The 72,089-nt window shown below is 37.9% G+C and overlaps 3 protein-coding genes and 1 long non-coding RNA gene across 9 annotated transcripts; 3 read left to right on the top strand and 1 right to left on the bottom strand.

Annotated features, from left to right (window-relative positions):
- Positions 1–23,487: 23,487 nt before the first annotated feature.
- LOC147487996 (uncharacterized) lies at positions 23,488–25,700 on the top strand. 3 transcript variants are annotated; one of them, XR_015202038.1, is made up of 3 exons: positions 23,488–24,137; positions 24,674–24,788; positions 24,874–25,700. XR_015202038.1 is itself a non-coding variant. In XM_086572516.1 (3 exons), the coding sequence occupies exons 1-3, from the start codon at positions 24,109–24,111 to the stop codon at positions 25,501–25,503; spliced, it is 585 nt and encodes a 194-aa protein (XP_086428642.1). In that variant the 5' UTR covers positions 23,488–24,108; the 3' UTR covers positions 25,504–25,700. The 3 variants fall into 3 exon arrangements, 1 of the variants encoding a protein (XP_086428642.1); XR_015202037.1 differs by having other exon boundaries at positions 24,674–24,967; positions 25,063–25,700; XM_086572516.1 differs by having other exon boundaries at positions 25,063–25,700.
- Positions 25,701–27,555: 1,855 nt separating this feature from the next.
- On the bottom strand, positions 27,556–55,673 carry LOC147487995 (mitochondrial hydrolase YKR070W-like). 4 transcript variants are annotated; one of them, XM_086570181.1, is made up of 12 exons: positions 54,967–55,673; positions 54,310–54,419; positions 54,180–54,215; positions 52,211–52,284; positions 52,024–52,064; positions 51,667–51,738; positions 51,344–51,530; positions 46,346–46,441; positions 33,731–33,798; positions 32,978–33,185; positions 32,766–32,849; positions 27,556–29,066 (listed from the first exon to the last, which is right to left on the bottom strand). In XM_086570181.1, exons 1-12 carry the CDS (start codon positions 55,212–55,214, stop codon positions 29,007–29,009), a joined length of 1,284 nt encoding a protein of 427 aa, XP_086426307.1. In that variant the 5' UTR covers positions 55,215–55,673; the 3' UTR covers positions 27,556–29,006. The 4 variants fall into 4 exon arrangements, with proteins under 4 accessions (XP_086426307.1, XP_086426309.1, XP_086426308.1 ...); XM_086570183.1 differs by lacking the exon at positions 54,967–55,673 and adding an exon at positions 54,491–54,732; XM_086570182.1 differs by lacking the exon at positions 46,346–46,441.
- A 4,651-nt stretch (positions 55,674–60,324) lies between these two features.
- LOC147487994 (uncharacterized) lies at positions 60,325–61,907 on the top strand. Its single transcript, XR_015202430.1, has 4 exons — positions 60,325–60,451; positions 60,586–60,667; positions 61,102–61,320; positions 61,573–61,907. It is a non-coding gene; the product is annotated as an uncharacterized LOC147487994 (long non-coding RNA).
- Positions 61,908–65,299: 3,392 nt separating this feature from the next.
- Positions 65,300–65,917, top strand: LOC147487993 (uncharacterized). The gene has a single exon (XM_086574223.1). The coding sequence runs from the start codon at positions 65,300–65,302 to the stop codon at positions 65,915–65,917; it is 618 nt and encodes a 205-aa protein (XP_086430349.1).
- The last annotated feature ends 6,172 nt before the right edge of the window (positions 65,918–72,089 follow it).

Below are 72,089 nucleotides of genomic sequence, written 5' to 3'. Positions count from 1 at the left end.
CTAAGGCTGAATATGCATGTGACTAGGGATGAATATGCATGTGTACAGTGGCTGAATGAGAAAATTCGAACACCCTAGGCTTAAACGGCCCGGCTAGTCGTGGATTCGTTGTACCAAACCAAGCGGTGCAGTCACACCGCGAACTGAGTCCAAAATGATTTGGCCATGTCGTTTGGGATTTGGACTTAGAAAAAAACTTACCGGTGTGGTCACAACGTTTGGACTAAGTCACATACGACTTGGCCACACCGTTTGGGACTTAGTCCAAATGGTGTGCCCACACCGATCAAGAGGCCAAAAAACATAACTTTATATTTTTTTAAAGTTCAAATCTCAAACGACATGGCCTCACCATTTAGATTAAGTCCCAAATGGTGTGGCCAAGTCATTTCGGACTTAGTCCAAACGGTGTGACCACACCGGTAAGTTTTTTTCTAAGTCCAAATCCCAAATGACATGGGCACATCATTTTGGACTCAGTCCAGACGATGTGACCAGACCGTTTGGTTTGCACAACGAATGACCTAGCCGGGTCGTTTAAGCCTAGGGTGTTCGAATTTTCTCATTCAGCCACTATACACATGCATATTCAGCCCTAGTGTTTAATGTTAGTGTTAGGATATAGTTTTCATGCTTTAAGGTTTAGGATGGTGGAAGAGAAGAATAATAGAAAAGAGAAGAAGAGGGTGAAAAGGTTGCAAGTTTGCAACAAGTGAAATTCACATTGGTTTGGGAGGTGCCCAACACAAAACAACTTTTTGGGACCAATGCACACTTGTAATAATTATTTTTGTTTTTGGGGTCTGCCCAACACAATATGGGGTCTGGTAGTAACAGGACCCTAAATCTTTTCAAGTGGAAGTAGTGTATTCATTTGAGGATATTGAAACAATCAATCTGTTTTAATGATTTGATAGATATTTTAGTTATTTGTATATATACATTATTATATAAGCCGAGTGGTGATGATTTACCGCTAAATCACTATAAATCTAAGAAAAATATTATACAAGCTAGATCGAGTTTAAGATAATTCCATTTAAAAATTATGGATTAATATCCTACACCACAAAGTAAAAAGGCTATCTCAATTTGATCACTTAGTTTCCAAGTACTTATACACCATAATCGATGTTCATTAACGTATTTCAGTTTATTTTCAATAAAAATATATTTGATTCGAAAATTTACCGCTAAATCACCATAAATCTAAGAAAACTATTATATAAGATAGATTGAGTTTAAGATAATGGGTTAAGTAGTATTATCCCCCACTAGATGAGCCAATTAGGATTTCCCCCACTAGATGGCCAATTAGGGTCTCCCTCTAAACACACGGTCAACTTGGATTGACTATTAAATTTCAAGTCAAACAACTGAAAATGACACAAATGCCCTCATTATTTTCAAAAAAAATTGTTCAATTTTAATTAGGTGGGGGCAATTGTGTCATTTTCAGCCATTTGACTTAAAAGTTAACAGTCAAACCATGTTGACCGTGTGTTTAGGGAGAAGACCCTAATTGGCCATCTAGTAGGGGGGAAATCCTAATTGGCTCATCTAGTTTGGGGTAATACTAGTTAACCCTAAGATAATTCCATTTGAAAATTACGGATTAATATCCTAAACCACAAAGTAAAGATGTTATCTCAATTTGATCCCATAGTTTCCAAGTACTTATGCACCATAATTGCTGCTTATTAACGTATTTCGGTTGATTTTCAATAAAAATATATTTTGATTCAAAAATTTATGTGAAACACTTTGTAAAATCTTTTCAGCCACACAAAATATTTAATGGATCTCGTGCGTATGCCGTGGTCAAAAATCTAGTTTCTAAAACACAGACAATTATGACGTATTTTTAGTTACATTATGCAATTTAAGGACAAGTATTTTTATTATGATTAGTATTGTTGTTTGTTTGTTTGCTTGTTTTTTTATATTAAAGGACACGATGTGGTTTGTTGTAAGGAACCTGAGAAACACATTTTCAACAGTTATAATGTCTTGTGATGGTTAGAGTTTCCGGGGTTTCGGAGGAAAAAGAAATCTGCAGATTGAGCTGGCCTGGTTTGATAGAACAAACTCATAAGAAGTTCTGACTGGAATTTGTTAGAGCTTGGTATGTTTTGTTTCCTATAAATCAAATTCGAAGATATATATGCGTCGAACTTGCTGCCAGTGCCAAACTGAAACCAGAACTGCTGTTCTTTCAAATGTGATATTTCTCCTTGGACTTGTGTTTAGTCCGAAAAAGGTCAAGGGTTGAATTGGTTACTCGGTTGGTTGGAACTTGGAAGACAATGGTTTGACTCCATGCAAATTGGCATATTTTCGACCATGCGTCAAGTCTCAAGACAAGGGCTGTAGAAGAGGTAGTGGAACGTCGTAGGAAACCTTTTAAGTGTTTACCCTCAGAACATTTTAAGATCATACTTTGTTATTGTGTTTACATCAGAACACGTTAAGACCATACTTTGTTTTTGACAATTTGCATTGACACTGATCAAAACTGCTCTGTCAATATGCCATACGTCCCAGTGTTCTAAGTTTACTCAAACCTAAGGAGTATAGATTGACTACAAGTCTACAACTAATTTCCCTCACGGGCTTTATTAACTGAACTCTCTATATCTAAACATGAAATTAAAAGAAACCCAATCCTAAGATAATTCCATTTGAAAATTACGGATTAATATCCTAAACCACAAAGTAAAGATGTTATCTCAATTTGATCTCATAGTTTCCAAGTACTTATGCACCATAATTGCTGCTTATTAACGTATTTCGGTTGATTTTCAATAAAAATATATTTTGATTCGAAAATTTGTGTGAAACACTTTGTAAAATCTTTTCAGCACACAAAATATTTAATGGATCTCGTGCGTATGCCCGGGTCAAAAATCTAGTTTCTAAAACACAGACAATTATGACGTATTTTTAAGATCATACTTTGTTTTTGACAATTTGACACTGATCAAAACTGCTCTGTCAATATGCCATACGTCCCAGTGTTCTAAGTTTACTCAAACCTAAGGAGTATAGATTGACTACAAGTCTACAACTAATTTCCCTCACGGGCTTTATTAACTGAACTCTCTATATCTAAACATGAAATTAAAAGAAACCCAATCCATATTCTACTTCTCGGCGGGGCTTTATTAACTGAACTCTCTATATCTAAACATGAAATTAAAAGAAACCCAATCCATATTCTACTTCTCATCGCCGAGAAGCTTGTTGACATCAAGGACTACATTCGGTTTGGCGTCGTTTGTCTGTTTTGGAGATCTGTTTATATTGAAAATCACAAGTTTAAGCACATTATACCCCGTCAACTTCCTTTGCCAATGCTTCCTGCTCAACATAACAATGATAAGCGTAGCTTTTACAGTCTGTCTGAGAAACGTGTAAGCAAATTCCAGCTGCGAATTCCCCATGATAGGTACTGCTACAGCTCCAGCCATGGATGGTTGGTTACTGGGCGCAAAAACTTTGAAGTCTCTCTGTTTAATCCTTTTTTGTCAGTTAGCAATGAAATCCAACTCCCCCCTCTGACAACTTTTGAAGTAGCGTAAGGTGATAAAATTAGGGATGTTCACTACGTTTGCAAGGCGTTTCTATCTGCAAACCCGGCATTGAATCCCAATTACGTAGTCATAGCTGTTTATAGTTTTTATAGAAGATTGGCCTATTTTAAGCCTGGTGACCAAGTATGGACTTCCCTAGATCCCAAATACCAGGGGATTCTGAATGTTATGTATTGTAATGACCAGTTTTATGCTCTAGACAACTTGGGAGCAGTTTTTGTTAGAATAGTTGTATGAACACAAAGACTAAAGTAGAAACGTAAGAAACAAGAATGCAATGAAGAAACAAGGACAAGAAAGAATGGCGGGAATAACCAAGGCGGATTAGTCGTCCTTAAGGAAAGATTTAAGCCCCTTCCAATGGTGCGAAAGGCAACAAAGGTGGCTCTTCCTCACAGGATTCAATGGTTAACAGCAGGTCGACTTTGCACTAGAAACGGACTACCCTCTAGAACGACAATATAACTCTCTCGGCGGAAGAAGAGAAGAAAGAAGAAAAGGATTTGGTTTGAGTTTTCTGTTTCTCTGAGTTGAGTTTCTGATCAAGTCTATTCTCTCTATGGACTCACAGTCCTATTTATAGAGGTTAGGATAAAGAGAGACCAACTCCTAATAGAACACTAAAACTTGCTGCTCAAGAAAAAAGGCAAAACAAGTTTAGGCTATTGGTCTAACCACTACCCACAACAGTAAGCCCAAGCCCAAGCCCGAACCCTACCCGATGTGGTGGATAACCAATGTGGGACTATCTACTATGCACTAAAGTGGAGAGAACACATATGGTTCATCTCCTCCACTTTGCACACACTCACAAGTATTTCGAAATACACTTAGAGATTCCAACAGTTTTTGCATTTGATCTAAATCATTATCTTTTCCCCAAGGTATCAGTAGTCTCATCAACACCACCTAGAAATAGTGCTGGTCAATGAAAGTACACGCCGAACTGTCTGGGGACCTGTTGCAAATTGTAAGGAAACGCGATTGGAAGAAAGATGGGCCAGCTTTCTTCACTGTTGTATTCGAAGTCTTCAAGCTAGATCCCATTAGCGGTGAATGGGTTGAGGTGAAGAGCTTAGACGGACGTATGCTGCTTCTTGGTAATAATTCAACAGTGACTCTCTTGGCTTCAGATTCCTGAATGCAAGCCAAACCGTATCTACTTTACAAACGACTACTTGGAAATATATCCTTATAGAACACCGGGTGATCCTGAACCATATGACATGGGAGTCTTCAACTTGGAAGATGGTAGTACTGAACTTCAATACTCAACGAAGGAATTTGAGTTGATCCATCGAGCCATCAATATTGCACAGTCTATGACAATGGAAACACCTTTTCATCTCCACACCCGGCGGAGAACAAGTTGATCGATGTTGTGTTGCATTGTATTTGGAAGATTTCTTATTAGTCTAATTCAACATCATGTGTTTATATACTGAATTCTATAGTAGTTTTATACTCTAGCTAAAGTGAAGAATTGGATATTTTATCCGTCATGGTTTCTTCTTTCAAAAGTTTTATTTAGGCAAAATTGCAATGAGAACAACTTTTCGCCCAAGGAAAAATTCAGATGTGCTCTGTTCACAAAATAGAGAATTCTACAAATGGTGGTATACATATGCGTAGTTTGAACTTTGAACTAGTGATGGCAGCTACTGATAAGCTGAGTAGCTGACATTCTCCTCCTCGTCGACAAATTAAAAACTCAGTATTGCATGGTTTCTTCAAGTTCACCGATTATATACCCTCTGTTGGTATGTTGGCCTGTTGCTCCAGTTTCCACCGTTTGGGTGCTTTTATTTGAGATTCATATTACTAGTGCTAGCTTTACTTCTGCTTGTATTACCTTATTTATTTATGTACTAAGTCTTGAGTAGGTGCTATGGAGAATAAAGATGCCGACTGGCTGGAGACGTTCGGGATGCAGCATGTCTGGTTTGGCGATCTGTTTATATTGAAAATCACAAGTTTACGCACCTGATACCACCACCACTTCCTTGTCTCATGCTTCCCACCGAACTTAACCGAGATTACCAAACTCGAAGTTTATACAGTCAGTCGAAGCAAAGGATCTGCAGTTCCCAATTGCGCACAACAGATACTGCAAGGGGAAATCCCCCACGGATGGCTTCTTACAGCAGACGAAACAAATTATGACATCTCGCTCTGTTGTGACCTCCCCTCCTCTCCTATTCTCCTATTCTATTTATAATCCCTCATCTCTCTCTTAGGCCATCCACCTGTCCCTCCATCTCTCGGTCCATTGATTGCCATGTGGAGGGTTCCCGTACGACCCTAGGGTTTTTCCCGTGCTTCTGCTGGGCACGTGTCCTGATGGTACAATTCCAGGTCAGCTATCCGTTCAAGTCGCGGCTCTACACTGTCAGTCCTCGGTTCTCAGCCTTCATACTTGACTCCTATGTCTGCGGCCCTAATAGAATGCTTCTCACCCCACTGCATGTCCTCTTTCTGGATCTATCACCCGCCGGACCGTCGGCCATCATAAATTGGGTCGCTACAATGCCCCCTCTCGAGTCCGCAAACCTCCTGAATGTTCGTGGGCTCAATAACTCATTTTGCCTGCTTTTTCTCTTGGCTTCTGTTTCACGCTTTCTTATCATTGGCACACGTGTCCCACGCGTGCTTGGTTCAGATCGCCTCGTTTCCCGCTCCTCCATGTGTCACGCATCCTCTGGTTCAACTGACGGCTCCTTGGTTTCCGCTCCCCTTCTTTTACCCTTTTACCCCCTTCACACTTCAACTTCCACTCGCTCCCTCTCTCCTTCTCATTTATTCCTCACTCTTCTTCTTCTTTCTCACCAGACGCCATTTTTGAACTTCCTACTTTCTTCCTACACTACTCTCTCTCCTCTTTACATTCAACCCTTTCCCCTTTCTAGTTTTCTTCTCACCCTTCCTATCTATATACCTTGCTTGCTCAAGTGCTTGCTCTTGCTGTTGGGTTGACGCATCAGGTTGGTATGCCAACATAGTATCACTACTTCACTAGTGCCATACTAGCATCTGGTAGGTCAATTCAAATTTAAGATAGCATTTAATAGATTCATGGAACAGAGAGAAAAATCACATGCAAAGCAATCAAGCATTAGCCCTTAAAGCCACTACTGTTAATTAGAACTTCAATGTATAAATCTTTGTACGTGTAACTTCAATACAACCTTTACTGGGAAAAGTCCAAAACTTCATTCTATCACATCCAAAGTGCTAAAAACATGTTGTTTACCAACGGCCATACTCCTCAAAACACACACACACACACACACACACACCTATATATATATATCAAAACTAAACCGTGGCGCCAGCAGCCCAATAACACAGTGCCATCTATGTCGATCAAATTAATATTCTTTTGTTTAATCTCAAAGTTTCAATAATTTAAATAAATCCATAACTAATAGAGATCATAGGTTAATCCATATTTAATTTTAAAAGAAATAAGATTTAGACTACTCACTTTGAATTGAAATAGCGAAATCTTTAGCATATGTAGTGAAAGAAACCGGCAAATTCAAAAGTCGATACGGTATGAAGGTTGTCGTAGGCTCTCTTTTGTTTCTCTTTCTTTTTTTTTTTGTATTTCAAAAACCCCAAATAGAAAGAGGTTCGGTGGGTTGTTAACTTGTTATAAAAACCCAATGAAGATACAGCAGGGTCCATAGACTATGGTATATTTATAGTTAGGGCTGGAAATGGTACGGGATGCAACCCGAATCCGACCATATCCAAATCCATTTTAACGGATATGGTTTCTATGTTTGTAACTAGAATCTGACCCGAATATCCGAAAACCCAAATCATTTTAACAAGATTTATATTTTAATGCCTAAAAATTAATTTATATCTTACATTTATATATAAAAATCATTAAAATAATGTATTTTTTGGTGTTTTTTAATGGATATGGATATCCGAAATCCGACCAGAATCCGAATGGATCCAAATATGGTAAAGAGTTTTGAATGAAAATCTGACCTGCTCCATTTCCAGCCCCATTTATAGTGATCCATCAACAGCTATAGTGATAGATTACTTGCCCTTTATAACTTTGTTAAAGTTTAGCAACTAGATTTTGGATACGGGCATACGCCTAGGATCTTTTAAATATATTGCCCCTCTTAAAACTAGAACGTTCGATCAAAGTTTTTGTTAAAAAAAAACCATATTAGGAAAAACCTATATTTCTTCATATTCTTTATAATCTTATGAGTCTACAAGTGCTTAAAAAACTTCAATATTGTTTCCATCATCAAGTAGTTGTGTGCCAAAAAAAAAATCCATTATGCTTATTCTTGTGATTTGCATTGGTTTGCAGCCTGATATGTTATCCCTTTTTGTATGCCAAACCCCAAACACAATATGCTATGAAATGAACTCATATACATGCTCAATAACATTTATGATATTCAGTGCTCAAAGAGAGTCATCTAATTCTCAATAGTTCCTGTTGTAAACCCCTCTTTATGATATTTAAGTTGTCATAGAATGCAATAATAACCTCCCTTACATTTGAATGATGTTCGATTCCTACTATTTGCCTATATGATTTGATTGAAATAAACTACATATTTGATTGGTTATTTGAATCTCCCATGCATTGACCCTTTCAATTGTTGATGAATATAATTATTGGTAAAAAAAATTTGTTGATGTTTTTTTCTCATGCACCCATAATAGAAATGAGAGAGTACAATGATCTAGAAAAAAAAAAAAAAAAAAAAATTGGTTATTTTTCTTCCTAGAATGGAATTCTACTACTTTCCTAATTCATATGATCCTATCACAATAAAACTTGTTTGAAATAAACTACCTACTTTATTTGATTGGTTATTTGAATCACCCATAATTACCCTTTCAATTGTTGATGTTTTGAATTATTGAAAAAAAAATTGTTTTTTTTTTCCGTTAAAAAACAAATTGTTTATGGTAGACTGAATACTTTTTTTTCTTGTGCACCCATACTACAAATGAGAGAGTGCATGCTCTAGGCTTATAAAACTTAATATGTTTTACCATAAATAAAAATCACTTATGAAAGACATTGCACGTGATTTATGGTTTTCTCCAGATGCATATTAGCATTATGAACATCTTTTGTTTCAAGAAGAGTCCACCTAGGATCATAGCATGTTTACATGACATTCTTCTCAATCTGCATTTACTTTGTATCTTTGTAGGTTGTGTTAGGTTCATAACTCTTGGTGAAAGATATATGTCTTCTGTTCTATTCCAATCAATCAGGTGAGAGAAATGTGAGAAAATGCAACCTGCGTAATGAAATAAGTTTTCTTCCATTGACATAATCTCCGGGGCGAGGTGTCCCTGTAATAGTTTTTCTTGATTTCTGCCTACCACAAGAATAAAAAAGACATGCAGAAACACCAAGGTAAGATGTTTCTAGCCTTGACATCTCGATGTATATGACCATGCTCATAAAGATACTCCAAACCCTTCATTGCTTCATACAAAATCTCAGAGATAACTGCCTCACCTCAAAACCCATCTGGATAAGCAATCTTGAGTATATGATGAACTTAACCTGGTTCCATATTCGGCATGACAACCCACAAATAACGATCGTTCACAAAAGAACAATGAGCTTTAACAACATTTGGGTGGTCAATCAGTTTCATCATCTTAACCTCTTGAGCAATGTTGTTCAGGTCACTTTTTCTCCGAATCTTGGATCTTTATAGCGAACCACTTATATATACTTTCAAACTAAAAAGGATTCTTTATATTGAATTTGTGGGGTAATTATAAGATCTTTCTTTCAACTGATCTATGAATCCATCCGTTACTTTGTTCTCGCTCACAGCGCTAAACGCGCAGGCGCATCTCCTATCATGTACATTGATATCTGTGAGCTTTTTGGCGTCCTCCCCTAAGATATTCTCTTTGAACTTAGTTCTATTGAATACTCAAGGTTGCTTGCATTGTCACATTGCGTGTATTCTTCCTTGAAACTTAAAGTTTATTAAGCCATAAGTGGAGTTGTATGGAATTTTTCATGCACATTTTCTTTATGGCGTTCTTTACTATTTCTGGTTGTTCTTAAGATTAGAATAATGTTATCGTTCAGAGAAGTAAACTCAGATATATTTCTGGTTGTATTTCATATATGTTTGATGCGTTAATTGTTGGTTACATACTCAGGTATACAGACGTTGGTCACCATCCCATCTTAGTAGGATATTTCACTATCAAATAGTCAAATGTTAACATCTCTGTAAATGTTATATTTGATTTTACCTTACAGATTCAAGAAGGGGGGGGGGCTTGAATCAGGTCAGACGTAGTTCCTCATCCTCTTTATAGGCAAGATGCCCGCACCTTTTGCTCTCTTGCTTCAGGTCAGATCCAGATCTTTAGGTCACTTATGAGCCATGAAGGCGAGTTATGAAGGATCAATGAGCTGCATGCCTGAAGCTTTGGTCTTGATGGTTGCAGTAAAGGCTTACGTTACCAGCCGTTGTGGAGCGAGAGAAGCGAGTGCTATGGAGGTCGCTTCGGGGTGAGATCGTCTACTCGCCTCGAGCCCTTTTGGAGCGAGCTCGTAGGTCAAGTACGTGAGATCGGTTGATGGTGATATCGCTCTGGGTGCGAGTATAAGTTGCTTGCCTGAGTGAAGTCACTATGGAGCGATCTCTGAGGACGAGGATGTTAGGTTGGTTGGTAGTTCTGTGTATGTTGGACACATGTGTGATATTCATAGGAGGATGTGAATATTACTCCCTCACACAGCCCCATCTCAGTAGGTCGTTGTTTGCGGAGGAGCGATCTGCTGAGAGAGAACGATAGCACGTGTTTAAACATTTTTGAGGAAGTGAATCCATTCGCGCAGAAATAGCAACCGACTTATCTCCCCAGGTCGTTTGGACAGTGAATGGCGACCTGATGGGAGTTTGAAGTGGCACGTGGTACGACTGATTTGAAAGGTTGCAGCTTAACTGCCTCATTTTGTGGGAAGACATGGCACATTAGCGTTTAACAAAATGATTATGTTTCTTTTGGGAAACGAACCGGTGGCTTGCCTAATACACCTGGAGGACTGACTAGTTCGCCATTTTGCATCTTAAAGAAAAACGAGAGCGTAAGGTTAGTTCCTCTTCTCTTCCATTTTTGTTTTTTGGTTATCTTTCTTTGTTGTTTTTTTTTGTGTTGGTTTGTGAGGTCGTTGGTGGCTGTCGTTGTTGGTGTTAACTTGTGAGAGGAGAGGAAATATGTCGGACTTAGATGATACCCGATCTGATTAGATTCGGGAGGTTTCGTTAAGTGAGGAAGTTGAAGAAGTTGATTCTGAGTCTGTGGTCGCAGTGGAGAGCAGCTCTGGACGTTGTGAAGGTTCCTCTTCTAGTGGGTTGCTCCCTAGAACTGTAGATAGGCGTGCTTTGGAAAGTTTTGTTGAATTCAGGGACGTTTGTGGTATAGATGTCAACGACCTGGAGATACATGAAGTAGAGGGTGATGTTGATGCTTTAAGTAATGTGTATATCCCGCGGGCATATGGGGTGGTAGTTTGTGAAGGGCAATTGCGAGCTAGTATGATGATACCGTTCTCGCCGCATGTTTGTAAGTTCTTGAACTTTTGTAAGAAGTCTCCTTGTCCGTTCGTAGGCAACACTTGGCATTTGCTGAGGGTATTCAATATGTTGAATGAGAGGTTGGGGTATTGTATTGAGGTCGCTGACATTATTGAGCACTTCGCTGTAAAGCGATCTCGTGCTCATAATTTTAGTTTGTAGATGCTGATGGGGAAGTTAAGCGTTTTGGATGGTGTGAGCAATGAGCCTTGGGAGAGAAGGCCGTTGTTGTTAATTGGACAATACTGTGCTAGTGGGTTTGCAATTCACACTAGGGTTTGCAACTTTTCTAGTATGTTTTTGTGTCCTTTGTTATATACTGAGCAGTACTTGCTTGTTTTGAATTGACTTCAGAATCAGTTGTTTTGCAGAGGTCGTTGTTGGCATTCGTACTGAACGTGGCTTGATTGAGAGGTTCGCTAAGCTCAGTAGAGCCAAAAGCAAGAGCAACTTCCCGAGGTAGCGTCTGTCTTTGTAGAAAGGAGAGATCATGGAATAAGGCTCAAGCGGAGGAATCAAAAGAAAAGGGCTCGTGGTTAGGTTGATAGTGAGTCTTCTAACGAGTTCGTCATGAATAGGGAAGATAGTGGAGTTTTGACGAGGGAGCAAAGGAATAAAAGCCAAAGTGGGCCTCAGAGGCCTGTGGGAGGTGCTGGGCCTTATGGGAGTGATGGTGGGATGCCCAGGCTTAGTGGTGGGAAGGGTTACCACTCTGGCTCTGACCCTATTCCCTGGGACTAAAGCAGGAGGCGGGCGCCTGCTTTGGTTGATGTAGACGAGCTGAGAGTTGTAGCTCGTGAACCTGGGAGTTTACGGAAAAGAAAAGCTGGTGTTGATGAAGATAGGATGGCTATGGTAGCTCGCTTGGAGAATATAATGGGGGTGGAGTCTGGTGACTGTTCTGTAGGAAAGAAAGCTGGTCTATCTGAGGGTGGTTCGAGCTCACAAGTGAGGTCGTTCCAGAGGGTCAATCTGGGAGATGATAACCTGAACCCTCTTGAGAAGGAGAAAGGTACTGCTGTTGTGTCTGTTGTTCCTCCTGTTAGAAGAGAGAAGTCTTCTGGCAAGGGTAGTGTCAAGGGTGATCTTGGCAAAGGGAAGGCTCTAGGGACGGGTGTCACCTACGTTAATCCTAATACTAGAGAGGCCCAGTACGTTATGAGGTCGGACTGCAGCTTCCAGTCAGCTCCAATTGCGAATTGCTTGTTAGATAACATTGTTGTTGATGGAGATCGGCGGAACTTGGATGCTATAGGCAACCTTTCTGCAACCGTGAGGGCCATGGATCTTGCATATATATTGTCTGGTACGTACTTGTAAGAATTGAATTTTTCTACTTGTGAGTAGGCTGATTTGCTGATTTGTGGTTGTACTGTTGCGTCGTAGGTATTATCCGATTACCAAAAATTGAAAGAGTTGGCTGTGATCATTGATGCTGAAAAAGGTGAGCGGGAGAAGATGAAGGAAGAACTAGAGAATGTGCGTTATGCTCAGATTTCTCTCCAAGCCAGTTATGACGAACTGAAGAAGCAGCATGATCAAGTTGCTCTTGAAAAGATAGTTATGGCTACCGCACTAGAAGAAGCGACTAACGAGGTGGTACAGTATGCTGGGTATGTGGAGAAGGCAACAGCTGCAGCCAGGGCAGCAAAGGATGCCTATGAGACTCTGTTCGGAGGGGCAAACGATCTGGCCAAAGACTATAACAATCTGGAGCAGAAATACCTTGCTTTACAGGCAGAACCAGAACGTGGGGCTCGAGGTGCAGCAGTGCTAGACGCACCTGGAGATGCTAGTACCGTTCTTTCTATACGTGAAGGTCCTACTCCTATGAATGAGGTTGCCGTCGATCCCACCCTGGATAATGCTGCTATGGAGAATGTGTTAGAGCCCCTAGCCACTGAGAACTTGCCCAATATTTCTTAAATCTTGTCAGCTTGTGAGAGAATGTTTCCTTGTTTTACTTGTCTTATCTGATACAATAGAACTGGTTTCTTGGGATTGCCTGGGTAGTTCGCTTTTATTCGTTACTGTATGGCCTATGTCCCAATACATTAAGAGCTGATAACCTGGGCTTGCCTGGGCAGTTTGCCTTTATTATATGCTTTATTTCGGAACGAACTGGCTTCCACCGGAGTGGTAGTTCGGTAACTATGGAGAACTAGTTTCCTGAGTCTGTTCAGGCAGTTCGTTTTTTACATTTTTGAAATGCATGTTTATTTTCCTTGCTCTTTTTCTTGACGTCTTGAATGCATTTTGCTTGATATGGTTGTACTTGTACTGCACTATATGTTTCACTTGGTGAGAAGCTCTATGGCTGTATAGTCTGTTAGTTCGAGTGAGCGTCCTTCTCTTAGAGAGCGTTCTGCATTGAATCGCTTCTAGTGATGTAGGCCACGACTAGTGAGAAATGTTGAGGCTATGTAGCCTGTGAGCTCGAGTGAGCATCCTAGTCGTAGAGAGCGTTTTCTATCTTAGAGCATTTTGGTTAGAGTTGACCTTAGCGCGTGTGTGGCACATGTGAGGATGTGAACTGTTTGGGAGCTATGATAAGAGCCCAAAACTGTAGTTTTAACCACTTAACAATAATACTTTTAGACCAATTATGTGAGTAATAAATAAGAGTTAATGTTAATTACGTGTTTTTATGTATTTCAGGCATTAAAGTCAATTATGTGCAGAAATGTGCCACTTTGGCGATATAAAAGAACAAGGGTTGGTTGCTAAGAAGTTCTGTGATTAAAGGCCAAGATTCAAAGAGAAAAAGCCTTTGTAAAGCCTGGTCAGAAGCTGAAAAGTCAGAGTCAACGCGGGTAAAACAGCACACAAAAGTCAGCAGAACTTCCAAAGACTGTATCTTTGGACTCAGACCTCGGAATTGGGCGTACCTTATGTCAAAATGACCGCCTCGGAAAGAGATTTCCAATGGTCCAAACCTTGACCCAATCAGAGGAGCATAAGTGGACGAAAATCCTATTAAATTCAAAGCCAGCGAAAAAAGGGCCATGTGGACTGAAGAAATTGTGCTTTGGGCTTGATTTTCCGGCCCAAAACATGGACCCTCAGCCCATGCACAAAAATGTGGATCTGGTCTCCTCCATTTTCACACACAAAACTTAGCTCTTAAGTATCAATTAGGTTAAGATAGAAAGTAGCCATTAAACCTTAGTTCTAGATCTAGTTTTTCAATTAATTAATTAGTTGTTATTCTTGTTTTAATTTCAATATTGAATGATTGTTATTTAGTTGTTAGATCAATAAAATATTTAGTTCTTGATAATCTAGTTTCGTTTTCCATTAATTATTAGCTTCAATTCTTAGATTTACTTATTTGTCATTATTAGTTTAAACCAATTATTGCATGAGTAGTTTCCATTTGAGTTTAAATAAGCAAAGTTTCAATCTTTTTATGATGTCTAGTTTTAATTCATATGGAAATGATAGTTTGATGAATCAAGGCTAAACCTCCATTAGAGGGGTTTGGTGAAGCCTTGATGAAAACTTGATTGTGTAGTATAGAATCGTTGTAAGAGTCTATTCCACTCTAGAAGGTCGTTGATTCGCCATGAGAATGGGTGGACTTCCTCACATGCTAGTTATGAATTGGTAGAGATGTCATGTATAATTAGGGATTAGAATGACCAATTCTTACCGTAAAAACGTAAGAATTGGATTACAACAATCTACGCTAGTTTCTTAAGTTGGATTCAATTCCCCTCTAATTCTTATTCTAGATTCAAACTTTAGTATTCCGTAGTATTTCGTAGTTGAATCATTATAATCCCAGTATCTTGTTAATATAAATTGCATCGTAGTATATTTCGTAAAACTCTCATTGACTTTGGTAGGATTGATAGTCGCAAGAAACTTGAATGCTAAAGAACTAGGAGTGGAACGAATATTCTATTCCAACTCTACTTCAATATTATCGAGAGTAGAAATCTTTGATAAACACTGTCTTCGTATAAGTTTAGTTTTACTTATGTTTGAATTTTATCATTTATTCGTAGGTAGAATTATTAAATTTTTACGTTTATCAAATGGCGTCGCTGCCATCTTAGTTCCCTTTAGTTTTGTTTTCTGTAGAATTGTTAGTTGTCCAAAGTCCCATAACCCACCCACCCTTGTTTGATTCTCACTGTGGTTGTCCGTTTCAGCACTAAAAAATTTCCTCGCAGAATTACACGGGCGTGACCCGCATACAGGTAAGCTAAATTGGGCCACCACCCACGGCGCTTTGAACTCCACTTTTGGCGGCCGAGACCAGCCCCCGCCAAGGCAAAACACGAAGCTCCCTACCAAATGAAAGCGCTGGACCTTGAATTTTACCCTGAGCACGGCCCGCGCCCTACCAAAGCTAAATTTGAGCGTGACTTGTGCCCAAACGCCTGGAACTCCAGCTTGAACGTGAGCGCTACCTGCGCCCTACCTAGGCCTTTTCTGAGCGCGACCTGCGCCCTCTGCTGAATCTACCCGATTTCCACAGGTTTGTTTCAAATTTCCATTTCTTCATAGTTTTCAGTGTTTTAACTTGTTATACACACTGACCACGCGTAAACAAGATGTTATTCATAAGCGAAGCAAGGAGGCATTCAGGTACTCTTTTCTTCCACACCTCGCATCTCCTGTTAGAGGTTCATACTAGCATATCAGGATTGTTTGGATTGTTGTTGTGTTTCGTTGAGATTGGCTTAGCCTTGTATGAGATTAAGGTCAGGCCGAAGAAAAACGCCTAACGTAATCAACTGGCAACGTCAACAAACACGCCTTTCTAGTATACCATTCACTACACCTCTAGCTAATATACCACACACACCACCTGATGTAATGGTTGAAGAAAGAGAGTCTCCTCTCTCTGAATTTTACAAAGCCTTGAACGATAGCCTTAAATCTTGCACCGTTCTATCAGACCCAGTGGGGGATTTCCGAATCCCCCCAAATATATTTAATTTGTTACCCGTTTTTCATGGGTTAGACCATGAAAAGCCTTATCAGCACATGCGTAGGATTGACCAAGTCCTTACTACATTCCACCATCTTACGGTGGGTGTTGAACAAATTAAACTAAGGATATTTCCTTTCACTTTAGCCGATAAGGCGGCATCTTGGTTAACTGCCCAAGCGCCAAATTCTGTGGACTCGTGGGCTAAACTTGTTCAACTGTTTATGGAACATTTTTACCCACCACTGAAGACCGATGAAATGCTTTCCAAGATTCATTTCTTTCGACAGAATCCTCATGAATCTTTTTCAAAGGCTCGGAATCGTTTCACCGATCTACTTATAGAATGTCCACACCATAACCTTGCGAAAGACATGCTAGTTCGTGCCGTTTTCAAGGGACTGTTACACCACCACAAGGAGGTGCTTGACATAATGAATGGGGGTAGTTTCCTCAGTAAGGGAGCCTCAGAGGCTTATAAATTTTTAGAAGATCAAACTAAGCGTAATAATGACTGGGGGGGTAGTGACGATATCTCCCGTTCCGCTAGTTCTTCTACAACAATTAAGGCCGCCGGTATGTTTGAGATGAAACTCGATCCGGAACTTAAAAATTTAATCGAATCTCTCACTAAAAAGGTAGAGGCTATTTCTGTTCAAGAACAGCCTATTCCCGTTATGAATGTCAACACCAATCCATGTAATTTCTGTTTGAGTCCAGAGCATCCCGACTCCTATTGTCCTCTCGCCTATGAACGACAACAATCATAACAAGATAATGTTTGCTCGATTAATAGTTTTCCTATTCCTAACGCCTCTTTGAGACAACATCCCAACTTCAGTTGGAGAAATAATCAACAAGTAACACCTCCAGGGTTTAATAATCAAAATGTTAGGCCAGCAAACAATTATAACCAAGGCCTACCACGACAAGGTCAGGGTAATTATAATTATAGCAACCAAGCTCAACCACGACAAGGACAAGGTCATGGTAATTATAATAATTATAACAATAATAATTATAATACTAATAAAGGTATCGTTCCGGTCAATAATAACTATCAAAATCCACCAATTAATAATCAACGTGACATAGTTCCTGTCACCCAGAGCATAGAGTGTACAAAATAACGGTAAGAGGGACAATTAGAAAGCAAGGGTAAAGTACGAGAGAGAGAGTATCTTAATTTGCTTTGTAGGGTGCATGTGCTACTATGAAAAGTAAAATATGAGTGCAAGAGCATACAGATTCCAAAGGGGATTAATACTTGATTACTAGAAAGAAACAAAAGCAAGGAAGGAGATAGCACTAGTACACGAAAGAAAAATCCATAATGTCAAATCCATACAGAATTCACAAGAATGTGCACACAAAGGGATATAACTAAATGGAGTAGACAAAAAGCCAAGGTAGGAGATCTTCCATCAAGGTTGAGTGTTTTGGATGGCAGCTCAATAGAGGTAGTGTTCGCAGCAAAGTTCTCCTCATTAGTAGTGACTGCCTCCGTGGTGGTGGCTTTAGTGGTGGATCCTAGCACCTCGGTTCCCATTGGCTTCAGGGTTCCCTTCGGCGGACTCCTCAGCATGGGTGGGCGGCTTCTCGGGAAAAAGACGTCCCTCCTTGAAAAGCCAATCATGTTCCTCTTGTATTTTCCTGGCCACCCTCTTGTCCGCCAGGGCTTTGAAACGGTTTTAGAGAGTGACCATGTCCACCTTGTGCTGCTCTAAAAGGGCTGCAGTACTTTCCTGGTGTTGCAAAGCAAGAGCGTCCAGACTGGTGTGGTGTTGCTGGAGGAGGGTTGTACACTGATGAATCAAGCGTTCATTGACCGTGTCCATATATAGCTGGTGGTTGGCTTCCACAATCTTTAATTCATCTTGGGCCTTGGTTTTGGCTAGGTCTGCGGCTTCTAGCTCTAGTTGAAGTCGGGCACAAATGGCTTTTAGGCCATTAGGACCATTGTATTCCTTCTTCAGGGAGTCCACCTTGGTCCGAGTGCTAAAGAGACCGCGGATCATGTAGGAAATGTCAAGGCTCACCTGAAAACAAGAAGGACAATAAGTCAGAAGGGAAAGGTGAGAGAACAAAGGCGGAGATAAGAGTCGATACCTTCTCCCAGTTAGTGTATAAGGAAGTCAGGTGCTGCTCAAAGGTCCCTCCTTCTGTGTAGGCCATATCCTTTGGGAGGTGAGAACCATATAAGAGGGAAGATGCCACAGTAGGGTTCTCAAGGGCTGAGTCCGTGACATTAACCTTGCGGTTGCGAACTTTGAAAGTAGGAGCGAACTCATCGGGGGTAGTCTCTTTACCGGAAGGGAGGGCGTGCTCTTTACCAGGCCGACGGGCGGGCACTGCATGGGCTGCGGAGTCAAGTACCAAAGTTGTAGGGGCATGGTTCGACGGATTCAGAGGTCCTCAGTCTTTTGGTGGGAGGCCCCTCCATGGAAGCCGCCACCTCCGTGGGCGAGACTTCCATCACTTCATCATCATCTTCATCAGCATTGCTGTCAAAGAGTTTCATTTTGGTGATATCCATGTCAGCGGAGGGAGAGAGTGGAGGGGTATATTGGTCTTCCCAAGTGGTAATAGACCTGTAAGAAGGAGGGTTCTCTGGAGTGAAGGGGGGAAAGGGTCTCGCTAGATGCAAGAGTAGTGGGAGAGTGAGAAGAGTTGCGGAGGTAGCGGCGGCGGGAAGTATGGTGTCGGGAACGCTTCTTGGGAGGGGGCGAAGTTCGTGGTCTCCTTTCTTTAGGAGGAGGAGGACGGTAAAAGGGAGCGGAAAAGCACGTGAAGTTGTGAAATGCCGGAGCTTCTAACAACGGGGTGCTAGTGGTTGGATGAAGATTTAGAAAGGCAGCTTGGGCTGGTCCGAGACCGCGAAGTCTTTCAAAAATGGGAGAGATTGTTCCTGAGTATATCTGAGATTTGGAGTCAGGCCGCCAACCTGCAAGGAAAGACATCCGGAAGAACGTTAGTAGCATGGATTAAATGCAAGAAGAGATGGAGGCTATAGTGAGACTCACCACTGGATTGGAAAGCAAGATGGTTAAGTGTTAACCAAGAGGGGAGGTACGCGGGCAAGAAATTCCCAGATACATACAGCGGATAGTGGTGCCACTATTTATCAGAGGTGGTGATGCGGAGTACAAATGATTTCTTTTTAGGGCGGACACAAAAAGATTAATACCCTACGCTAACGTCTTTGGTGCTTGTTTTTATGAAATAGTGGAAGATAATATCGCGGTATGACAGTTTGGGATCACCAGATCTATTATAGTAGTTTGCGGCATACATCAACCTCCATAAGTTTCCAATGCCTTGGTAGGGAGGGATGTTAAAATGATTACACACCTCAACGTCTAATAAAGTGAGTAGAAGCCACAGCCCGGCGACAATCTGGCCTACGGAGACTACAAGAGACCCCGGCCGCAGGGGAACTAGATGCGGGTAGTGGCTAACGGATGGCACGTGTTCTATAATGATGTCAACAGGGATTCCATAGGCAGCCCTAATCGCACCCAAATTAGGTTTACGACATCGGGACGGGGGCGGCAGCGGAGGGATGAATCGTCCAGATGCGGATGGGGCTGTAGTAGCGACCACAGGAGGTGGAGAGGCCACCTCAGTAGACTAGGAAGAGGAGGAGTTCTCGGAGTCCGATGTCGACATCGAGAGGGGAAGATGAACAGACTCGAAGAAGGGAGAAGATTCCAACAGTTACTATGTAAAAGGAAGGAAAGAATTAAAGAAAATCACTAAGACAAAGGGGAGAAAGAAAAAGAAAAACAAACCGGAATCGGAATCCCAGTAAAGAAGAGTCGGACCGGAGTGAACACCGAGGGTTTAAGTGGATTGGAGTGATAGGGAAGGGGAGGAGCTGTTAGAGAAAGAGAGGAGTGTAACTGGAGAGAAACGAAATGAAGAAAGTGAGGGAGAAGAAAGGAGCGGGACTTTAAATAGAGTAAGGGCAAAAGCGTAATTCACTAGGGTGCAGAAACCGAAGAGACAGCAGGTGGACCAATAGAGGGGTGACACGTGGAGGCTCAGAACACAAAGAGGTACTGAAAAGACCCGCGTGATGAGTATTTTGCAGCGCACACACATACCGATGAAGAGTCAGAAGAGAGAGGACGGGTATCAAAGCAGAGAGGTGAGTTTGGTTCTCGACCTCGGCCTATCCATGGTCGCGGAATCGAGAAGGGGCATCTGTAGTGGTAGGGTCTAAGACATTAAGGGTCAGAGGTAATATGGGCCCAATTCAAGCTGCGGTAGTGGAAGCCGGGGAGTAGAGGATCATTCATAGGATGGGCCCGAAGCACGATAGTCGGTGAACGCGGGAGTATGGTATCATGCTGCGGTCTCGTAGGTGCGCGGTAGAAACCCTACACGTGGAAGAGGAGTGAGTGAGGGATGGGAGGAGAGATGGACGACTATGATGAAAGATAAGGGGGTATAAAAAGAACAGTGGGAGATAGAAAGAAGAGGAGAGAAATACTAGGGGAATAGGGCTAGGGGTCAAAAGAGGAACAGTTGAGCTCCAACAGATGGCATTGTCCTTTTAACCTACAATGGCAGTTCAAATTGTAGGTCTATATTATTTCAGGAACTGTTAGGCATTTCGAAAGGTCTAAACTCATTGGTATAGACCAGATGGAGGTAAACTCATACTCTAAGAGAGTTGTCAATATCCTAAATAGCTTGGAAGCCACCCCTTGGTTTTGTATGAACATGATAGAAGTGATTAGAAAGCAGATTAGGAAGTTTCAGAAGGTAGAGAGATAAGCCATATCTTCTCGGAAACTACTCGAGCAGCAGATTACCTAGCCAAGTCTTGTAATACGTTTGACAACTTAATTAACTATAGCATAGGCCCTTTCACTAAGCAACTAAGTGTAATATTAGCTGATGATGCTAATGGAGTTCTCTACAATAGACTTTAATATTAATATAGGTTGAGAACTGCCTAACATCTAACTGATTCTTAAAAAAAAGGATTTTTAGGATAAACTACTGTTTTCACCCTTGTACTATTTTGGTCAACTAACATTCTCCCCCTCGTACAAAATTAAGAGCTTAAAAAACATTGTACTTTCAAGTGAATAACATTCTCACCCTTCTCATTGACTCCGGCCCAATTCAGGCAGTCTGAAACACACGTGTGCGTGACGTGTTGCCACATAAAATCACACGTGGTCATAACTGATGACTCAACATCACGTGCTTAACGCATGTGCCCATCTTATGGTGAATACTTCGCGCGAATTAGTTTAGTCTTTCGTTCCCCAATTTGATATCCGAAACCCTAAATCCCCAATTTGATTTGATCTCCAAAACTCAAACTGAAGATTGGAATTAAAGAGCAAACTGAAGACAACCCTAAACCCTAAAGTAAGTTTTGTTTTTCAACAATTAAAATTTTCTGTTATCGATGAAAATAATAAAAAATTGAATTGTTTTGTTTGCTTTTCTAACTTTCTAATTATTTATTTTACTGTAGTGGACAAATTTCTCTTGGAATTACACCATGGAGGGCACTTCAAGACATATCCTACTTTGAGTTATGAAGGGGGTGATGTTGACTATATTTATGATGTTGATCCTAGTAATTAAGTTGTCTTTTAGTACTTTGAGGGGTATTGTTGCAAACCAGCTGGGACACAACAACAATTGCAGGTTGCATTATAAGGTTCCTGGTATGAGGCTGATTAATGGACTTGTGTTAATTACTGACGATGGCAACATTAGTACAATGTTAGAAGAAATTGGGGTATTTGGTTGTATTGAGGTGTATGTGGATGAGTCTAGATGTGATGAAAGAAGTGCTAGTGATGGGTTTGTAATAGAAAATGAGGAAGATGGGTCAGAAGCCGAGTCAGAGCCTGCAAGTGTGGATCATATGTCATCAGATGAAGAACTATTAGAAATTAGGATGAGGATGTTAAAGAATAAATCTAGGAAGAGTAATGCAAACCCTTGTATTCCTATTACCTCTTTTCCTGAAGTAGCTGATGACAATGTAGAGGAGTTGCATATGGTGACTGTAGATGAAAGTGATAGTGAATATGATGGGTCAGATGAATATGATAGTCCTGTGTCAGGTATGATGGTGAGCTTGTAAGAGGTACGTCCAAGTTTCCAATATAGGATCCTAAACAAGACATTACAACCTTGGAACCAGTTCTGGGTTTGAGGTTTGCTAACTCTAAACAATTAAAATCTTTTGTAAGGAGTTATGCTATTGTTAATGGTCACCCAATTACTTTTTCCAAAAATGAAAGTGGTAGAGTGCTTGCTATATGTGATGATGGTGCTTGTACATGGAGGCTTTTTGCTAGTTGGATGGGGTCTGAAAAGAGTTTTCAAATCAAATCCAATATTAGTGAGCATAAATGTTCAAGAGTTTATGAGAACAAAATGGTTAATGCAAAATGGCTTGCTCAAAGATATCATGATAGGATTATTAGTCAACCAGATTGGAAGTTAGAAGATTTTAGGTTTGATGTGTTGAAATCATAGAAATGATGTGTTACAGGGCTAAGCAGAGAGTCTTGTATAATGTGGATTTAGCATTAACAGATGAATATGCCAAGTTATGGAATTATGCTGGTAAGGTTAGAAGAGCACTCATAGGAATTATGAATACCCAGGAATTACTATCAACATTCAAACTCATAGGTATGCTCCTGTAGCACAACCTAATCCTGAACCACCAAATGTAAACCAAATGAATCCACAACACCCTCTACACTTTCAAAGGTTGTATGTGTGTTTTGAAGCTTTGAAAACTGGTTGGAGGGAAGGATGTAGACCAGTTTTAGGCTTAGATGGTTGTTTTTTGAAAGGTTATGTTAAGGGCATATTGTTGACAGAATGGGAGGGATGGGAACAACCAGATGTTTCCAGTTGCATGGGTTCAGGTAGAAAGTGAAAACAAGGATTCATGGATGTGGTTTCTGAATCTTTTACTTGATGATGTTGGTATCATATATGGGCAAGGTTGGACAATAATATCTAACCACCAAAAGGGTCTTGTGGAAGCTATTAGTTTGATGTTGCCATTGGCTGAGCATAGATGTTGTAGTAGGCATGTTTATGTAAATTTCAGGAAAAGGCATAGTGGGGCTGAGCTTAAACCATTGTTTTGGATGGCATGCAAGTGTGGAACACCTCAAGAATTTTTCCTTGTCATGGATCAAATTAAGAAGATATCTGATAAAGCATATGATTATCTACATAATGAACAGAATCCGAAGAAATGGGCAAGGGCTTTTTACTCTACTAATTCTTATTGTGAAGTTGTAAAGAATAATGTGTGTGAACGTTTCAATGGACAGATAATTTATGGTAGAAAGATGCCTATTATAGGTATGTTTGAGTGGATAAGACATTACATTATCAAAACTATGAACAAGAGGAGAACAACAATGAGTAAGTGGACTGGGAAATTGTGTCCAAGGCCAAAAAAGAAATTGGAAGAAAATAAGAAAAGTTATAGGTATTGGGCTGCACAATATATGGGTGCTGGGGAGTATGAGGTAAGAAATGGGAAATCAAGTGATGTTGATGCCTTCTCTGTAGACACAAACAAAAGGACTTGCTCATGTAGAATGTGGGATCTCAGTGGCATACCTTGCTGCCATGCAATAGCAACCATTCATCAAGCTGACCCTAATGATTTTGTATCTACTTGCTATCTAGTTGAGACCAACAAGAAAGCATACCAGTACTTCTTGAAACCTATGAATGGGCAGAAATTATGGAAAAAACAACCTGGTGAAATTTTCTTACCCCCAATAGCTAGAAGGATGGCTGGCAGGCCAAAAAAGAAAGAGGAGAATATCTGCAACTGAGTCACCAAAGAAAAGTCATCAAATAAGTACAAAAGGAAGACAAATGACATGTACAAGGTGCAAGGCAGTGGGTCACAACAAGAAAACTTGTACATTTGTTGAAGAACAAGGCAATGGTGGTATTGATACTTCAAAGAAAATTGTAAGTATTGATTTATATCTTGTTGATTATGATTTTTATCTTGTTAAATTGTTCAGAGAAAGGGAAGTTCGAAAAATACACTTCATGTCCTTTCTTGCTGCTGAAATGTTCTCTGTAACTCTCTGTAAATATTCTCTGTAAACTCTCTGTAAACTCTCTGTCCTTTCTTTGTTCTGCGTGGAGTATTGTTGCTGAAATGTTCAAAAAATACTCTCTGTAACTTCTTTTTTTCAATGGGCTTTTTTAAAGTTGCTCAAAAAGTTATTGTTTTTACTATTAATGATTGTTGTAGTACTGAAGAAGAGATTAAGAAGCTTATTTGTTGTTTGAAGGGTATGAGTATTTGGGTTTTAGACTTAGTTTTCCTTTTTATTGCACTCTTTTGATGGCATTAGCTAAGTTGAAGAACATGGGTTGGATTGCTGCTGCTGAAATGTGGGCTTATTCAAGCTGCTGAAATGTTATTTTGTGTCTTTTGTTCTTACAATTGACACTCATGACTCATCTAATTTTCTATTTCTCTTGATCTCTTGAAGGCGTAAGAGGAAGTCCAAGGACAAGGAACCAGCAACTACGGCAACTACAGCAACTACGGCCAATATTGATGTGCATGACAATGGTGCCAATGACACTACTATGACTGACATTGCTGTAAGAAGCTTAATTCTATTAGTTCAATTCTATTAATTCTATTAGTTCATCATATTAATTCTATTAGTTTAATTTTGTAACAAAGGAAACCACCATCAAGGGTGAGAGATAAACCATATGAGAAAGCACCAGCTGGATTTGGGGTGTTCACATTTCCTAGTGGGAACACATGGACAAAAGTAAATATTTATGCATATATTAGTTTATGGATCCTTAGTTTATTAGATTTATTTGTTTATGCATTTTTAAATTGTTAATGGTTATGAATTTGAAGCTTCCCGGTCAAAAGAGAGGGAGATGGGCTAGGCCAAACAAGAGGCCAGTCACAGACCCATTTGCAAACAATAAAGCTGTTGCAACAACTAGTGTACCACTTAATGCCAGGCCAAGTGAAACTCCTCTTCCAAGAAATGAAGCTACTGCAACAACTACTGCACCACTTGATGCCAGACCACCTCCAAGAAGTGCACCTGCTCAAACATCCACACAAACATCCACTCATTCAACAACTACAACAAATGAAGCTCCATCCCAAGCTAGAAGATCAACTCATTCACCAATTACAAGGTCACAAGCTCAAGGTAACAGTCGGTCACCAGTTACAAGATCACAAGCTCAAGGAAACAGTCGATCACCAGTTACAAGATCACAAGCTAGAAGCAGCAACACTTCAGGTGGGAGAGCTAGAGGACTAGGTTTTTTGTTGGGAATGTAGGTCTCATGCAACTATATTGTTGCCAAAGGATTTTGTCTATGCCAGTACTTTTCTTTTGTCTATGCAAGTACTTGGATGCCTTGTTATTTTTTGTCTATGTCAGGTTGTGTTTGTAAGACTATTGCAAGTATTGTTATTGACTTTACTGCTATGGCCAGAGCATTTATGTGCATCTGCAAAATGTTGTATGCTATGAGTTTACTATGACCAGAGCATTATATGCGTCTGCAAAATGTTGTATGAGTGCCGAGTTTACTGCTATGACCAAAATGGAGATTCTTTTCAAGAATTTTTGGGATGCATCTTGTTAGAACTTAGAACTCAAGGGATTAGATCGATTAGGTGCGTCTGATAGAGTGCATTAATCTGCAAAATGTGCGTCTGACAGAGTTATAACAGGTGTGTCTCAGTATTAGTAACTTATGTTCTGACAGAGTTATAACAGGTGCGTCTCAGTATTTGTGGATCCAGCTTGGAATGGAATGAAAATCTCTCATGTTCACAATATTGTTTTGAAGCTGAGAGACCGAAACTTTTTCTTTTGTTAGAAGTGAAGACTGTTTTATGTTTGAAATTTAGTACAATGATTTGTGGTTTCGCAACCAAGAATCTTATCTTGAAAATGGTTGCTTGTATTGATAATGTTGTTCTCGTGGCATGATTCATCTAGTGAATATTATTTTGACATTGTCATGGTGTTACTGCTACCCTAGCGGGAGTAGGTCTTATGTTGGTTTTTTATTTCAGTTCTTAGTTGTGGATCAGTTCAGTTATGATCTTCATTCAGCAGGACTATAGATTTCTTGCGGTACGGTATATTTTCAGTTGATTGGCGTAGCTCATGTTTTAAACTTGTTTCTTTGCATAACATACACAAATGTGAGTACATTGTCTACAACATCATCTCTACTAGATCTGGTTATCGAAAAAAAAAGACATCATCTCTACTCTGAATAAGGAAATCAGTACTAGTACAAGAATTGCTTGCTATTGAAGCAGGTACATAAGGAGCCTTGATGTTGAGGATTTGAAATATTATAATTGGTTCTGATTCACTTAGGGCAGTTAATGCTATGAAAGGTCTGGTGGAATTGTCATGGTACTGTGTAAACCTGCTAGCCTCCATCATGCTCAAACTAGCAAACTTTGAGAGCGTGGTGCTGCTGCAAACTTTCAAGCTATGTTTTTCACTCTTCCTTGTAATGAAACTTTATCCATGACCTGCCACTGCCACTGCTATCACTTCTCTCCTTTTCTCTATTTTCTCATCTCAGACCCCACTCTATCAAGTTTTTCCTCTTCTATCCTTCTCACACCATTAACACTTCAGGGCATCTCCAATGGGGGGTGTAAACCGTATAGAGTGGAAATTTTACACCCCAAATATAAAAAAACTCTCTCCAATGGGGGTGTTATACCGTAGGTAATAGTGTATTAGCTAATAGAGAGGGTGGGGAATTCCCCCTCTCGCTATTAGTTAATAAAAAGTCCAGGCGACACTCGAACTGACATCTGAGTGAAATAATTTTCGGACGTCACTTGGAGTAACGTCCATTTCTAATTCTAAAGTAATTTTTTAACTCGGACGTCACTCCAAGTGACGTGACGTCCCAGTTTAAATTAAAGAGGGACGTCACTCCAAGTGACGTCCGAGTTTAAAATCTATTTTTTTTTTACACTCTTCCATTGGAGAGTATAGAATGTGGATATTTATAAGCTATACAATAATATACAATTAGAAGTGTAAAATCCTAATGGCACCTACGTGGAGCCTAGGTGGAGGTGTAATTTTACACCCCCCATTGGAGATGCCCTCATAGAATCACTTCAATAAGTAATTCTGACTCTCGAATCACTTTTTTTTTTTTCGATCATCATAAGAATCACTTCACTTCGACAAGAATCACTAATGGGAAGAGAAAGCAACTCTGACTCTTACAGTAACGAATAAACTAGAATCACTTCAATAAGTAAGAAAATGACTTGCTTTGCACAAAATGCATTCATATGATACCAACAAATTAGAATCACAGCAGGCAAAATGCATTCATATCGTCTAAATTCATCCAAGCTACCATTAATTCATTATGATAGAAAATTACATCATTTGTTCATCTAAATTCATCCAAGCTACAAAATTACATTATGGTTCAATTCAACATAGTTTACATCGAGTTTGCCGCGCCCAACCACAACATCCATATCACAAATAATAGAAAGAGGATTGCCCCATTCTTCATTAAGTTTTTCTTCTGCAACCCCATGGTCTTTTTCTTCAGCGCCTCAATGCTTTTCTCTAGCCGTCCATTCCTCTGTTGCAGCTTCACATAATTGTCATTCAAGTCATCGACTTCAATCTTCAAATCCTCATGGGCGTAATACAATGCCCTGTATTTCTTGCCTAGTACGCTTGTTGGATCTATCCACTCGAAGAACAAGCATTTTCCATTTGGGTTTCTATAGTTGATGCACCCATTAAACCTCCTTCCCGGGTTGTTGTCAGAAAATGACATTTGAATTGGTGAAGGAGAACCACAAAAACAAAATTTCGAACTATTTTCAGACCTAAGGGACATTATTAAATTGAAGTGTTCTGGTCGAAAATGAAGATAGGAAGTTCAAAAGAATAATTCCGATCTTTAGTTTGAGTTTCAGAGATCAAATCAAATTGGGGATTTAGGGTTTCGGATATCAAATTGGAGAACGAAAGACTAAACTAATTCGCGTGAAGTATTCACAATAAGATGGGCGCATGTGTTAAGCACATGATGTTGAGTCATCAGTTATGACCACGTGTGATTTTATGTGACAACACGTCACGCACACGTGTGTTTCAGACTGCCTGAATTGGGCCGGAATCAATGAGAAGGGTGAGAATGTTATTGACTTGAAAATACAATGTTTTTTAAGCTCTTAATTTTGTACGAGGGGGAAAACGTTAGTTGACCAAAAATAAGGGTGAAAACAATAGTTTATCAAAACAGACAACGAAAGGAGTGTTGGAAAGAGAGACGAATAAAAGAATAAATTCTATATTCCCCACCTTTCCACTTGCTATGGGTCAAAGGTCAATTGACTTGATTGCGAGTCAAAATATCTCCTTGATAAAAATGCCCTTGTACACTACAAAAATACCAGTACATAAAAGGTCCAAATCATTGGACAGAGTAGTTGCACCAACATAAGAAATTCTTTGGTTTATCGAAAAAAAAACATAAGAAATTCTTTCAATCTTATCTGGTTCCAGTTTCTTAGGTGGCCACTACCCGTTTGTTGTTGGGCACCGTCACATGAATTCACGATTAGCTGTCATCTGTAGTTTAGAATCTCAATCGTTAGGTAAGACGTTTTTCTCAAATCTGTTCTCGAAATCTCTGCATTTCAGGTATTTTTTTTTGGTAACTCTGTATTTCAAGTTGTAAAAGTGAACTTCATGTGTTCAAATTTGTGTTTAAATGAGAACTAGGAGGAAGTTCGCAAATAAAAGCTGACGTTCATAAACTTTATGGTGTGCATTCCTTTCTCAAAATGTAGTCTATTGCATCTTCAACAGTGTCAACAACCTGCAAAAAGACACGAGTATTTAGGGGCAGTTGTGTACATGGTTTTCCTTTCTACAGTGTGGCAATAGGACCCTACGATGAAGATGGTGCTCGAGTAAGAACTAATGGAGCTTTCAGGTTGATAAATAATGGAGTTCAAGACATTTGATAGGCACATTATCTGTTGGCTTCACATCTACAAAAGCTTGCAAAGTTTACTGGCCATCAAGCGGGTCAAAACCTAAAAATGCAGAAGGCGGGCTATGATCTCTTGAAACGAGAACCAACATAGTTTTTTGTTCTGGCTTAGTAGGTGATACAGGGCATCCACAAATTCACAACCGAAAAAAATACTCTGTAAGGACGAAACTCAATTCCTTTACACTCAGAAAAAGTATCAGTCTACAGTTAAAAAAGGATAATATCTACATACCTTGTTAAAGAAAAGGACTTTAATGCCGAAAATTGGTCTTTACTAAGAAAGTATGAAGTTCATAAAAAATGGTGAGTTACGACTTACGAGACATCCAAAATTTTAGAAACTACTAAAACCACAGAAACCTATAGCAAAAACAAAATAGAGAATGGATGTAAGAAGCTTAAGCAAAACTAAATTATTTTAAAGTAGCAACATTGCAGACACATAAATTTTCTCAAGTGTATTCAACCACCTACATATCTAGAAACGGATTTAAATAGGAAAATTTTCAGTCCTTAATTTAGTGTTTTCGAACCGCTCGTATAAATTTCTGAAGATATTGTAATTTCTATTGTTCGAAGCCATGAATGAAAAACTAAATTTGAAGATGTAAACAAATTTCCAGTCTACAAGTAGTAACTAAAATGTTTTTAAAGTAGATATAGTAGGCTTATACCTTAGGATAGAGTATACCCTGCATAGATTTTCTATAATAACTGAGGGTATTCAACCCTACCTAGGTTCATCCCTGCCACTTTGTAGGCCTGAAGGATGGAGTGCGGCAAAAATCGGGCTCTCCAGTAATGGGTGGATAAGGACTTAGATTAAGCTATAGAGGATGACCAAGAACAGCGGACTTGAATTCGATGAATCAAATCTGAATTTTGGTAGACAAATAGGCTTCAAAAAATGGCTACTTAAGGAGATTTGTAAGAAGCGTCACTTGAAAATCATGTGATCAGAGTCAGTTTGAGAAAAACTGGCAACTTTTATGTACCAGTCATATGGATCTTGTTCAATAACACTTTTCAGGGTGGCTCTATTCTAGCAGCACGTGCATTAACAAAAAGACACAACGGCAGATGATATGGCCGCCAGGCGAGCTTGTATTGCTGTTCTGCAGCCGCCAAACCACTAAATTTCTTTTCACCACCTGTTTTTCTGCAGCAAGGCTACAATGGACACTACGAAGATAATATATTTTTGGGAGTCTGTAACTTGAAAACAAGTTTCACACAAGCAAAAACACAAATTTCAAGAACTAAAATGGTATTTCGCCGAAAAAAAGGGCGGGGCTATGACACGACCAAATACAGCAAAGAAAAAGAATGCAAATGTACTCTACTAGAGAAAGTTACGCCAAAAGTAAGGTTTTCTGAAATCACAAAGGCTGCGTCTGATTTAAGAAATAAAGATTCCTGAAAAGCGAGAGACAAGGAGATTAATTTGTAGGAAAATGAACACCCATCATACAATAAAGAATATTGTTTTCCTTGAAGTTCATGTCCTTTAAGAATGTTTATTATAAACTCGGTTTCCTCTCTTTATACCCATAAAATTGTTCACTATCCACCCATGATCTAACTTGTGTGGAGTTGATATGATATTAAGTTGTAACACACAAAATCATTGACTCTCTGCTTTAAAAAAAAAAAAAAATGGGTTGGTTGGCCATGACCGCTCGCTATATGCTATCTCCACTAGCACAAGAGCCTGCTTTCTATCTTCAAAAACAGAAGCAGACACAGAGATGCAGAATGTGTCTAGCCTGGCTGGCCTGGTTTCAGCTATTATCCTCAGTAATGATGAAGACAGTCAAGTAAGGATGTAGATGTGTAGGTTTCTACCTACGACCTGATGTTGAGGTTGATGGGGAATGGCTGCACTCTTTCTTGGGATAAGAGTTGCCTACGTATCAAGTTTCTTGGGTGAACTTGAATCAAGCTTTACATAGTTCATCTCTCTCTACTTATAGGTGTTTAATCTGACTTTCCTTATTTGCTTCAAGCCGTTGTCAAGTGTAGATCTATATTTTGTACTCTCTTGATGATTCGTCATTACTTCTGTTGTTACAAAGTAAATGTCTCCTTTATTGGTGCGTTGACTGAGCTTCAGGATTGCGGTAGATCATTTGTTTCCATGTATGGCTGTATTTGATATTTGGGACGACCTGAGTTTGGGTCGTGGTTACGTCCTAGTGGCGTGGTACGACCTCGATCTGATGGTTTGGACACGTGTGATGTAGTGAATGCTTGAGAACGGAGGGTACTTACAAAGGATATCAGTCCAAAATTAATGTACAAAACTTACGAGGCATTCAAACCCTAAACCAGCAGGTAACACCCCAAACTTTCCTCGCAAAAGAATCCGTAACGGTGAAGTATACTTTTCCGATAGACACGTATTTCTGAAAATATAACTTTGGAACCTAATTCAGAACCCTATTTTGATTTTAGGGTTTGACAACCTTGTTCCTCAACCCACACAAAGAATTCACACAGAGAAAACCTGTCTCTTACCACACTAGACGTTATTAATAATCAACTCAAACTATGGCCAACGGCCTATAAGTCAGTTTATAAGCTAAAACAGCTTTGAAAATAGGAACATAGTCTAAAAACAATTCTAATCAAAATAGAAACATAAAATTTGTAGTTAAAATTGCCCCAAAATTAGAAATAGCCTAAAAGACCTAAAAATACTAATTAAACTCAACTTCTAAAAATACCTAGAAGCACTAACAATAACAGTGACTAGTTTTGGGGAAGGTCAAGGGTCGTAATCCCTAGGATGCCTCATTTTATGTGGTCCCTCATATGGGGATGGACTTTAACAACGGATAATCTCACAACAGAGGTGACATTATCACAAACAGATGCAGTGAAGCATGATGCATGATGCATGCTGACCAAGAAGAGTCCATTCTCCACTTCTTTACAGAATGCCCCTTCGCAAAGAATCTGTGGGTTGTATTTCTCTCTTCCTTCGAATGTCAAACTCTCTTTGTGGGGGAATTCCTGAAACTCTAAGTAGATGGTCAGATCAATTGGTAATGCTCTAACATGTCAACTACTGTCAGATTGTTGTGGAAATACCTCTTTCATGTGATTGTACAATTTCCAACTGTATCGGAGTATCCTCGATTAAAAACTTCCAACCCTTGATTTAAAGGTGACTTAGGTAAAGGCTATTTGGGGTTGGGTTTCAGATGTCTCTACATTTTAGGGTCTAAAGTTTGATGACCTTATATTTAATTGGGAAAGTATTTTCCTTAAATATTTTTTGGACCAGAAAGAGATAATATATTGATGTACATCCTCTAGTTCAAGGACCAACATCAGACCCAAGTACCCCTCTCTACTTGTATTATACTACCTTGATGTAACCCTCTACTGTACTCGTGCTTGTGGTTTGCTCTACTCCATCACACCATTTCACTAATAAACTATAGTTTTACCGAACATTAAAAAAAATAAAACACAAAATAAAAAGGAAGAACTAGGACGCAACACTCGACCTACCAGATCTGCTGGGAACTCATCGTGGTTTTCTTTGCCCTTGAAAACCCCTGTCCTCGTCAAAATAGAAAACCACGGATGACCAGCCTGAAAAGAATAGAATTGTTGCTCATTAATCCTTACAAGGTTTTTGCATACATAATTACATATCCACCACTTAGCAACAAACATTTCAACAAGTAAATGCGTCAAGAACCATAGCACCATACGATTACCTGTCGTGCACCTTTGACGTCGACTGAAGGGTTATCTCCAATCATATACAGGGTTTTAAATGTTTGACGTCTACCATGTCCATCATTCCCAAGATTACCACGATGATGAGTAGAAAGATGAAGCTCTCTCAGCACAGCTTCTGCATTCTTAAATACGAAAGGATTTGGTTTCCCCAAGGATGTATACTCAAGAGCCTTGGAGTGAATTCTGCATATTACAGACCAAATGAATGGGAATGTGTAAGCAAATAGACCAAATGAACTAATTGCATAGTACAGAAAGCAACATAGCTGCGAATTATATAGTTAAATCATGTAATGTTGTAGATAAAGTTATCAAGTATAGCATGCCTCCTTTGGATGATAGATTATCAGATATTGTAAGAGAGGATGCTAATGGTGTGTGTCAAGGGTTTTAATGAACACAGGTTGGGATCAGCCAGCGCCCTAAATGTTTTAAAAAAAACAAAAAAAATAAAAAATAAAAATGCACTGCAACTCATGAAGTGGAAGAGATAGTCATGGAAGTTGGACAGTAACAATGGTGCAGTCAACTACAAGTGGTTCAACCAACATGAAGATCTTTTACTATCTAGCAGATAAAGACATCTTGATGTACTACCACAACCTCAAGGGTGTTTTTTTTTAAATTAAGGTCTTGAATTTGACAAGGTGGTTCATCATCTATAGCATATGGAAATTTGAGGAATTTGGGGCATCGGTAAATGGTTTAAGATCAATACTATATCTAACCTGTTGAATATGCTTTCCAGAGCAATTCTGAAAGCACCCATACCAAGACGCTCTGATGGGAATGCAGCCTGCACAAGTGCAACCTAGTCAGAAGTACATACTAAACTATGGATAGAATAAAACACTTTGCATGGGTACTTAATATCTTGTGCTGAATGTCAACATGTCCAACACTGACACCAACTCGGATTCGACAGAGATTCTCCAGAAGGACAGGTGGAGTACAATTCTTAAATAAGATTTCATCAAGTTGTTTCTATTTAGATTTGCTTAAACTTCCCCAATTGGTTACAAATTGTCTAATTCTACTTGGGAATCTCTACTCATGGGCATAGGCTCACTTGTAATATCGATTGATCATGGCATTCATATTATAACTTATCAACATTGAAAATAAGCATGTTATGATGGCTCCTAGAGTACTAGATAAGCAAACAAACTAAATACAGAATGACGATATATTCTCAAAGGTCCAAGAATTTTAGTTTTTGTAACTTCCTGCGTTGGACACTCCATTAGTTGTGCCCAACGCGATACACGCACCCATACCCATACAACACAACAGATTACCAGTATCTACAAATCCGGGTTTTTTTCTTTCCCTAATTGGTTATAGTTACATTTCATTTGTAAAAAGATGTTAGAATCAAACAAGACTAGCAACAAGTCAACCTCATAGCAAGGTGCTAAGGTTTGTTGCTAAGACACTCCAACAACAATGATATACCAAGAAGGATATTACAGCACTATAGTACCCCAATTGCACACATTCAAGTCTTTATAAAGTGGTCACTGAACCATAGTTTAGATCAAGCCCATGGGTGCGCATGCGTTTAGGCATACCCACTCCATTTAGTTCGTTTATTTTAGTTTTCTGAATTACAAGAAACCACATGTCTTGTTTTAATTGGGTTTGCTTTGTTGTCAGTTAGTATATATAATGGGCTTGTAATTAGGTTTCAATTAGTTGATGTTTTTAAGTTATTAATAACTAAAAGATAATCTCTATAATGTTGATTTGTTTTAATTAATGTGTGGATTTTGATACGATTGTTGGTTCCGTCACTTGTTAATCCTCATTATTAGGTATTAGAGCACGAATCGCTCCTCGAGAAGAAGAAAATTGTGATTTTTCCAAGAACTCGAGAAAAGGTTTGATATATATTTATTATTATTATTAGTTTTTTTTTTGGCAAAGTTTTAGTTTTTATGCCATATATCAAGAAGAAAAACATGGAGCAATTAGAAGAAAACTTTGCTAGTTTGAATGCCAAGTTTAAAGCGATGCAAGATTCATTGGCTGTAATTCTAGCCCAACATGTTCTGCTCAGCCAAAACAAGCACTGCCACCCATCTATGGCGCCTCAACAGAATTTACCTATCTTCAGTCTATATGTCTAATTTTTAAAACCTTCTAAATTATCATATTGCATTTGCTCAAGTGTTTTTCGCTTTTATTATTTGTTTAATTATGTCGCCCGCAAAGGCCAGTTTAAATGATTTTGTTTAAATGTTTGCATTAATGTTGTTCAGCATTTCTTATGCCATTTAACTATCTAAGTGGGTTGTTAGATATCAATTTTGTTTTCTTTCTAACTATTTAGGTGTTGATTGTCGTAGAACCATTGTGAAAACCGCATTTAAAATGGGTTTGAAAGGACTTTTATCAAAACTGTTTAAGGACTTTTATCCCTAAATTTTAAAAACTCCTCTGACAGGGACTATCCCTAAATTTTAAATCTGATAAAGGATTCTAGAAAGAAAGGAGTGGATTTAATATTAAAAAGAAAAGAAAGGGAGGGGAGGAGGAGTGTGAAAACAAAATAGAATATGAGAGGAGAGAGAAAGGGCGATCAATCCTTATCTTTGTGTTATAAAAGATTTAAAAAAATGGAAACGAAAGAAAAGGGAAGAAATAAGAGAACAGATGAATAGAAAGAGAGGAAAGGAAGACAAGTGAGAGAAATAAGGATTGTGAGGGAGCAAAAGAGAGATAGAGAAGAAAGAATGAAAAGAGTGAAAGAGGGAGGTAGAGGAAAACACCTTTTTGATTCAAGTGAGAAAATTTTCAAATTGACTGAACAACTGCCGATTTAGGCTTCATCAAATACAACAAGGTAAACACGTATAATCATATAATCATCGGTAAATAAAACTTAGTACTTGTAACCAGAATGTGAAACTGTAGGAGATCGCCAAACATCATAATGAACAAGAGTACGATGTGAAACAACACTCATTTCGTTAGAAATTGTAAATGGAAGGTGTGGTGATTTACACAGATAACCTTTACAGAAAAAAAAATTACTTACACTTAAACTCCGATGACAATAGTTTATTCGACCCCAAAAAAGACATAATCTCAGTTAAAGGAAGATAATAAAGTGAGACACATGGAGAGAGGTTTGTAAAGAACTAAAGACCATCTTTACATTGGCCTTGAAAGAGGAGGCATACAATAAAGATATCAAATATATTAAAGTGATTGGATCAAAAGAACACAATTCATTGTTGTCAAGGCAAAACTGATCAATAGATAGTAAATTATTTAAAAGAAACTGAGAGGAACCAATGGGAACTTCCATCTTACCCGTATAAATAATGGGGAGCTAGTCCATTGCCAAAATGTACAAAGTTAGGCCCAATGTACGGTGAGCGCTGGCGAAGATAGGAAAGGTGTCCAGTCATGTGAGTGGAGGCACTTGTATCATGGCAGTACGCATGATCATATTACTGCTATGGGGTATAACCAGACAGGCTTCCGGAGAAGAAAGCCCGCTGAGGTGCGGGAAGAGCAATCTGTAAATCAAGTAAAGGCAGGCTACAAGGAACCATTGACCCGAGGTCTAGCCAAACGAGGCAACAAATACTCACCACCATGGCAGAGTTGGCAAGATCCAGCAAGTAGGAGGTGTTCCAAGAAGGCCAGGCGCATTTGTGTGGTGCAGTGGAGGCCCCTGTAATTTGGAAACTCTAGGCCTTATGTGTCCCTACGATTCTACTTAACTTTGTTCTGGTGGTTCTAACAGGAACTCAAAGGATAAAGAATCAGTGAAAAGGTAACGCGAATAGCCCTGAGAGAGGGGGTGCACAATGACGAGACTCATAGGTGACCATCCGAAAGCAAAGTCCTGAGAAATTAGGCAAAGTATTAAGGCTCTCAAGAAGAGTAACCAACATATCAAATTTTGAACTCTTACCACAACATAAGTTTTGCCTCCTGAAGGTACTTGAGCACTGTGAACCATCTCAAAGATTCCTTCGAATCTGGGAGGAAAATGTAACAGAACTTTCATAAATATGCTCCTGAAGACGAGCACTTTTCTCAGAGATCTACCACAAACTTCTATCAAATCCAGAAGAACCTTAATGAGCTTTTTCGTGGCATTCACACTGCTGCCTTTGAGTACCTTAAGGAGGCCAAACCTGTTTTGATGCTTATTTGCTATTTGCGAAAGCGTTACCAAAAAAAGATTTGGTTAATCTCATTCTTTGTGGTCTTGGTTCTTCTTTTGATATGTTGGTTACTGCTCTTAAGAGCCTTGACACTTTGCCTAATCTCTTGGGCTCGGTTGCTCACCTATGAGTCTCATCATCGTGCATTTCCCTAGGGCCCTCAACGGTACTGGTCTCTCATGCCTCTTCTCACTCTCCTCATCTGCCTACCGGAACAAAGGTAAGAAGTATTATAAGAGCCCTTGCCAGCACCGCACACAAGCACCAAAGATTCTGCATTATATGACCCTCCCCACTTCCCTATCCTCACAAATACAACTGACCTTCTTGGAGCGCCTCCTCCAGCTGGATCTTGTAGCCACCTCCATGGCACTAGGCATCTTGCTTCCACTTGTCCCAGATTGCCTTGTTTTGCTAGACGTCATGTCCCTGGCTCACAACACTCTTAACTTTGCTAATTTACATATTGCACCTCCAGCACCCCAGCATGCATATTTATGTCGTTGGTTATTCTCCGCATCATTCAAATGATCTTGCTTAGTACCTGGATACAGATGCTCCCACTCACACGAATTGCAACCCGACCTATCTTCGCTAAGCACGGCATAAACTAAACCTGAGTAAGTACTTCTTGGCAGTAATGATTAGCTCCTCGTTACTTGCATTGATAACATGGTACTTCCCATTCGTTCCTCACTATTTCGTCTTTAACATTGTCCCCTTTTATGCGTAAAAGTACTATCTATTGCTCAGTTTTGTCATGATAAGATTTTCTTGTATACTTTAGATTCTGATCACTTGTATGTTGTATACCTTCAAGATATTTTAATGGTCACCTCGACACCTCCTTTTTCAAGTTTAAGCAGTCATTTGGTAAAGGCTGTGTAATGGGTAAATCCACACCTTCCAATGAAATAAGTTCATAATGAAATAAATGATGTTACATCTTTTACTCTTTGTTAACTCTAATGTCTGGCAATTTCTGACACTTTCACATTTTGGTCACAAAAACTCTGTTTTATTTATTGATAAAAATAAGTGTTTTACCTGATTGCACTTTACCTGGTTGCATCTTACGAAACATAAATTAGAGGTGTTCAATAATTTTGACCACACTTACATCAAAACCCAGTTATCCTCGGCCCTTTATGTGTAGAGTGATTGAGAGGAAAATTTGATAGTGGTAACTTAAAAAAACTTTGCTTTTCCCTCGGCATTCATCATCCTTTTAGTGTCCTCACACGTGAAAACAAAATGCCTTGGCAGAACGGAAACATCGCTACATTACTTACATGGCTCGTAGTCTCCTCATTACTAGTCATGTTCCTATTAGGCATTGGTTGATGCGGTTTCTACTGCAGTCTATCTCATCAACTATCTCCATTTTCCTAGTAGAAAGTGTTCATCTCCTTCTTCCCGCTTTGATCCTTGTCTTATTCTGAGTTATGTGTCATTAGTCGTGTGCTTGTTACCCACATTTTAAGAGCTTATTTGACTAACAATCTTCTGTGAAGAAATAGTAAGTGTTCTCTTTTAGGTTAAAACATGCAACATAAGGGGTACAATTGTCTTGACCATTATACTGGCAGAGTATACATCTCTCGACATGTTAGCTTCGATGAGGGGACATTTCGCTCTCAGACTCCAGTATAATTCTCAGTTTCCCACAAATCAGGTTCTGGTCCCTGTACCATTTTTCTCCTCCATCTCACCAACCCTCTCAGGAGGTTCATGCAATATTGATTTGTTGGTCATATTCAACCCTTTCCCTAATAACATAACTTGATTGTTTTAATCATGTTCCAAGCCATACACTGGAATAAAGGTTAGAAAGGAACATGTGGATCGTAGAAGACAAAGCATCTACTTCTAAGCAGATTTTCAGTTTTTGTATTTACTTTTATATAAGATTGATGCAATTGCAATTGCAATTAAACGAATTCTCAATAAAACCAATTCAATTCAATCTCCAAAACTAACTTGGCCAAAGGCCTACAACTCCATATATAGGAAAACAACTTCTAAAACAAATAAAACACCCTAAATTCGGAATTATTAATAACCCCAAAATACCCTTACATTAAATAATCTCAAATTACTAATTAGACCCAATTCTAGTTAAGGGTGGAATTCAAGCCGAGTGGCTCGGGCTCGGCTCGAGCTCGCTCGTTTAACTATATGAGTCGAGCTCGAGCTCGAACTCAAATTAAAACTCGTGTAACAAATGAGCTTGATGAAGCTCGGCTCGTTCAACTCAAATAGCATATTTGTAGTGTAAAATAACCGAGCCACTCAGGCTCCGCTCGAGCTCGCTCGTCTATATGAGCCGAGCTCGAGCTCAATTTAAAGCTCGTGTAATTAACGAGCCGAGCTTGAGCATGATAAAGCTCGGCTCGTTTAGCTCGAATGCCACCCTTAATTCTAGTACTCCCTAATGACATAGAAACTAATATAAGACTTAATTAACAATGTGAAACCCTAATTCACAACATACTCCCCCACTTGAAGAACTCGACTCCGATGAGTTAAAAGTCTTCTTAGATCTCCAATCATTGCAACGATGAGGTGGAAGATAAGCATCCTTCCCAGCTTTAGCAAGCAAAATCTGATAAGACGCCATCTTACGCATTGGCTGATTACACAATGTAAAGACACGTCTACCCTGAGAAAGATAATAAGTCTACTCCCATGCACGATAAACAACTCGGCCACTATACTGCCAAGTCGTGTCTAAAACCAAGTCACATGCATCAATACTCACATGACAAATAACATAATCACTAAAATATCCCATGTGAACACCAACTCGAACTGTCTCTGCCAATTTCTCAAAATCTCCAACTCTGAAAGAATGCACCTTCCGCGGTCGACGGTGTACCATAGTAGTCAAACCAAGTATGTCAACCATGCGACGAGAAATCAGAGAAAAGCTACTACCATTATCTAAAATCACATGAGCAGGACACATTTTAGAAACCAGTGGATTAAATAAAGTGGCACTCTATCGGAAAACATTACCGCGTGTATACTCAACAATAGACGAAACATGTACCATAAGCATAGGCAATCCTTTGTCAGCGTATGTAAGAGTTCCCTCAGATGTGTCTTTGTATGCTTCTTCTTTCGTCTCAAGTTGAGATGATTCCATATCAATAATCAGAATTGGTTTCTTAGGACAGTTTGCTTGAATGTGACCTTCTTGTCCACAACTGTAGCACTTAACAATCTTCTTAGGAACTGTGGGAGTGGCTCTGTAAGATGACATGGAGAACATGTAACTCATTTTCTTCTCAGACTCGGTAGCAAAACTATAAGCTTCCTCCAAGGTATTAATCCGAACATGAACTAAATCATAACAAATGTCTCCCCTAAGATCATGCATATAACGGCGAATACGGACTTCTACACTCTCTGGCAGGTTGCAACGCGACTGTAGACGGTAAAATGACTCAGTATACTCTTGCACAGTCTTAGAATCTTGTTTCAAATCTTGCAACTTCTCGTATAACTATTGCGCATGATTCATAGGCACAAACTTAGGAACCAAAACTTCTTTCATGCGCTCCCATATAGTGACTGGACCCAAATTCTGACGTTGGCGTTGTTGTTGAAGAAACTCTGTTCACCAAATCAAAGCAAAACCTCGAAGCCTAGTAGCAACCCATGACACCTTGTGATCTTCCGACATATTTTGATAAACAAATACATTATCTAACGTGGAAATCCACTCAAGGCAAACCTCGGGTTCCAAGATACCTGTAAACTCTGGAATATCAACCTTTGGCTTGAACTCACGCTCAGTTGGTAGAGGACGATTCACGATAATGGGAGGAGACAAAGTATCTCTCCGAGGTTCTTTCCCAATCGTTAACAAATCTCTCAATTCGGCAAAGTGTTCATCGAGAGAAGTCGTCAAATCCACTTTCAATTTCTCAATTTTTTTCATCCAAAGCAATGAATTTCTCATCATAACCAGATATTGTCTCAATTATATCATTCACACTCTTCTCTAATGCCTCAAATTTCACATTAAGTTCTCTAATAGTTGTTGCCATAAGAATAACAATTTTTATTTTTGCAGTGAATAATAACGTGAACTAAACACTGTGAACATTGTCGATGAACAGTACACATGAACAGTGCTGCATTTTTTTTTAACCCTAAAAAATATTTTTTCAGAAGAAACAAATAAAAAAAAATTTGATATACCTTTGATAGAGTTGCGGAAGTGATTTTTTTCTCCACTAATTCTTTTATCTTCTTCAATGATAAGAACAATTGATCAAGACCTTCAAAGGCAATAGAAGCTTTGGAACCTTGCTATTGATACCAATTCGATGCAATCGCAATTGCAATTAAACAAATTCTACAAATTCCCAATAAAACCAATTCAATTCAATTTCCAAAACTAACTTGGCCAAAGACCTACAACTCTTTATATAAGAAAACAACTTCTAAAACAAATAAAACACCCTAAATTCGGAATTAATAATAACCCCAAAATTCTCTTACACTAAATAATCTAAATTACTAATTAGACCCAATTCTAGTACTCCCTAATGATATAAAAACTAATATATGACTTAATTAACAATGTGAAACCCTAATTCACATCAATGATATTACAATAAACACCTGAAAACCAGTCATGCTTAAGTTTCCAAAACGACGAGACCGGCCTTTACTCTACCTAGCGGTTTGAAACCCAAAAAACAAAAAATAAACAAATTACACATAAATAAAAGCAAAATATGCATAAACGAACTCCATGAAACCTCACTAATCCCCCACCATGCGTACAACCACCCCACCATCATAATCTCATTTTTCACCCCACACTGTCTCCTCTCTTTAATGTAAACTTTTATCAATAATCATCAGTCCCTATATATATATATATATATAGATGAGAAAGTTATATGAACTCCACTTAAAATGACTTCAAATAAACTCCACCGCTAAATATAATGAATTAGAAGCTAATTTTTTTGTGTAGATGTTCTCCGCACAATAGAGATCATCCTCACAAAAAATCAATTCATTTGAAGATGTACAACTTCGTAAAAAATCGGTTATAATGTTATATATATATGAGAAAGTTATATGAACTCCACTTAAAATGACTTCAAATAAACTCCACCGCTAAATATAATGAATTAGAAGCTAATTTTTTGTGTAGATGTTCTCCGCACAATAGAGATCATCCTCACAAAAAATCAATTCATTTGAAGATGTACAACTTCGTAAAAAATCGGTTATAATGTTATGAAGTTATCTAACGACCCATATTATTTTAATTTTGGTACAACTTTTGACAATATTAAACGTATTCAATTAAGCTGATTTTTTGTGGGGGTGTTCTCCATTCATCTTGTAAGTCCACTAATATGAGTGGAGTAACTTTAGAGTCACTATAAGCTGGAGTTCATATAACCATCCCCATATATATATATATATATATATATATATATATATCCCGGCTCTTAAACGGATGTACTTATACTTCAAACTTATGGACTTGACAAAAAAAGAAAATTTCACGCGAAAAACAAAAGGAAAACCCCAGCCCGCCACAAAAAAAGGTAAATAATCTCCTACTTTCCCTCTTCGTAACTCTCTCTCTCCCTAATTAATATTCTCTCTCTCCAATTCTCTTTCCTCTATCTCAGGTTTTTCTCTCTCTTCCCTAGTTCTCTTTTCTTGTCATATGTGGCTCAAAAAGATGCTCTGTGGCTCAAGAAGCCATATGTAAAACTACTTATTGGTAACCCCGTGAACCTCATGAGGTATAATTTCTTCGATCAAGTCTCCCGCAATAACAAGTACACGATTCATCATGTTGTTGTTGGGACTCAATGGTGTAGAAGACGCTCCATGCTTTAAGAAACCACTTTCACAAGTAGAGACATTATTTTCAGCATCTTGTATGCTTTTCGGAATCAAATCATATTTTGAATTGTAGAAAAGTGAGATAGCATAGTTTATTGTTTTAATGGCTAAACCGTATTGGTTGTCGCATGATCGCAATTGTGCTTTGTAATATTGTCCACCAGATCATTTTCTGTTCATCTCTGAACTTGCTCTGATTACATGCAAAAAAATTTGTTCAAGTAGCATGTGTATTCAGCATCTTGCAGTCCACAACATTGGTGCGCACATAATAAATAGACATCGATAGTGAGGCATTGCTATGCTCTCCCCTGCACCATGCAAACTTGGATCATGGATCCATCCCTGGGGACTGGGGTTAATCCAACTGATAGATGTGTTTTATGCCAAGAACCGAAATTTGATGATGCATGAATTATGGGTAAGATTTGTTTATAAAGATGCCCCATCTGCTATGAGTGTGGAATGATTGGACACGAGTTATGGAAATGTACTCATCTTATAACAAGCAATACAAGAGATTGATGGATGTAAAATTATAAATTGTAGATGCACACCGCACATGAAAGGAAACCCACAAAGAGATATTGTTACCAATATCCCAAGCCTTCTATTGGTTTGTTACATCTAGCAGTTGGTCAAATAGTAAGCCAAATCAATTTGTGGAGTATGTAGTGAATGGAAACCTTAATGTTATAGAAATTATGTTACAAAGTACAAACTGACACCAGCAACTTGACAAGGCACGTTATACTATGATGCCGAAGCTCGTTTAAATTCCTACGTTGTATTTGTCATTTCAAACACATAGAACAAACAGATATTGCCAAATTCTGCTCTGTATCTGAACGTTGTTTTGGGGGTGTCAACTCTAGAGTATTGAATAACACACTGAGCACCTCTTCTCAAAATATTTCGAACTTGGTACAGTAAAGTTCTTCAACATGGATTGTTCGAATATGCATGTCATTATAGGAAGGGCAGAGGTTTTAAAAAGTGATGAGAGAGGGAGAACTGAGAATGGTTATAACCCCGGATTAACTGAATAGTGGGTCTGTTCTTCGAGATACTCGTGTTGCCTCAAAAATGTATATCTCAAGGGTCATGGTTCTAGTTTTTGCTGGAACCTATTGGCTATTGGGGTTCTAGTTTTTGCTAGAACCTATTGGCTATTGCCTTGTGAAATTTGGCGAGAATATTATATGTAATGGCCTATACGAATTGGGTTTACAATAGCAATTTATATCCTTGAGCTGAAATGCAACAGAAAATGTTCAAGTCTCCCACCATAGTTATAGGTCTCTACATCAGTTGGATTATCGAAAAAAAAAAAGGTCCCTACATCAGTTTTAGATAGCTATTTGAATAGCCAATACCACCTGATGAAGTAAGTCAGTTCTTCCTCAATATAGTTAAACAGGTAAGTTGACAATAGTTAGCAAATACGCAGTCGACCTTAATCTTGTTTCTGGGTGTAGTATGTGCGACCCATCGTCTAGTTAGAATACTGCACTCAACTTTTAAAACAAATAAATGTCATGTATCTAAACATCTAGTTTATATTTAAGATTAACAGAGTTACGAGTTTCGATTGGTTGAATGGAAAAGGAAAAAAAACTAGTGAAAAATGCGATGCCAAACAAGATTCAGAATCCAGTGAAGAATCTTTTAGTTTAATTTGCACAGTACGTGTTAGCAAAACAAGATTTAAAATGGTCCAATGCCTTTTAAAGAGAAAGAGATCATTTGGAACTTCACCGAATATGATCATTTAACAAGTTTTTTTTTCTTTTTCATTAGTTAATATGGAGAGAAAGAGAGGAGATACCAGAGAAAAAAGACAAGAAAAGAGAACTAGGAAAGAGAGAGAGAAAAGCCTGAGACAGAGGAGAGAGAGAATATTAGGGAGAGAGAGAGTCACGAAGAGGGAAAGTAGGAGATTATTTACCTTTTTTTGTGGCGCTTGGGTTTTCCTTTTGTTTCTCACGTGAGATTTTCTTTTTTTGTCAAGTCCGTAAGTTTGAAGTATAAGTACATCCGTTTAAGAGCCGGGCTATATATATATATATATATATCGAGCAAGTTCCATACTTTGTATACCATATTATATATTATATATTCATTCTCATTTAGAAACCTCTAACCTAGATAAAAATTGTTGTCATCTTTCAAAAGAAATCTAACAGTCCAGAAATATCGAGTTTTTGCAATCATCCTTTGCCTAAGTTAGAGATTTCCAAATGAATTGAAATTTTGTAGAGATGATTTTTATGGTGAGTACATCATATCCACAAATAATTAGGTTTACATTCATTTTCTAGGTGAAGTTTTACTTACATACTTATTTATTTTAACTTAAAATAAGTATGTATTTCTAAGAGCGGGACTATATATGTGTGTGTGTGTGTGTGTGTGTGTTGTGGTGTGAACTACTCTTCACAGTACAACACTACATTAACTTTTTTTTTCTGTTTTCTAAAAGTTAAGTAGGGATTGTATCCCTTCTTCATTCATTTATAGATCTAAAATACACTTTGTTCTATTAACTAAAATTTGTTTTGATGGAGAAAACAAAACTAAAGAAGAAGAGAAGACAACATGATATTCACAAGTTTTAATTTTTTGTTGCACGTTCACCAATCACAAGTTATGACTTCGTATATCTACCAACTTAAGTTTCCTTTCAAACATAAAAAGGTATGAGTTTATATGCTACATCTTATATATTCCAACCATCCTACAAGCCAATAAGGGATCTATCAATGACTTTACTTTGATATCATAGATGTCTTTCAATCAAATTAAGATTAAAGAAATGCATGATGCACAGTCAATGCTACTCAGCAACTTGATCTTTCGCTTCAAAATGTCCTCGTGAATTTGTCTCCCAAGTGCACCATGCATACTGTTAGAGTGTGTATTCTATGATGTGGTCATTATGTCATAGTGTAGGGTTTTATACCATATTGTAATATGCCCCTTGTATGGGTGCCCTTATTGTACTTCTCTTTTAGTATATAAATGTAATGTCCACAACCTTAACAGACAAAGGAGTGTGACTCTTCCCCAGATCTGCTCTTCTCCTATCTTCTAAACACCCAAGCTTGGATTCTAACTCATACATATAAAACTAAAATAAAACTAAAAGATCATTTGGCCCTTTTGTGAACCAATAGGTAGATTTACTAATGAAGACCCTTAATACAACAATAAAGCTTTTAACTTCGCAAAGACGGCGTAAGTATGAAATTTGAACCTTAACTAACTAACCTGGTACTCAAGATCATCACTTGCAAAGTACAAAGGTGGTTGATGGCTAATTTCCCTTCCAGGAAGACCCCCAGTTCGCAAAATGTCACAGAGAACCTAAAAGCCATCTCTATCAATTAGTTCAAAGCCTTTTCAGGAAAAATAATAATGAAAAGGTTCCAATCAGCCATGGGATGATTAACTACTAGGCAAACCAGAAGAGTTCGAAGTCTGTTGATAAAGCTTTCAATGCAACAAAAGTATATGCAAATTAAAGAAAATCGTCAAACTACAGTAGAATCTCGTTAAATTGATACGCGATAAATTAATTATCGAGCATAATAGATTTTTCCAATCCCGACTTGGCCAATGTACTAAACTAGTAGTTCGCTAAATTTGGAAGATAATAGATTTTACATTTTTCCCTATAGAGTTATACATGTCCCATTTATTACATGAATTCAAAAGATGTATATATAAGACCAACTATGATGTGCAATGCTGAAAAAAAGTTTGTGTTGGATTAGTAAAGGTCAATTAAATTCACCATTACCATATAATAAGATTATATAATATCACTGTGGTGTATATAGATTTCACTTGTTTAAATGTATAAAGAAATATGTATTGAGGTGATATTTTATGATCATTAACACCTTAAATAATGCACATAATTTGTAAAAATAATAAAAATATACATATAACAAATTTCAAAAAGCCAAAAATATATGGACAAATTAATAACTATCACTTAACCGATTAATTAACACATTAATAATTTACCGATTAGTTAAGCCTCCGCTTAATTAATGGAATTTGCATGGTCCAAGGGTATTATTTATCGAGGTTCTACTGTATTATCTCGAGACAGTCCACAAAGAAAATGGTAACGAGTTAACTACGTTAAAGTAATAATAATTATAGGTCAACCAGATGATGCATTGCAGTGTTTTCTTCTCTACACAAGTTTTTGCTTTATAATTTCAAAATATTTGTTATAAAGGACATTTAATTCCAACTATAAGCAAGTGTAAGCTAAGAAGAGTTGAAAAAGATGGATTCCAAGATGACTTACTGCTTATGCATCATGTGGAAAACTAAACACCAATTTCTTTATAGTTTTTCTTTCTAGATGTCTGAGTTTGTTGACAGCGGCCAACGTATAGAGAACATAATATATATACAAAAAGGGAAAAGGTGTAGACTGTATAGTAAAGAGAATATATATATGGGAAACCAGCAGCATCAACAACCAATAGCAGAAGTCCCACTCTTCATCAAGATGATTGTGTGCCTTCTATCTTCAATCCTTTTTCCCCTTTTCATTTGATACATCCTAAACATTCCAAGGTTTATTTTTGTACTTCGATGAAAAATAAACCTGGGTGGAAAGTTGTTTTCGTTGTTTGAATGTTGTTAGTCTCACTCTGGATAGTGTGAATCAGTAGGGAGATTGTAATGACTTTACTGCCCCCCAAATACCAAAAGCTACTATGCCTTTGCTAACCATTGCTAACCAACTAATGAATCTCAATACATGTAAAGTCTTGAAACCCACATTTTTAAGTCTCAATACATCCATAGACCAACCAAACAAAACTTAACTTATTTAAACAAGAATAGAACAAGGATTGAGGCTGGCAAGCAGTAGGAGCATCAAGAAGGTGAGAGCACAAACGGATTCACAAAATGTAGTATACTTTGTCAGAAAGGGAAACTACCCATGGCAGGCCAAGCACATGATGGGAAGAATTAGAAGATACATTGAACATATGGAAATTTTCTCTTTGAAGCACAAATATAGGGAAGCTAATAGGTTGGCAGATAATTTAGTTTCTAAAATCCCTTCTGTTAGTTTTGTTGAAATTGTACCAAGTTCTTTTTCTGAAGATGTAGGGAAAATAGTCTATGAGGATGTAATAGGCACAAAGTATCTGAGAATGTAATCAAGCTTTTCTATTAATGAAAAGGGGTAGGGGACCTCTCTAACAACCTCGCTTATCCATCAAATAAAATAGGCCTCTCTGGATTGTGCTAGAATATCCTCCAGTTATGCTATTTCCATCAAACCCACATTAAGCCTCCGGTATATACTCCGTGACATGCCATATTTAGCATTTATCACCACGGGAGAAGTAACCATGTCCTTATCCAAACTTTCCTTGATATCTAAGAGACAATGCCAAGGCTTGTTGAAAGAAGAAAATAACATTTCCCACAAATTCGCCATTGTGCAATTAACAGGAAAGTGAGCAATATCCTCCTCCAAATTATTGCAAATGGCAATTGTATTATGTAGCTGCGATCCTCGTCCAACCCAGCTGTTAATAGTTTGGATTCATTTGGGGTTTGAGCCCTCATAAAGAAAGCATTTTATAAGGTGTTTGCACAAATTCTTTGTGCGGGAAGTCTTTATCCACCTAGAGTTCATAATACGGCTTCACCGTGAAGTCCTTATTATTAGTCCATATCCATCTTCTATCCACCTATGTTGCATGGGTATGGGACGGAGTGTCTGGTTTGGACACGGGTACAACCATTTGGACACGGCGAGATCTGAGAGTTAGGTACTGTTTTGCTTGTGTCCGGGAGTCCGTGTCCGTGTCCGTATCCGTGTCCGCATGACACGGGTACGCGATACAGAGGAAATTAGGGCGTACCCATGCAACAGAGCAGTATCCACCTATCCGAATCCTTCTCCAGCGTGGTAAATAGTCGTCAACAACCTACGAAACTCCTCCACTTCCCAATAATCAAGGATTTTTCTCAAGACTATACTCCATACCATGCCATTACTATCCCTTACTAAGTAGTCTGGTATGCATGCTTTTTTATTTGGTGGACGCCATCCAAACTTGTCACAAAATGGTCCACCACTAATACAAACATCATGCAAAAAAAAACGATTTTGGGACCACTAGCAGGCAAAACCACAAATCCACTCTTGAATTTGGACCAGCCATTAGTAAAGTGATGTATTCTAGGGTTCTAAACCCTTGGTTTAGTCCCATATTGGTTCACATATTATTAAGGGGTTTTAGAAGCATGTTTGATTGCTATTTTGGTGTTTTTAGCATAGGTTATTTTTAGGTTTATTTTTAATTACGAAAATTAGTTGTTTTAGTTTCTATAATTGAATTAGAAGGCTAGCTTCTAAATTCATTATTCTTTTAGTCTATATATTGATTTGTAGGCCTTTGGCCATACTTAGTTGTTGATTAATAAACTTTGTGTTTGTGTGAGAAAGGTTTTCTCTTCGTGTGTGTGTTTGTTATTGATTATTTGCAGGGTGATTACAAGCGATAACTTGTCATCTCCCTTCTCAAATTTGTGAGTTTCAAGTCCGGTTGTTGTGCACAACAACCGTAGTGGCTCACAAGCAACCAATTCGTGATTCTTCGGTATCACGTTCATATCTATATGCGCACTAGTGCATCATAAAGCCTCTCCAAAGAGTTGCTCTTCAACCTCCTCATTTGTAACCATCCGCCAAATCTTTACAAATATCCAAGGTCTACGATAACCACCTAGCAAAGTGGGACCACACCATGGCACAACAGCCACCCATCACCGGGATAGGTGCTTTTCCATTACACCCCTCCTCGAGTCACGCTCAGGAGCATAACATCCTTATCCCATAGTAGTTCAAATGTAATGCAATAATGCTTCATTCATGGACACCAAGTATTTACACTAAAGCCAAGGTCCGTCTTCGCAAGACATAGGTGACCCCACTTCATCTACTACTTACTCCGGAACTAACTTTTTAAGCTCCTCTAAGCGCTGCCCAACATCCTTCCTATATCCTCAAAATTTGGGACTGCTGCTACTCCATAGAGTTCTGACTTGGGCAAGTTAATCCTCAAGCAAACACCATCTGACACCACAACAAACGATTCTTAAATGTGTGAGCTTTTTCTCAAGACGCACTACAAAAGAACATTATGTAATCTGCAAATTGTGATTGTGACGCCATTAGTTCATTCCCGTTAAATTGCCACCTAGAGCCGTCTAGATAGCCAATGTCAACAAATGTTTAGGTCAACTTGCTTAAACCCTCGATCACCACATTGGAAAAAAAAAATGGAGAAGATGAATAACCTTGTCGTAGTCACCTTGAGCTCTTAAAGAAGAATTTAGAGTTTAGACTCACACCATTGAAAAGAACAGAGAATGTAGCCAGGGATATGCATTTTCTAATCCAGCTCTCCACACTATCCCAAATCCCATATCTTCCTTCACATAGTCAAGTAATTAGAATAGATATGATCACAAGCTTTAATCATGCTCACCATTACCACAATGGCACCTCCTCCTTCCTTCATCTCCAAACAAGCAAGGGATGAACCCCCTTACTTCACTAAAGGCTTAGAGTTATAAAAGGAATATTTCTAGATTGAATAAAACAAGATATCGTATGGGAAAAGAATCGTACTGATTGCGCATACCCGGAAGGAACAAGCAAGGGATGTGCGCCTACCAGGACTGATTGGCTTAAGCTTAAGACAGTAATGCATGCATGTTGGATCTCAATTCAAAATCAATGAGCTCATTGTTATTAGACAAACAATTGAGGATGCACCTAACGTTTCGTCAAGGGATTTTGGTAGTGTAGATTATAGGCCCCATCACCTCCCAAGTGCATAAGATTTTATACATATACCCAAGAAGACTAACTTTAACATTCCATGCTCATTTTAGCACACAAAGCGTTACTATTACCGAGTGTAATAAACAGTTTTCACTCATTCACTAATAGATTATTGATTACTCAGAAACAAATAAACTGTGAGGCAGAATATCCTGTATGGCTGTATATGTAGGGTGTAGAACAAGTTCTTGAACCGCAATATGTTTTTGATAGTCAACTTATCGAACCAGAATGGTTCTACAAAACACCAAAAAGTAATTGCACAAACTTTTGCAATGTAGTTGTGCAACTTCCATATAATACAAAAAGGACAAACATATACTTGAAAAAATTAACAGAAGTTTAAAACAAGTTGAGCTACAGAAAACCTGAATATCCCTGCTCCAGTCAACAGAATCACTAACAACAAATGCTGCTTGAACTCTATCTGGGAAGGCACTAGAATGTAAGGAAATCTCCTTGCTAAACTCTTTCTTGCTTGTCCAATGCTTGTACTGAGACAATGGATCAATGTTATCAAAGTAGGACGCGAACACGTCAATCGAGAGCACATTTCTGCACATAAATTAATACAGAAAGCAAGATTAAGGAACAAAACGCATAAATCAGCTCCCCATTAATTGCTGCGATGAAAAAGAGTGAGTGCAGACGAAAGAACAGTTAAATGAAGACAAGCAAAGTACAGCCTTACTTAAAGCCATACTCTGACATCACCATAGCAGGCTCCCCTTTCCCAACTGCAATAACGAGTTCATTCTGAAATCTGCAAAAACTAAAATGTCATTGCCAAGGTTTAAGAGGGTGACAGAGAGATATAACGATGCTTCTGCATCCAGATTTTGATCCAAGACAATTCCCTTTTGTTATTTAGACAAGAAACAAAATAATAGGTTTGTGTTGCGTCCCAAGTACTAAAAAAAAACCCCCCCTGTTCATGTATGAGCGCAAGTAAAAGATGTCTTCAAACAACCAAGGGCCTTGCCAGCTGATGTCACATCCCAAAACAGAAAAATGCATCGATGGGTCACATTTCAGTCAAGATATATACCTGTGTACAAGATCTTTAAAAGGTGTATGCCCCTGTAAAACCTGCAATAAAATAAAAACAACGTGCATTTACCAAAGTTGCTAAACACTAATGCAATGGTCATTTAAAAGATCTGTAAAGGGGAAACGGTTAAAATTATCCAGAAAGATGTAGAAGTTTATGGCATTTTCTATCTTGAAATAGGTACCTGGGAAGTTAATATGTTTACTCCCAAGAGGTCACTTAGTTCTGAGGCTCGTTTAGATTCTGGGATGCCACCACCTATCAATTAGAGTGTCAATATGCATTAGTCTACTGTAACAGCAGTACACATCCCTTTCATCTGAGAACTATGAGGAAGTTTCTATTCAAAGGTCTCCTACAAAAAGCATGTTCAAGTTGCATATGGAAGAGTAGGATAACCGGAGAAGCAAGTTAAAAGATAGATGCCAAACTGAACAATATGAATAAACGTATATATACATGCCCCACAACTTCACATATACCATACCATACATATATATGGGGAGGGATCAATATACCATGGTTTTCATACCATGGTTTATAACATGCCCCACAACTTCATCTATAAGACAAACTAAAACCTAGTTTTTTGTGGCTATTTCCAACAAACCATGAAGATCACCTCCATAAAATTTCAGCTCATTTGATAGTGTTTATCAATGCCTAAAGACGATTGCAAAATCAAAGTTTCTGGGCTGTTAAAAAGAAATTCAAAGTTGTCAACAATTTTTTACTAGGTTAGAGGCTGTGTTGCATGGGTACGGGACGGAGTGTCTGGTTTGGACACGGGTACGACGATTTGGACACGGCAAGATCTGAGAATTAGGGTACTGTTTTGCTTGTGTCCGGGTGTCCGGGTCCGTACCCGTGTCCGCGATACAAAGGAAATTAGGGCGTACCCATGCAACAGAGGTTAGAGGATTCCAAATGAGCTGAATTTTTGTGGAGTAGCTCTCCATGGTTAGTAGATCATATCCACAAAATATTAGCTCTTAACTCATCTTGTAAAGGGATGAGGTATAAACCATAGTATTAAAAAACCATGGTATAAAAAATCTCTTAATAATAGAGTAAGTCCTAAACTCTTGATAATTTGACAGATCATATGGCAGAATGAATACAGATGTATCAACATATGGAAGACTTAAACCTTATAAACTCCAACTTATAACCAATTTGTGATAGGTGGAGACGCCCAAGACCACTTATACTATACAGCAACTCTACAAGGCATGTAGGACTATAACAAACATCTCAACAGGAAGGATTTGGAGCAAATTATTGAAAACAAACAATGACAAGTAGTGGAGCACAGACGAGTAAGTAATACTTAAAAAATAAAATTTGGAAGAAATAAAAATTCTTAGGCATTTCATTTTCGCCAGGTCTAATAGTTGCAAAAATGAAAAATCATAAATAGATAGTTGCAACTTCCAAGAACCAATACAAAAACAAATAGTTGCAAAAATCATGATTTTTTTCCTCTAATTGCTTGAATAGTTGAATAAGAAGAAATCAAGGAAAAATACATAGAGCAATGCAATATTAGCAGCTCATAGAATGTGAGAGAAAAAAGACTATTCATTATAAGTATTCTCTATTTTATTTTTTTATTTTTTTTGATAAATTGGCATCTTATTCATAAGTATTCTCTATATTGATTAAGAAGTTTCCTCAATCTAGAGTAGTATATCGGGGATTTGATCAGAAGCCAAATAACATAATGTACGGAGGTAAAAAACTCAACGTCGGAAATGGTTGAGCCAGATAATTTTTTACGTAAGTTTTACTAACCAATAAGATGGGATAGATAATAGCCGTTTTAAACCAAAACCCTGTTTTCAAAAAAGTAAACCCGGTCTCCTTTTGATGGAAAACCACTTAGAAGTTCAATTCTTATATCATATATACCAGAAAATATCCCCTAATAGACATATAGAGCAATGAAGAACAAGAACCTATATGAACGATTAAAACTTATTTACCTACAGATTGATTTAGCAAATGGAGTTTTCAATTTCCATTCTTCAAGTGATATAATATAACTCATGTATCACACTGTTTAGGGATCTGTTTGTTTACTACCATTTATTCTAAATAAATGAAATGATAGGGCAACTTATGAGTAGGCAGGTGAGCAAGTTGAGGTTTACCATTAGTCAAGAAGAGAAACGGAATCCTTAGAGTACCTGCAATGCAAAGACAAGAAATGCACATTTTAAATTGTAACACAACAAAAAGACTAACTTCAATCATAAATCATACATTGTAGTTATATCTTACCACAGTCTCTATATAGTCTTTTAAGTGCTTGAGGAGAATTTCCAATTGGAGTATGCCCTCTGATAATTACACCATCAATATCAAATGCAATACCAAAATTACTCCCCTGCCTGTTCAGAAATAAAAATAATAATTAAGACCAAGAAAATAGAACAAGGCCAGTGCATGCAGTAGTACGAACTTCTCTGGTTTGGTGTGAAGAAGCTGCCAGAATGAACGCTGCACCAATGGACATACACTGTTTCTTTTCTCCTTACATAATACAGTTTTAATCACGTTGCCGAATCTCATTTTCTTTTATTGGAAAATGTTTAACATGAATTTTCAGCATTGTTATATCGAACATTGTGGCAAAATATCAAACATTTATCGCGACATTTATACCCGAGATAAAAAACATTACGGAATTTTGGGTTCTGATATTTATCGGCTTAGCAATTTGGATGTCAGCACACCACAACCCATACATTGAAAACTTTCTTCATCTACTAGCCGCCCATCATGCTTCGTTTTCTATGTAATAATAATACATTTCAAAGAAGAGGTTTCACGATTGGAGAGTCAACAACAAAAACAAGTTTTATGTACGACCCATCATTTCTTGTTAGATCCATCTCTAGTAAATCTGCCTCCAAGAAATCGTTCACAGTGACATACCTTGTCGGTGCATGTGGGTTATCACAAGTAGATGCTATATCTGCATCCAAGAAAGTCCAGTTTAAGAATTCAACTGGACCAAATTCAGTCCTTGCCCTTCTCAGAAGCCACGGATTCCGTGACATCCACATTGCCCAAATCATACAAAAGACGCCAAAACTGCTCATATGCAATGCTGAAAAAACCCTTAAACCTAAAATAGAGTTTTTCCGTTCTTTCGGTCTTTCTGGCCCTGACCTTGCTGACATCGTCTATGCAGACCCCTACATATTTGAGGCTAGTCTAGAGAAGCAAATCATTCCGACTATTGTTTACCTCAAGGCTGTCCTTCATTTGACTAATAGTGATGTCATGTCCTTGCTCACACGCTCACCTTCGCTTTTTAATAGGAAACCACATTACGATTTGCCACCCGACATGTCATTCTTGCTCAAGGTGTGCCCAGCTCGAATATTTCTACCAGAGTGCTTTTAGTTACATGGTTCGCATCTAGGAATAAATTAATTTGCAAAGAGCACCTTGGAGTTAATTTCATGTATTAAAGTCTCAAAGAAACAAACAACTCCCAAAAGGTTTGTGTTTGAATATCTATTCCTATTATGTTTTCAAGGTTTTTGAATCTTCAATGAGGTTGATCATTTGCATATGCGGTGATTAGTTAGGTTTATTGTAATTCTAATATGTTGGTTTAATACTATGAATTGGAAATTTCAGAATCCTGATGGTAACTGTGATTCTAGATTTGTCATTCTTTGTATTGTATGCTTCTCATACGTTTGGTCAAGTTGAAAACTGTTTGATTTGCCATTTTTTGTTAGAAAAACAGGTGCTAGTGCGCATCATAATAATTCTAGAGCCAAGCAACGTGGCTGACACCAGTGTAGCACTCATATGGAACTGTCATAATAGAGAAAGCATCAAGATAATTAAATAAATAAAATGTGAGGACAGCTGCACCTACTTCCTACAAAAAACAAACAAATTCACCAACCTCTGAATGCAGAAAAGTTGTAGTTCAGGCCGAAGATGGAACAAAACCGAAGACCAGCAGTATGAAGGAGATTTCGATTGACTGCTCTTAGAGCAAGTCCAATGGGGACATGCTAAAAGGGTGTCACATCAGAAGTTTGGCACTTATAACTTGCAAGACAAATTCAGCATGCCAAAACGTTCCAGTGAGTGTTTTATAGCCAGCTTTAGCTTTGGTGGACGGAGGACAGAAATTGTGCAGTCTGTATGAGGCAGAAAACCTCAACAGCTTGTTTTTTTTTAAAAAAAATACATATATGTTCATCCACTTTGCACAACTTGGCACAACATTTTCTCCTATTCTTTTTCTACAATATGGATCCAATTGAATTTGAACAAACAACCATCCAAGGGAAAAATGGAAAGAAACTTGCCACCACAAGGCCCGGAAATTTTTTGATTCAAGAAAACGGCGCTCCAAGGTGTGATTGTACACATCAATTGCACCCAATGCTAGCATAGGCACTTTTCTATCACACTCTTCCTCGGAAGACGCACAGTGATATCAAAGTCTCATCCTCTTAAGATGGAGCAAATCCCGGCTCTGATATCATTAGTAACAATGTACAACTGTCTCCCAACACAGAGCTAGGCTCTTTTTTTATCCCTTCCTTGGACCACGGTGCAGTATTATTAAAGTCACAATGCCTTAAGTAGAGCAATTCCCAAATCTGATACCGTTGGTAATGATCCACACCTTCCAGTTACGCTAATACTATCACCATGTAGCCACTACATCCCTATGACGGGGTGAGGTTTTATCCCGATGGGACTTTCCAAGAGGTCAACTATCCTGCATCTACTACCACCAGTGCCCCATTTACTACAGAGTTTTCAACCACTCAGAAGTCACTTGTGCTTGCAGATGCATCGATGTTAGTATTTATATTTTAAGATTAAATTCATTTGGATTTGTAACAACTTAATTATTGAAATAAAACTTTTATTGAAAATAAGAAAACAACTTACATACACATAATATAATGAGGGGAAAATTAAAGCATAATACACACAACAAATTAAAAGGAAATACATTAAAAATGCATCAAATACGTACGAAGCATTTAAAATACTTAATCAAATTAATCAATCGTTTTCTTCGCCGTATTCGATCTTCCAAAGTGTAAATTTTTTGAAGCAGTTCATACATTGCGAAGAGCTTGATCTTTCAAGATTTGTTTCTTTGTGCTTTTGTACCATTCTTTTTCTTGAGGCGTCATAGTCAAGGTATTTGTACTCTTTCCCACAGCAATGTCTCACACAATTCTTTTTTTTCTGCAAGTTTAACCCTTGAAGGATTAGACACAGTACTTCACTTTCATAGAATTTTTTTCCATTGTCAGTCGCTGCCTCAATGGCCTCCATCACCCGTTGAGATTGTCGCATTAATTCTTTGAGAGAAGATTCGTTTTGACTTTCACCTCTTTTCTTTTGTTTTTATTTGTCTCTTCCACAATCCGGTCTTTTTGATGAACCAAGTCCTTGCATTTCAGAACCAGGTGTTCCCCGGCCCCCATGCCATCTTGTTTGTTTAATGGAGCTGGAGACCCACTGTGAAAATTAGTTTGAGAGAAGTCAGGTGTAGTTGGAACTGAATGACTAGCCCATTTTTCGTAGTCTTTCAAAATAAACCACGCATGATCAAATTTGGAGGGTTTATTATCTGAAGACCTGGCGACATACAACTTCCTTACTTGCTCCATCTGTAAAAGAAAAAAATATATTAGTTTGAGTTTAATCAATTCTAGCTAAATAATATATATATATAATAATAACTAATTACAATGTCCATTTCATTAGTTCCTAATATGTTCATATCCTCAGCTTGATTCAAACATCCACGAAATAAAGTAACAACTAACTTTATTTATCAGTTGCCAACGACTTGTAACACGTACTTCTCATAGTTCGTGCCTCTGTAAAACCCCACATCATCCTCTAATTCTCAAATTGTTCTTTAATTTTATCACACAACATGTTGCCTGATTGATTTGTTCCGATAATTGGATCAATTGAATTGTCCAACCATGTTTGGTATAATAATGTGTCTTCATCAACGCTAAAGGATGCTCCCCTGCTTGACATCCTACCTACATTAATATTCATTCTCCCAGGACGCTCATAGAGAGCCATGTCAGCATATTTTTAAAAAAAAACCCGTCCACATCAGCACAATTTTTAAGTAGATACACAAAATTAATTAAAAGTCAGGACAGTATGTTGATTATTTGCGAGTCAGTCCCTACTACAAATTACATCATACGTTGGATTTGTTTGAGATACATATAATAAGAACAACACAATTACACGCCTAATCTTTAAACCAATTCGCGATAACTACGAATCATTCAAACACAAATTTTGAATCTAAAAAAAAAAAAAAAAACTTCAGTTTCAACTTTCAACTAAGAATCCTAAAAACCCAAAAATCCAAAAAGCCTTCCACAAGTTCCATATATTAAACTCTTCATAATTAAACTCCTGCAAAACCTTAAACAAGTCTTCATCTACTATCTTCTCTCTATCTCAATCAACACCCAATCTTACTTTTCCCTATTTTTTCAAGAAATTGAGATCTACAAGAAATCTAAAGGGACTCTCCGTGTTCTCGATGCAATGTGTGGCTGTGGAGTTCGGTCTCTTCGATATTTAGTACAAGCTGAAGCTTTGATTTTAGTGTTGGTCGGATATGGGTTTCACATCTCTAAACTTAAATATTCAATCTGAAATTTGGCGATTTTTTTTTATTTAATTCTGCTTTTATGTATTGAAGGAGAGAAGTAATTCTATTGGACGAGAAATGACTTGGGGCAGACAGCAAACTTTCAACACGACCATCAATATTGTGCAAGGAGTACGTCTATGGTTTTTGCCTGGAGTTCTAGAGATTCCTATTATGTTAACACCAGAGCCAGGTGAAAGTCGTTTTGGAATGGATATCAAACAAACCGAAGAGGTGATTTCCCTCATAGGGAACATACAATATGTTCATAACTACATATAAATAGCTTTCTGGAACCTAGCTTACTAGGAAAATATTTATGTAGTAGGGTTTCATCTAGCTCACACCGTTGTGGCAAAAGGGTCTCGCGGTGATCGTCTTTGGATTGAGGCAGTTACAAGAGCAAGCAAGTGAGGCAGGACACTTCGTCATTTCCCTTGCCAATGCACATTTCTTTATTTCTAATTATATAAACGTAAACAGGAGCTGATGTCGACTTGAAAAATGATGGTGGTCACTCTGCTCTTCACTACGCTGCCAGCAAGGGTTGAAGATAGTTGAGATCCTGATTTCCCATTATGCAAAGCTCAATCAGAAGGACAATGTAATTATCCTTTTCCCCAAATAATCATTGTTGTATATGGTGGTAAAGTGTGTCCTATTTTATCTTTTGTATCCAATACTTTTTCTCATGTCCATTTAAATATCTATGAAATGTTCTATGTGGATGCTTTCTGTCTCCGTCATTGGTATTTTTGGAGTGCATTTCTGCAGGTTGGTTGCACACCATTGCATCAGACAACAAGCACTGGGAACTCAAGTTTTGTTTGAACTTCTAATCAAGGAAGGAGCACAGGTTGATGTTGTATTGATAGAGCAGGTCAAACGCCATTCATGAGTGCAATGATATGTGAGAACAAAGAGGTCAAGCGTGTTCGTGTTTTTAATTTTTTTTTTTTTTTAATGGTGAAGTGGCTTTTCGTTCACGTCTTCTAGATTGATTTTGTTTAACATAGAATGTCTTCTTCATTTCTAATTAAGAACAACCAAGGAAGTTATTTTGCTATTATGAAATATGATCATATGTTCAATAGATTATGTTTCTTGATGTTAGATCCAAAATTATCATATGACCAGTCAAGTTTGTATGAAAGTACTCCTAAAAGAAATCTGAGAATGATTTTTTAAATGGCAGTAACCCTATCAATGCAAGCTAGCTGTTTGAATGGAGGAACTTGGTGGAGGAGGTCTCAAATGAATGGTTGTGGGGTGCATAGTAGTGGTTTAAGTTTTGATTGATCACTTGGGATTACAAAAAAGAGTACTGTTCGTGAGCTTATCTATTATCCAATATATATTTAGCACTATCATTTGTGCCAGTTGACTCTCATGATGTAGGACACGTGCAATTTCCCTTCAACGTGAAAGAGCCTTCCTTACCATTATACAGCTTTCGATGTTGACTCATTGCTCTTGGTGTCTCATGTCATGCAGACTCGGCAATTTATCATCGAACTGAAAACACTATTGGCATAATCTCAAATATTGAACAAATTTAAACGTAAACGTGAGAGAATCATACAAGACACTCAATACATACAAAGTACGAGCCGGGTGCCAAAGTGACGGGTTTATGTGTAAAACTTGAGGTTTTAGATGTTGAACTTGAAGAAGTAAAATCGAACCAACCGGATGCTTATGCACATTCAAGGATCTCGAATAACAGTTACAAAGGTCAAACTAATTCCTAAGGATAATATTCATCTATAACATTTCCCTGATTTCTGTTTTGTTCTTAGTTTTGTCTTTGACTTCCAATTTGAAATGTTTAATCCTGAAGGAGTGAAAACTTCTTTGTGTGTGCATAGATTTATAACAAGAGCACAAAGAGGACCTCTTCCAGTCAAATCTTTATTTACTTGAGATATACATAATTACGTAGTCGTGCAAGTAAGTGAATTTAGCTAGCTCTATAGTCTTTCTGATTATTTTTTTGCACTAGAGCGATGAATCGTAAAACTGTAGGAGGATACAATTTAAACTTAGTCAGGGTAATCCATTTCCCTACTAGGCTGAATAGGGTGGGTTATCATAGTCTCCATTTCGAAATGGTGGATCAGGCTAAGAGGATATACTTCCGACTTTAGTCATTTCCAATAGTATTAAATCAACTAACTCAAAGTGTATTGTGTCGAACGTAGCATAAAATCTTTAGACATCTTTTTAGTGAAAAATATATGTAATGGGTACAAGAACTCCATGTTGTTCTTTGATATCTCGCAACATTTCTTTTGGCCTAGACATTAGGATAAAAACTTCAATTTTCTCTGTTATGTTGTCTTCAGTTGTTTTGCTGCTCAAGGATCTCAAAAGTTTTCTTACAGGTATAACTACTTGAACTGTAGAAGGGGTGATGAAGATCTGTCTTAGCAAGGGATATGAAATTAGACTCTTTACAGAGCCATCTAGGTTATAAAGAAGGAAGAAGTTGGTCCTAGCTGGAGCCACAACAATCTATCAGAACTTATATGGAACACGTATAATACCTCAATGAGGTTTATAAGGAGTTGATACAAGAGTTATCAGAGATACAAAATGAACTGGTGGGTTTCATTCATATTCATGTTGTGAATATTCTATTCCACCACTTGATATAAGGTTCTTTATTCAGAGGAAGATAAAGAACTTGTAATCTAGCATACTATATATGTTAGACACGGGGATTTAACCCATTATATTGGGAAGAACTTAGATACCGAATGATTTTATTAAGCACTGGAACTACTGGGTCAGAAGTGCCTTACTCCATAGGCAACTAGATTCAGCTACTCTAAATGATGCAGCCACCCATGCAGGTAGGATGTCTAACTTGATAGTTGAGAAAATGTGCCATCTGCTGGTGTGCCCATTGTGACAACAGAGTCTGTTGAAGAGCCCACAGCACAGCAAAGCAGCTACACGGAGAAGATCTCTTCAGCAGCAGTCTCAGCGAAAAATATGGCAGCTTCCAAGCTTGGATATGGTGGCAGTCCTGATTCTGCTTCGTCGACAAGAGCTAAATTAAATAAAGGTGGAGAGAATGCACAGTATATGGGAAAGACGCTGGGGCTGGGAGTGCAGTTATTTCCACCCTTGATGTTGTGAAAGTTGATTGTTTTCATAGTTTTTAGTTGTTTGATTATTTTCAAGTAGACAAGTACACAAACGCACCCAATGTCGACGTATTATCTGAAATTTTACTATGTTTCAAAGTCAGTTTTTTTTTCCCCAAATTTGTGCATGCCCAGAATATCTATAGTTTAATTAGCTGTAGCCTGTAAGTCCTATTGTAAGCTTTATCTGCAGTAATATATTTGCTCCTTTGATTGTTAAGCGTATCACAAAGTGGAAAATGTATCTTATTTGCCCACGGTGGGCTGATCTGTTTGGGATGTCGTTTGGCCTTATCGTTCCTCATTTGTGGAATACAATAATTGTGAATGTTTGTTTAAAAATTTAAATTTTCGACTGATAAACATATTGCTCATCGGATGGTATATTCACGGGTTTCTCCTAAGTACTTCAAAACCATTGAGGCATTGAGCCAGTTTTTGAGTGACCTTTGGTCCCATATATGCACATGTATGAGATATCGAGGTTATTGTCAGTATGTTACCATTATATTTAAGTTTAACTTGGTTGCAATTTGAGGATACCAATATGAATGAAGCATCTGAGGAGATTGTAGTGAAAATAGTTGCACATGGATTCATCGGAAGGAGAGTTGATGAGATGGAATCTGGACTTGTGATGGCCCTCGGCTCGATTACATGATCCAACTTGCTGAGAAGGACAACGGTGATCAGGTAGACAGTAGACAAAGACAGTGCACGAAAGGTCATTAGTTCTAGAAGGATATATATATTTTAGGACTTTTTTGATAATCTATATTTTAGGACTTGAAAGTGTCTTAAGATGGATATACTTGATTGCTTTAAATTGTTTAAGTGGATTATTATTTATTTATTTTTCAATGCAACACGTACAAGTCGCTTTTGGGGGGTGATCAAGCATACTGTTATCTCATCTTACCAAGAGGTGTACCCCCACATGTGAGATTATATTTTTTTGGTATATGCTAAGTGTTGTAAGGAAATTTGGACCACGAGTCCACGACCATCTATTGAATGGAAAGAGGAGGTGCCCTCTCAGGATTTCTTCCTTTAGGGGACTACAAGCTTGCACCAATATTCGAGAAGGATTCCTACTTAATAGTCCCCGCTGTTTTCACTCTTAGATGTCCTTAAAGTGCTTCGTAGAGCTTTCTATCTCTCCATTCTGTTTACGCCAGCGATAGCAATGATGCCTTCTGCATATTCTTTTGGTCCTCTGTTTAGGAAAAAATGGCTTTACTTTGTCTATGTTGTTACGGAGAAAGCAGGTCCTACATTCATAAAATGGGGACAGTGGACTGCTACAAGACAAGATCTCTTCCATACTGATCTATGCGTTCAGCTCTCAAAGCTTCAAACTATCAAAGCGCCAGAGCATAGTTTCGACTACTCTAAAAAAACTGTTGAGAAGGCATTTGGGCGCCAACTTCTGGAAATTTTTGAAGATTTTGAAGAGGCACCTGTAGGATCTGAACATGTTACCCAAGTACATCGAGCTACTTTGAGATGTGATAATACAGACAAAGCAGAAAAGACCGGTGTGGTTGCTGTAAAAGTTAGGCATCCTGGTGTCGACGAATCAGTTATGAAGGATTTGTCGATTGTTCGGTTTTATGCCAATGTTTTGAGTTCATTATTCCCTACTTCATTTAAGTCGTCAAGATTTGATGAAACTTTACAACAGTTTGCAGTTGTCATGGGCTCGAAACTATATATATATTATATAAATGGACTTAAGCACATCAACCAAAATTAAAAGCCTGAAAATTAACAGGCCTACACATAATGGGTTTAAGAATAGCAGGTTTTCTTATTTGAGTAAATGAATCACTGCAATCTTAATTGTGCACATATTTTGGATTGTTTATATCTTAGTACGTATCGATGTTCACTAAAATTTTTATAGACTGGGCCATATGTACAGTGTTAAGGTAAGGGATGGGTGAACCTGGCGCTTATTGAGTACAGCGGCACCACGCAAACAAGTTAAACAAGGCGAATGGAGAGTGGCATATCAGACTGAAACAACTGGTCACCCATATAAGTACCTTTCCCTTTTGAGGAAGAGCAATTCAAGGACATTGACCAGGTGTATTGTAGACTTCTTACATTTTATCAAAAGCCCAATATAAACAGATCAAACCAATAACGGAACTTGAATGGAAATGCACAACAAACACATATTATTCAGCTAAATTACCAGGCCATAAAGTATGTAACTTATAGGACCCCAAGACTTCCATCCAAACAAAAATCTGTATTTAAAATAGTAGGCCCGGCCATAGGACGGGCAGCATGGCTAGTTGTTACTAAAAGACAATGGTAATGTATTATGAGAAAAAAATATAAAGATATACATAAAAATGTATTATTGATGTTTGCGGGAATGAGCGAGATGGAGATAGTCTTTTTATAACTGGAAAGTTGATAAGATTGAATTGTTGGATTTCATTTCTTGTAGTTATCGAGACAACCTTTATATAACAAGAAAGTAGACTATACATTATTTGTTGGGATCTATACGCTATTTATTAGGGTCATTGGGTTGTGGACAAGATTGAAATGAATAATGTCAAACACTATTTATTGGGTTGTGGGCAAGATTTAAATGAATAATGTATATACACTATTTATTGGGTTGTAGGCAAGATTGAAATGAATAATGTCTATACACTATTTATTGGGTTGTGGGCAAGATTGAAGTGAATAGTGTAGAGTGATTCCAATGAATTATTGCTGGCTAAGAAATTTCGTCATATACCAAGGGCTAAATTTTAAGAAGTAGCTAAGAAGTGTAAAATTACGAAGGATAAAATTATTGGATTTCAACTGTCTTTATATATAACACAAACCAATTTGCTCTATCACACAACTCAATTTCTCTAGATAATTTCAATCTTTCTTTCATAATTTATTTACTAGCAAAATGAATTCTGATAGTGATAATGATTACGATTCTAATTCCCAGAGAAGACGATGTATCCAAAGACACTTCATGCATGAACAAGAAGTGTTGACAACAGCTGCACTCACAATTCAATTAAATCTTGCTACAATGGCTCATATCATTGAAAACTCCAATCAACCAACTCTCCATACTGAGTCTGTCCCAGGACGTGCTTATAGGAATCGTAATAGGGCAATGGGAAATGCTCTCTTAAAGACTGATTATTTCGGTGTCAATCCACATTTGATGAAGTTCTATTTCGAAAGCGCAACAAAATGAGCAGTCACCTATTCTTGAGGATTAGGAGCGGTCTTAAAGAACATAATTATTTTTGGATGAAGAAATACGATGCAGCCAATAAACCCGGTTTGTCGTCATGCAGCAAAATAATGTGTGTTGCAATTGCTAACAAACGGAAGCCCAGCTGATTCAATGGATCAATATTTTCGTATTGTGTAGTCAACAACACTCTCCTTTGTTAAAATGTTTTGCAAACATGTGGTGGAGAGATTTGGTGCACAATATCTGAGATATCCAAATGAACAAGACGTTGGCAAATTGCTCCGTGTTGTTGAGTTAAGAGGTGTTCCTGGCATGCTTGGTAGTCTAGATTGTATGCATTGGATGTGGCAAGCATGTCTAATAGAGTGGTCAGGACAGTGTAGTGGACGACATGGATCAGCAACTCTCGTACTCGAGGTAGTTGTTTCTTTCAACAAGTGGATATGGCATGCTTATTTCGGTTTACCAAGTACTAATAATGATGTTAATGTTTTGTGGCTCTCTAATCTTTTCCACAAACTAACATTAGGTTTGACCCCTCTGGCAAAATATTCTCTCATGGGTAAAAACTATACTGTCAGTTACTACTTGGCTGACAGTATATATCCTCAGTTGTCTACACTAGTGAAAGCGAAAAGGAATCCCAAATCAAGAAGATATAAATTTTTTACACTGATGCAAGAATCTTACAAAAAAGACGTTGAACAAGCATTTGGGGTTCTTCAATCTCATTTTGCAATTGTTAGAGGCAAAGCTCGCTTGTGGGACAAAGGTGTACTCTATGATGTTATGTCGGTGTGCATTATTTTGCATACATGATTGTTGAGGAAGAACGACATAATTATTTGAATGCTTACGTTTATGGAGACTTTGAGCTTATCATTAATCATGATTACTTTCAAAATCCTAATATAGCATAAATTGTTCCCGGCCAAAACCCCAATTTAATTGAATTTCGCAGAGTCTTGCAACGCGTGGCATATGTGCATAACATGCACGAGCATGTGGAATTAGAGCAGTGTCTGATTAACCATTTATGGGAATGGCGCGATCACAATTAAGATGATTTTATGTTGTGTATTTCTTTTATGTTTCCAATGTTTATGTTTAAAGTTCTATGTTGTGCTGTAATTTCAATATTGTATTTTTCTTATTGTAAGTTCTACTTTGAATTAATATAATGTGTGTTTTAAGAATGTGAATTAAAAGAACATCAAATAACCCATTCGTTTCGTAAATATCAAGTTGCTACTGTGTGAATTACGTACAAGAATGTGAAAAGATTATTAAAACAATATTTTCATTTTCTTATGTGACCGAAACATATTTTCTTGGATTCTTAAACCAAATTAAGCATTTGGAACTTTTAGTATTAACTATCTACCAAAGGATTCAGAGCAATTTGTAAACCTTGCTAAAGTTAATATTCAGACAAAGTATAAGTACTTCCTTACGTCTACAATCCACCACTTAAAAGCTGAAGACAAAATGAATCAAGTGTTAGTGCACTAGATGTTTTTTTTTTTTTTTTTTTTTTTGGGTAATGAATGCACTAGAACTTGTTGGATCTAGTAACTCAACATATCAAAACCAAATTTTAAACAGCATCAACACTTCCATTGAGTTCTAAACTTCTATTGTGGATTATCAAATTTAACATTATTTGCCTCATAAGGATGGAAGCAAGTGAAAATTACAAGTTCTAGTATTAATAAAACTATGTAATTAGTAGGAATATAATTGTACTACAATAAAATACAAGGAGGCTGAAGCAAATTACCATGGAGAACCACCAACAATTCCAGCACGATCAATATGACAACTGAGTTTATGCACACTAGTCCACTGCATCACCAGTTTATGAATTTAAAATTTATAATATTCTTACAAAAAAATCGGACAGTGCCTCCTTTGTAATATGGACATTAAATCATATCTCAAATCCTGTCACAACCTGTAAATCTCACATATATAACAACCCAACAAATATTACTAATACCAATAGATACTTATAAGTCTAGCATTATTACAAATATGTATTAAACAATGAAACACTAATAGAAACCTCCTCCCTGGGAGCTCGAGTAATGCATGGATGGATCAGTTGATTCACCCACAAAATGAGGGACACATACATCCTCCCTTGAGATAGATGGCCGAGTCTGAACTTAGGGGGTGGTGGTCATCTAAGTCTCAACTACTTGATACAGGGAAGAATATGCAATGTGATTAAACACTACTCAATTCTTGATGAACGAATTCATTTCATAGATATCATCCACATTAGCGTACAACCAATGATTCATTTTGCTAATAGCATTAGCAATAGAAGTCGTGGCATACGTATAGTCCTCTAACATCATCTTCAACTGTGCCTCAATTGATACTATAGTTAAATAAATTAAATGTTGATACAAAAAAAAAAAAACAACAACTATTTAATTTATTTATTGGTTTCAAGTTGGCATCAATAAAGATATGTCGCACCAAATCTTTGTCAATTGGTGGAATATGAAAATTAAAAATTTACCCATTACGACAAGTAATAGCTAGAGATAACCCAATTTGCAACAGAAATATGTAACAACTACCTCAACCTGTGACAATGGGGATATACTGAGTGATTAAAGGTTGCTCCCATTGGCTGTGAGATGCCTACATCATCCTGAAGACCAGCTGCACCAACAAAGTCCACATTCACACCTCTTTGTAAGTTGGGGGAAGAAACATCCCCACTGATGCATGAGCCCAATAGTCAGTGTATTGTTGCTCACTAACATGTCTACTCAAGGCACCAACATAAATGTCGTCATTGTTGTACCATCGGAGCAATATATCAGTCTGGCATCCGTTAAGATTCATAAAGGAAAGGGGAGCACAAGGAACTAAAAGAACGACAATGACTTGGCAACGACAACATTCTCCTAAATACAAAACATTTACTAACAGTCTAAACAAGATGCATTGCCGACTAGTCAACTCTAATGCTTTCCAAACATATGGATAGTTTATGCGTCATGCATATGGAATCTGCCAATGCCAACCTTACAATAGAACTCCGAGTACAATACTCTACCTGCTGTCGTGCTAGACTTAGATTACAATAAGCTTCACGCACAACCTTATGATGCCCCCAATTATTTATAGTAGGAAATTGGTCGAGCTCTTCAAGTATCCGAACGTGCAGGCCATTTTGAAAATAGGAATAATACCAGTACTGAACAGAAACAAAAACATTAGCACATAACTAACTAATCATGTCTATTTAAAAAATAATTAACTTTAATTACCTAAATGACTTGCCACATCCCCACAACTCTACTACCCTTATCAATGCCAAAATGACATACCAAGTCCAAAGACGCGATTAGACGCGTATATGCAACTCCTCCCCGTCATAACTACCGTTATCGTCTATCTGAGTAAGACTAGCTAGATATCCCAAATGAATCTTGTTGTGGGAGTTTGCTAACAATACATTTCCAATAATATACAACATGAAAGCATGAAACCCTATTTCTTTTTCATTAGCACCATCTTGTACTGCATAAGCTGTATACATATATAAATGACTCAGTTTGATGCTGCCTCTATAAATCTCACTCTCCGTTAAAAAAGGTAAATATTTGACAGCCTCATCAAATAACTCATATTTCGAATCAAAAGCTACAATCTTTCCTTATCCAACATGCAACTCCATAAGGATTGAGAAATCAAGTGGCGTAAAACCTATCTCGCCACATGGAGAATGAAATGTGTGGGCAGAGTCCCACCATCTCTCTACAATTGCTTCAACTAACTGTCTATCGGAATTTTCATTATCAATTTGAGCAAAGACGTCAAAACCAACATTTTGAAGCATCAATTGAAATTCTCCAAAGTTCACTAGGCTTAAGTATTCCATAACAGGGGCCAAAGTCCCCTTTCTTATCGACTTTTTCTTTCGTCCCACCACCTTAACGAAAAGTAAAAGATATGTGTATACTTTTCTCTGGAACAACATTATTTTAAGAACTAGGATCAAACTCAATAGAAGAAGTCCATACATGTACATCTTCTAGATTTGGGGCATTTGGCTCCCCTAACTTTTTCGACTTTGTACCCTTACCTCTGAATGTGTGTAAAATGTCGAACATTGTAACTAGTGAGAAATAAATTAACAATAAAATCAAACATAATTTATAATATCAAACTAAACAAATTTTATGCATTACGACAAATAAAATTAAGTGTAAGTGGTTTCGCTGCAATCAATAATCACAATATTATTGATATTTGGTAGTTTGGTATAGAACTCAGTTGCTTGAACAAACTTGAGAATTGATTCTAGCATTACGAACTAGGAATGGAAAAAATTAATTTTTGGGCATCAAACTATGGCCAATTTCACATAGTGGGTAACCAACTTTTTTTGTTAACACTTTAGGCATCCAACTTTTCAATTTTAACAATGTGGGGATTTCGTCAGTTTTCCATCCAAATTAAGTTAACAATTGGATATATATATATATATATATATATATCATCAAAAATTAAGAAATTAATGTACGTGGCTAAATTATAATGATGTGGCAAATGTGGGAAAACAGAAGTGAACACCTTTACGTGGGAAAACAATCAATTTCTTGTTCCCTCGTAATCTTTTATCCCCAATTTGGAATTCCCCCCAATTTTGCAAAATTTAGAACCCTAAAAAACGAAAATCTCAATATTTTATCTCTAATTAGGGAAACCGCACACAATTTACTATGGCTCTAAGTAAGTGGTTATTCTTTTGCTCTCTCCTTTTATTATTGTGATTCTGTTTAAACTATTAGTTTTAATCAATTTTCTAGCTTTACCTCCACCCCCAATAACTTAGGCCAATTAGCTTTACCCCCTCAAGACCACACCACATCCAAGTCAACCATGCTGGACTCTTATCTTTTTGGTCAATGCATATAAAAAGACTTCATTGCCCTTTTCCCTTTTAATAGTTTTCTAGCTAATAAACACCCAAAACTCTACTATAAAACCCCATAGAGACATAACATTTTGGTTAATTTTGTGCTTAATAATCATGAAATAATCGCATTTTTGTGCTTTTACAGGTTAAAGCAACTAACGTACAAATGATGATACAGCCATCATTTAAGCACGGAATAGGGAGTATACATAATCTTTTCGATCAAGCCCATGTGAAGCCCAACAAATCCGGACTAAAGCCCAAAGACTCAAACAGTACAGAATCCAGTCAGATAGGGATTACGTGCACAGAAGCATCAAACTGTCGAAGCTCATATCTCTTGAACCAAGACTCCGAATGCGACAAGTGAGCTGCTCAGACGATCAGTGCGACAAACTCTACGCATAGGCGGGAAGTTGCAAAAATGCCAAAAGACCGGACCGCCACTGGACATATCACATGGACCCACCATACGGGCCCACAAGATTTGATGAGTTATCATGCAAGACAAAATAATTGGTACAAATTTGACACCTTGCATGAAATTAATGAAGTTGGTTGGATTTAGGTGATGATTACCTAGAAAATGAAAAGTGTCAAATGGGGGTTAGTTTTTGATAAGATGAAGTAAATGAGAGGGGAGTGTTTCATATAGGAGAAGAGAAAAAGTTCTCTTATGTAAAAGGGGGCTGATTTTTGGGAGAGAGAGCATTTTACTTTCTTAAGGACTTTTCCTTTTTTCCATTTCCTTGTCTTTATCTTTTAGTTTTTAATTTTTGTTTTTAGTAAAAAGCTTGTAACATGTTAATGGTGGAAAGAACTTGCTAGTTCTTAATAAAATTTCTTTCTTTATTAGGTAATCAGGTTGTTTTACATTCCTTTCCTTCTTTCTCTCTCTTATTTACTTATCTATCTTATAACTTGCAAACAATCCTAGGATCATGAGCTAAAATCCTCCAAGGTTGAGGATTAATGAAGCTCATGAGAGGATTCGTATAATTTCTTAGAAGTAGGATTCACTGCCCAGACTTAAGAACACATATCACACTACCCCAAAATGGTAGTGTCTGGCCAAACTTGAGACATAGAAATTAAGAAGGACTCACGTGCACCTCCCTTTTTATGCCTGGGCTAGCCGCGCGCGCGAGTCTTCTCTAATCTCTTATTTTCATAGTTAATTTAACAGGATTATGTTGTATGAGTCCAGGAGTTGAGATGGGATTTCAGAGATGAAATCCCAATTCAACTCCTTATGCTAGGGAAATGAACTTAGAGATGAGTTCATCTCGCTAGGGATTGACGCTCAAGCCGGTTCGGGTTTGATAATAAACCCAAAACAGCTTAGAGAAGGTAGTAATCCAATTTTAAGATAAGTTAATAAAACCTCGCATGAGTAGAATGATCATCCACCTCTTCTTTCTCTTTGAATTATCTTACGAAATTCTTAGTTCTTTTTCGTTTTTGTTGTGTTTTGCATTTTAAGCGTCCGTAGGATTTAAATAACAAACTAAACTTAGCTAGTAATCCAAAATGAATCTTACTCACTAGTTTCCCTACTTAGAGCACAAGAAAGTTGTACGTTGTCCTATAATTTAGGTTGGTTCGAATCCCTACTCGAGCAAAACACATGAATACGTGAGTAAGGACTTGAGTCTACACCGAACGGAAACGAGACTTCAATCTTATTACCGCAAAGTGATAGATATCAAATGGCGCCACTGCCATTCTAAAGAACCAAGGACCTGTACTTGCAAACTGGAATTGCTCCAAGGGGAAACTCCCCACTCTCATCATTTCATTTTTCTATTTTTCTACGTTTTTCTTGTTTTGAACTTTTCCCTCGTTTTGGACCTGACCCCATATCAGATTTTTCGTGGCACTTGCAGGAACCAAAAGTTAGGACCTGGAAAATCATCTATACACTGTTGTAAGACTACTGTCAAAATTTGAGCCTTTTGTACGGATTACTGCGCGTGCGCGATACTGGACTTGCGTCCGCCATCATACCCTCGCGCGCGCGCGTGGGTGGTTGTAATCTTAACCTGC

The sequence above is a fragment of the Coptis chinensis genome, chromosome 7, assembly GCF_015680905.1.
Source record: "Coptis chinensis isolate HL-2020 chromosome 7, ASM1568090v1, whole genome shotgun sequence".
In the NCBI taxonomy this organism is placed as follows: Eukaryota; Viridiplantae; Streptophyta; class Magnoliopsida; order Ranunculales; family Ranunculaceae; genus Coptis; species Coptis chinensis.
This window is presented reverse-complemented; position numbering and strand designations above follow the sequence as displayed.

Coding starts and splice junctions, on each gene's coding strand:
- LOC147487996 (XM_086572516.1), top strand. CDS start 24,109: ATGGTGGTATTGATACTTCAAAGAAAATT. Junction 24,138..24,673: donor TTGATACTTCAAAGAAAATT/GTAAGTATTGAT, acceptor GATCTCTTGAAG/GCGTAAGAGGAAGTCCAAGG. Junction 24,789..25,062: donor CTACTATGACTGACATTGCT/GTAAGAAGCTTA, acceptor ATGAATTTGAAG/CTTCCCGGTCAAAAGAGAGG.
- LOC147487995 (XM_086570181.1), bottom strand. CDS start 55,214: ATGTCAGCAAGGTCAGGGCCAGAAAGACCGAAAGAACGGAAAAACTCT. Junction 54,216..54,309: donor AAGACTATATAGAGACTGTG/GTAAGATATAAC, acceptor TTTGCATTGCAG/GTACTCTAAGGATTCCGTTT. Junction 52,285..54,179: donor GTTTCTCTTCTTGACTAATG/GTAAACCTCAAC, acceptor TCTAATTGATAG/GTGGTGGCATCCCAGAATCT.
- LOC147487993 (XM_086574223.1), top strand. CDS start 65,300: ATGTTTTGCAAACATGTGGTGGAGAGATTTGGTGCACAATATCTGAGA.